The sequence below is a fragment of the Myotis yumanensis genome, unplaced genomic scaffold (assembly GCF_028538775.1).
Source record: "Myotis yumanensis isolate MYYU_CA2020_CCGP unplaced genomic scaffold, mMyoYum1.0.hap1 SCAF_11, whole genome shotgun sequence".
Lineage (NCBI taxonomy): Eukaryota > Metazoa > Chordata > Mammalia > Chiroptera > Vespertilionidae > Myotis > Myotis yumanensis.
The window spans coordinates 79,113-145,751 of NW_027223762.1; the positions used below are offsets into that span (position 1 = coordinate 79,113).

General features: G+C 48.2%; 3 protein-coding genes across 6 annotated transcripts; 1 reads left to right on the forward strand and 2 right to left on the reverse strand.

Annotated features, from left to right (window-relative positions):
* Window positions 1-17,087: 17,087 nt before the first annotated feature.
* On the reverse strand, window positions 17,088-41,109 carry SH3YL1 (SH3 and SYLF domain containing 1). The gene is made up of 10 exons (XM_070428596.1): window positions 40,752-41,109; window positions 31,891-32,001; window positions 31,390-31,503; window positions 29,319-29,383; window positions 26,879-26,991; window positions 25,913-26,041; window positions 23,684-23,852; window positions 22,992-23,070; window positions 21,907-21,963; window positions 17,088-17,909 (listed from the first exon to the last, which is right to left on the reverse strand). Coding segments are annotated over exons 1-10 (1,029 nt in total). The 5' UTR covers window positions 40,753-41,109; the 3' UTR covers window positions 17,088-17,718.
* Window positions 41,110-41,596: 487 nt separating this feature from the next.
* On the forward strand, window positions 41,597-53,723 carry ACP1 (acid phosphatase 1). Of its 3 annotated transcripts, none has more exons than XM_070428598.1 (6): window positions 41,597-41,703; window positions 44,837-44,910; window positions 45,159-45,272; window positions 51,346-51,407; window positions 52,655-52,760; window positions 52,894-53,723. In XM_070428598.1, exons 1-6 carry the CDS (start codon window positions 41,661-41,663, stop codon window positions 52,969-52,971), a joined length of 477 nt encoding a protein of 158 aa, XP_070284699.1. In that variant the 5' UTR covers window positions 41,597-41,660; the 3' UTR covers window positions 52,972-53,723. The 3 variants fall into 3 exon arrangements, with proteins under 3 accessions (XP_070284699.1, XP_070284700.1, XP_070284698.1); XM_070428597.1 differs by lacking the exon at window positions 45,159-45,272 and adding an exon at window positions 44,998-45,111 and having other exon boundaries at window positions 41,598-41,703; XM_070428599.1 differs by lacking the exons at window positions 52,655-52,760; window positions 52,894-53,723 and having other exon boundaries at window positions 44,998-45,272.
* A 1,158-nt stretch (window positions 53,724-54,881) lies between these two features.
* ALKAL2 (ALK and LTK ligand 2) lies at window positions 54,882-60,514 on the reverse strand. 2 transcript variants are annotated; one of them, XM_070428367.1, is made up of 5 exons: window positions 60,256-60,514; window positions 59,012-59,065; window positions 58,852-58,932; window positions 56,412-56,477; window positions 54,882-55,431 (listed from the first exon to the last, which is right to left on the reverse strand). In XM_070428367.1, exons 1-4 carry the CDS (start codon window positions 60,512-60,514, stop codon window positions 56,413-56,415), a joined length of 459 nt encoding a protein of 152 aa, XP_070284468.1. In that variant the 3' UTR covers window positions 54,882-55,431; window position 56,412. The 2 variants fall into 2 exon arrangements, with proteins under 2 accessions (XP_070284468.1, XP_070284466.1); XM_070428365.1 differs by having other exon boundaries at window positions 54,882-55,434.
* Window positions 60,515-66,639: the final 6,125 nt, after the last annotated feature.

The following is a 66,639-nucleotide window of genomic DNA, read 5'->3' on the forward strand; positions in this document are numbered from 1 at the left end:
AATGACCTTCCTGCAGGGCACGTGGCTGTGCAAAGGCTTGGCATGAAGTCACGTAGGAAAGGCGTGTGGACACTTATCTGTGGCTCCATGTGTGTTACCATAAAGACACACACATGGGAGCACGTCGGAGGGAACACAAGTCGCCTCACAGACAGAACCTCCTGATAATGAGATTGGACAGAGGCTGCCTCCACTGTGCATCCCCTCCCTCTGGACCTGCCCTGGGTTTTAAGCTGACAAACCCCAGCAGGTACTGGATGCAGTTCCAGTTACACATGGTTGATCTTGGTTTTGAGACAAAAGAAAAGGCCACATGATATTTGCAATGGTGTCTATTATGCTAATATCACACCGCCTGCTACATAAAGACTCCAAATGAAATGTCTCATTCTTAGTACCCAGAGAATATGTTTTTCTGAATGAAAACCCAAGCACTTTAGAATTATAATTCAGTTTTCATAGTTCAGGGCTCTAACACTGGGATATTTTCCAAACTTAAAGATTTTATGATTTATTTAAATCTAAAATTACAATTAAACACTTCTATTCTGGAAATACTATTTAAAAAATAAAAGGGCAAGCCACAGACTGGGAGAAAATATTTGCAGAACATGTGATAAAGAATTTGTATCCAAAATATACAAAGAAATCTTAAAATGATGGTAAGAAAACAACCCAATTCAAAATGGGCAGAAGATCTGAACAGATACCTCACCAAAGATGTACAAAGATCCACAGATGGCCCTAACTGTTTTGGCTCAGTGGATAGAGCGTCAGCCTGCAGATCGAAAGGTCCCAGGTTCGATTCCGGTGAAGGGCATGTGCCTTGGTTGTGGGCACATCCCCAGTAGGAGGTGTGCAGGAAACAGCTGATCGATGTTTCTAACTCTCTGTCCCTCTCCCTTCCTCTCTGTAAAAAACCAATAAAATATATTTTTTAAAAAGATCCACAGATGACCAACAACTACATGAAAAGATAACATCATCGGTCATTAGGGAGAAAGGGGTTTGCTTGTATGACTGTCACCAGGGACAGCGACCAGCGGGAGGTGGAAGGTGACCTGAAACTAACACAACAGATAAGGAAGCCAGTGTGGAGCCTCCTGGGGCACACGTGGTAGCAAGGTACCTGGAGAACCAACAGCGCATCGTGGATCAGCCTCACTCCCCACCTCAACTCTTCCTGCAGCAACCACACCTGGGCCTTCCAGAGAGGAGAGGGGAGGAGAGAGAGGAAATGGACTGGAACAAAGACACCGCCTTCTAATATCGGGGAAATCTTCAGCACACTGACTGACTCCCATCAAATGGCCCCAAGAAAGCCCCTAAACCAGTGGTCAGCAAACTGCGGCTCGCAAGCCACATGCGGCTCTTTGGCCCCTTGAGTGTGGCTCTTCCACAAAATACCACAAAATACCACGTGCGGGCACGCACGTACAGTGCGATTGAAACTTCGTGGCCCATGCACAGAAGTCAGTATTTTGTAGAAGAGCCACACTCAAGGGGCCAAAGAGCCGCATGTATCTCGGGAGCCGCAGTTTGCCAACCACTGCCCTAAATAAGCCTCACAAATAACACAGCCCTGCTCATCTTTGTTAGGTGGCACCTAACAGTGAACTGAAAATGAGGCATCGCCAGATGTTTAAGGGAACCTGCTCCAGGGAGAAGAGATGAAAGTAAACCAGCAGATATGATAGTTTTTGATAAACTACCCTCTAACAAAATGAGACACAAAAAGCATTTTTATTGTTTAATGTTCATCTAATAATACTGTTTAGGGTTTCAGCCATGCCAAGGTCTTACTTTGATGTATTTTTAATGAGTAGGATAAACCATATCAATTGCCATTTGCATAGGTAAAAATGGTCAAATACCAGCCATTACATATATTCAACATAATTTTTTAAAAATAGAAAGGACAGAATTATTCCAATATCTAGGCCAGCAACCAAGGAAGTAGCAAAAAGTAGAGGGTCTTATAAATGTACAATAGTAGCAAGATCTGGGTTTTAAATTTTAGAAAACAAGCTGATTTTTAACTGTTGTGAAATCCAAGACCAAGTAAATGAAGCTACCTGCTGAACACAGCTTTAATTTGCACATGATTAGCGGAGAAGGTTCTGGAATTCAGGGTGACTGACTCCATGCCCTGACTTCCGTTACCAATAAAATGTTGGCCAAGATGAAACCTTAGGGCAGCATAGCCAGAGGCAGTGGGTGAGAGGAAGCCTTACGCACACGAACATGTGGCCATGAACCCGTGTAACCAGAGAACATCATGTTGACAGCAGGCTCTTCAACTGACCCAGGGACAAACATTCATGACATGGATTCCAAGAAGGATAAACTTGAAATATCCCAGATGTGAAGCAATTAAACCCTCACTCGGAAGGAATGACCCAGATAGCTGCACCAAATATCCATGACAAGAAATTAAAATGAATTTATGCTCTCATAAAAAATGTAGGCAAGACTCTTGTCAGATTTCTGGAGACTAAAATAAGCAAATGTGCCACACACACATGCAGAAATATGTGTGCATGCACACAATGTGGACACACAAGCATCATGTGTACACAAGTAATGTACACACGTGTGTGCAGGTGCATGCACACACCCATGTTCACAAATGTGTGTGCTCATGTGCACATATATGTGCGCGCACATGAGCTGGTGCATGCACACACACAAGCCATCCAGGCAAAGGACAAACATGGTACTTGGAGCCTGAGCTATGCTTCTAACCCAGGTCGACTCCATTGGAACCAGGGCACCTCTGTACTCATCAGACCCAACTCTCTCTTCCTTTCTCAAGCCTCTGGGACAAGGGCACCACCTGCATGGAGGACACGCACCGTGGATGGAGACAGTGCCAGAGAGTCCTTCCCAGCACATCCTGCCCCAGCAATTTATAAATACCCGTGTGGAGGCGGAAGACACGCTGACACCAAAGGACACACCTGCGTCACAGCCTCGCTACTGGAGCCTTTTACTGCGACCTCAGAGCAACGAGAGCCAAACTGTCTTCCGAAAAGATGGAGGGCCTGATGCTTGTGCAGATAGACATCTGCACCTCCGTTCACACAGCCCGTGAGGCTCACACATGTTCCCATTCGTGCCACCTGGAAACTCTACCCAAAGGACAGGCACCCCCACTACAGAAAGCGCAGTGACCCCCTCGAATAAACACCGCTGTCTCAGTCCCCACGTGGGTGGCTGGGGGTGCCACTGCGGCCGAATTGCTCTTGTTCCGGACGAGAGGGGGTGCCATTGCGCCGGAATCGGGACCTGACAGGGTGGCACGGGTGCAGCGCCGGGCTAACACTGCGCAGCCCTGGGACTGGTGCTGAGTACGTGTCATGACCTTGTCTTTATTGTCACCTTATGCTAAGCAGATGCCACTCGCCAAGTGCCAGAGGACGCAGACTGCCCAGCGAGCCGTGGAAGTTCCTGTGAGCAGAGACTTCGTGGAGGAAACTGGAGACACATGGAGAGACTAGTCACGTCCCACAGCTGAGCCCTGAAAGCCAGGCCTGCACATTCACGGGGCACCACCCTTTCTCTTGGACGTGTGTTTAGATTTTATAGATTCCTGCTAGATTTTGTTATGTAAGCTTCCTGTACTGAAAGGTCCTAATTAAGTATTTTTAAATGTTGACTAAAATGTTCACTAGTCTAGTTTGTAATACATATAATGAAACTGTCATATAATTTATTTTCCTTTAAAAACAGGCTTCTCATACAAATTGCCCATGGAACTTTTATTTAGAATTTAAGGTCATTTGGGGCTTAGTGTCATGCAAACAAAATTCTCCAAAATGCAAGGGTCCTTTTTTGGGGTGTTGCATTCCTACAGGCCCTGGTCAGCCAGGCTGCCAGCTGCAGCAAAACAAACCCTCCCTGGTCTGGGAGCTCAGCTGCCTGGGGCTGTGCCCCATGCCAGTCCTGAGTCATGGATCCTGAATGCGGTGTGACAGGAAAACAGACACACCTTCTATTTTGGCATTTTGATCTGACAAAGGCCTCACGTATTTCTACTGCAATAGAGTGGCCCAAACGCTGTCTGGGCAGAGGGCTCCGGCTCGGAGAGAAACCTGCCCTCAGGCCCTGAGTTTACTGCGCATTTGGAAACGGCATATCTGGGGAAGGATCTGCAAGCCCCTTTCCCAGGCACGGGTTTCAGAGCTTAGACGTGTGATTCTAAGCTTCAATTCTCTTCTAGTGAAAAGAAAAACAATAATATCCACTTCTTAGGTTGGATGTGTTGCCCGGGCAATGCCTGGAACAATGTTTGAACCAGAAAGAGGAGTCACTATGAGGCAGGACAGTAAGAAGCTGGGAAAATGTCTTGGCAGATGGGACGGGGAAACTGAGACAGAGCCGAACAGACTGGCCAAGCAGTTTACAGCAGGTGCATAAGGTCACCAGGTGCCTAGCGACGGGCAAAGCAGGTGCCGGGCCTCGCCCCCAAGGTGGCCTTTCCTCCTCTGGCACATTGTTGGTCATGCGGTTTGGACCTTTCCTCTCTGGAGATAACATCTAGGCCCCAGTTCTCTTTCAGGTCCAGGCCCAGAGAAGCAACAAAACCAGGCTGGTGACCAGAACCAGCTCCAATGATTAACAAGCCCTGTCCTGGTGCTGACCCATCAGTGGGGACCGTGACCCTGAAAAGCACACCTGGAAAGATGATGACTATCTATTGAGATCTTCCCTAAGACCTTGCCAAACTCCCAGCCTTTAAAGCCCTCACCCTCACTACCCTCCAGGTCCCAGCAGGAGCTCTCTCTCCTAGGAGGACGCACCCTGCTCCGGCCCCTCCCTGCCCCCTCTCCTTCCCCCACAGGCATGCATCTCCTGACCTCTAAGGGGCCCCATGGGACTTGCAGTCAGGGGAGCAATGGGCAGTGACAGCTCGTCACGGCTCACCCCCTGAACCTGTCCCTCAGTAGAATTATTTAGAGAGACTCCATGAAATGAATTCCATAATCGATCTGACAGTCAGCTCTGAGTTGGGCTCGATTCTCTCTAAGCTACTAATCAAACAATTCTATGTACGATCAATAAAACATCATTGCTGCCCTAACACCGTGGTCGACAAACTGCGGCTCACGAGCCACATGCGGCTCTTTGGCCCCTTGAGTGTGTCTCTTCCACAAAATACCACAAAATACCACGTGCAGGCACGCACGTACAGTGCGATTGAAACTTCGTGGCCCATGCGCAGAAGTCGGTGTTTTGTGGAAGAGCCACACTCAAGGGACCAAAGAGCCGCATGTGGCTCGCGAGCCACAGTTTGCCGAGCCGCAGTTTGCTGACCACTGCCCTAACCGGTTTGGCTCAGTGGATAGAGCGTCGGCCTGCGAACTGAAGGGTCCCAGGTTTGATTCCAGTCAAGGGCATGTACCTTGGTTGCAGGCACAAACCCAGTAGGGAGTGTGCAGGAAGCAGCTGATTGATGTTTCTCTCTCATCGATGTTTCTAACTCTCTATCCCTGTCCCTTTCTCTCTGTAAAAAAATCAATAATAAAAATATACAAAAAAACAAACAAAAAAACAACCATTCAAAAAACAAACAAACAAACAAACAAACAAAAAAATCATTGCTTTAATTTCACTGAAGCTAAATTGGGGGCCTTGTAAAACACACAATCTGAGATATGTGACGTTACAGGTTCATGTTGTGGAAAATTAGAATGAAGATTGGCCTTTCTGGGCCTATTCCTACTCAAAATTGTCATTAGCATGTTGAGTTTCACTATAAAGGTTTTCATGATGCTATTCTCAGATTAAGCAAATTTTTTTGGGATTACAAATATGTAAAATGACAGATCGGTATCTAAATGTCTTCACAAACTAGAGCAAAGCAAGTCTAACACGATCCCATTTAACCTGGATGAATACGAGTCAGCATTTTCTCCCAGCCCCACAACCTGTTTCCCAAGTTGAATAAATACAAGTGGCAAAGGAATCGTTTTGAAAAGCAAACATGATGACTTAAGAATTTCCAGACTCTTAACTCACAGTCAGCCTTCAGTGAAATATCTATTTTAGGGCAAGGAAAGGAAAAATATTGTGATGGCTAGTGAGTAACAGAAAGGCAAAGTAAGGAGCTCAGCAATTCTCTCTCCAAAAAACAATGTAAAAAGCTTGTAAAAACTGTGAAAATAGCCATTAACCATTTCTGAACTCTAAACACTAACCAAAGGTATACAACAAGCTGAAAAGCATTTATTCAGGAAAACTAGTAAACCTTGGGGGAAAACCAAAAACCAAAACCAAGGGTCTGAGTGTTTTCATGCAACCCTACATTCCTCCCGCCTTACCCCCGACACCACTGCTGTGGCCACCACTGGAGGCCTCCAAAAACCCCTGGACAAGAGCACCCCCACAACAAGAGGGTCACGTCCACACAACCAGGGAAGTCACGTGACAGATGCTCGAGGGCTTGATGGCAACCAGCACAACATGGGAGCCATGGAGTTGGAAGGGACCCCTTGGGACCAGCAGACCCTGGATGAGCCCCACAGGGTCCTGCAGATCTGAAACCGTCTTCACAAAACACATTTCTCTCCTTAGGACCCGAGAACACTGGGCCCGCCTGGCACTCTCTCCCTGGCATTTCCCCCTCCAGTGCCATGCGAATGTGAAGCTGCAGAGGTGACATGACCCGTGGGCCATCCAGGCTGCACGAACAAAATGCACCACAGATCACAGTGCACGCGGCACCACATACATGTCTGGTGCCAGCAGGAGAAGGTGGGCTGGGTCTGGCTCAGATGCTCTGGAGCTGGACTGGGCATCTGTCTGAAACCTGGCCACTCGCACAGCGCCTGTGCCTCTACAGCTCAAACAAACAGCTGAGGGGCTGGGATGTTAGCACTCACCTCCAAAGAGCAGTTTTCCACAAAATTGACCGCCAGTCTTTGGAGAGCCACCCTACAAAAAAACATTATTTTAAACAGTATCAAAGAACATAAAAGTGACATAGAACAAGAAGAAAAACCCAGACTGGAGTTCAACTGGGGTTGAACAAACAGAAAACACACCTCAGAGAAGGAAGTCCATGATTCCCATGATCAGAGAAAGCAATTAGAGTGGCAGCAACGTGAACTCATGGTTTCAAAAATAAGTACAAAGGTAGGCAGATGCAGGAAGTGTGCACATCGGTGAGCCGACAAATACATTTCTGCTCCAGCCACTGGGAGGGCCCAGAAGCAACAGCACCCAGAGGCTGTGAGCTCACCCAGCCCCCAATCTAGTTCCTAAATACCACTGAGATATTGCGATACCATCTAAATGTCAGTAAGAAGGAACCAGGGCGCCTTGGAGAACATGTGTTGCCAGAAACCAGGGAAGTGCTCACAAAGGGTGTGGAGACGTGGAAAGGGGCCCACCTGAGAGAGCTCCCAATGCCCAGAGCTGGAATCATTTGGTCAACAAAATAAATAATAAAAATTCTATTTTATAATAAAACTAGAGGCATGGTGCACAGATTTGTGCACTGGTGGGGTCCCTCGGTGTAGCCTACGGGGATTAGACCAAAACTGGCAGTCCAATGCTGCCTGCCACTCCTGCTCATCCCGGCCCCGCTGCACCTGCCGCTGCTGCTTGGTTGGCTCGCTACCACTCTGCTGCAGTCTCCGGGCTGCAGCAGCCAGCCGTGAGCCCTGTGTCTGGCACCTGTCGGTCAGCTGAGCAGCACTCCCGCTGTGGGAGCACACTGACCACCAGAGGGCAGCTCCTGCATTGAGCATCTGCTCCCTGGTGGTCAGTGTGCATCATGGCAACTGGTCAACCGGTCATTCGGTCGTTCGGTCACTTAGGCTTTTATATATATAGATAACATAAACATACATGAGTTAACCCTGATATAAATAATCCTATATAATAAAAGGGTAATGTGCAAATTGACCCTAATGGTAGGATGGGTCGCTATGACATGCACTGACCACCAGGGGGCAGACGCTCAACGTAGGAGCTGCCCCCTGGTGGTCAGTGTACTCCCACAGGGGGAGCTCCATTCAGCCACAAGTGGGGCTGATGGCTGCGAGCGCAGTGGCAGTGGCGGGAGCCTCTCCCACCTTCTCGGAAGCGCTAAGAATGTCTGACTGCAGCTTAGGCCCACTCCCCATGGTGAGTGGGCCTAAGCTGTCAGTTGGACATCTCCCGAGGGGTCCCGGACTGCGACAGGGCACAGGCCAGGCTGAGGGACACCTCTCCCCAACCCCCCAAGTGCACAAACTTTTGTGCACCAGGCCTCTAGTTGAATAAATAAATAAGTGGGGAGAAGGCAGCTCTTCCTCACAGAAGTACAGAGAGTAAATGTAAAAAGAATCAGGAAAATATAAAACTTTTATTCGAACCCTACAGTAATAGTTCTTGGTGGCAAGATCCACTGTGGATGCAAAATTCATGGTCAAAGGATCTATATGTAGCATCAGAGTATCTCTGCAAGACGATTATTCATTACACAGGAAAAAGTAGTGACCTGAGGATGGAGAACACAGTAGATGGCACTTTAGCCAAATGGTCAGTGTGATGTCATCCCTATGAGATATTGAGGGACATTCTGCAAAGTACCTGCCAGCACCATCCAGGGGGGTCTCACATGACATGCACTAGACTGAGAGCCGTCAGCTGTGGGCAAGACCAAGAAGACACAGCTAAGTGCACAGGGACCCTCTCCTAGATCCTGGGCCTGGGATTTAATTGTGGCATCAGAACGCGTATTGAGGACATCGATGGAGAGACGTGAAATCCAAATAAAGTTGTGGTTTAATGAGCAGTTTTGAAAATTATAGTATGATTGCATAAGAGTAACATTAGAGCAAGGGTGAAAGGTGTGTGGGAAATCTATGTATTATTTTTGCAAATTATCTGTAAGTCTAAAATTATTTCAAAATAAAAAACACAAAATTGCAATTGAATTTTGTGCATAAAGTTTTTTTTTAAGGTTTGCGTGTTTGTTTAAGCATTGCTTAAACCTGCCTCTGGGGACCGAGTTCTCCACTTGGATTCTCAGGGTCGTGGCTGATCTGCTGAGCTTGGCTGGGCCACTGTTGTGGTTGGCTTTCCTAGATGTTTTTATATGCACGTTTACGACATTTCATAACTGTGTGTTTATTATCATGGCAGAGAAAACAAAGCCGTCCGTCTTTGGGCCAAGCTCCTGTGGGACTACATCAGCGAAGGTGGAAGGGGAAACCGAGGAAGGAGACTGCCGGAGGCTGGGGGGCCTCCTCGCTGGGCTTAGGGTCACCTGAAGAGCCGTGCGTAGGCTGTTGGCTCATAGAAATGGTATTTCTGGGAAAGCGACAGACTTGGACGTAAATCTGAATTTAAAAAAAAACCAGTCTTGAGCGCTTTCTCTCCCTTTTCTTGGTCTGGACGAGCTGGTCTAGGCCCCCGACCCACCTGGCTCCACGTGTGAAAGCTGGCGCTCCGGCGTCGTGATGGTCAGGTGACCGTCAGACGAAGCCTGGGGGCAGGTGAGGAGCTGGAGGGCTCTCATCCCGTCAGATGCCTCCCACGTCCTACGGGTCCCAGATGGACAGAAGTCACTTACGTTACACAAAGAAGAAACTGATGAAAGAATTCAGTTTAAAACAACAAGACACAAGTTTTAAATCTCCTATAATTATCTTACTTTAAAATGGTGATTACTGTTTTTTCTTTAACACGTAAAATGTTTGCACTTTCATTGAAATCGTATAAAAACATGTGTTTCAGAGCCCAGGTTAACCAGGTACTTTCAAAGCCATTTTCTCATTTAATCCTCCAGTTCTTTTTATAAGAAGGTGAACTGGGAAAAGTGTAATTAAGAACCACAAGGAAGAGGAAGCACGTGGCCTGTCGTGTCCGCATCTGGTGACGCCCCAGGCGTACCGTCTGCTCACGGGTGACCGTCCTGTCCGCACCCGCATCAGGGCGCGGTATCCGCAACCGGACGGCGCAGCGAAAGGCGTGTGAGAAGGAAGCCACGTGGCCACGGGCGTGATGGTCACTGAGGAGGAACAGCGGCGAGGCCATGGCCTCGGGCGGCCTCGGGGAGCCACACGCGGCCCGGTGGCCGGGCCTGGGCCTGCGAGAGGCCTGCGCGGTGGCGGCTCCCGGTTCCCGGTGGGGCAGTCACCGCACAGCGGGGCACGCGGGGCCCGAAGGCAGGAGGACAGAGCGAGGACGGAGCGGAGCGAGGGGGGAGGAGGGCGCACTGCGCGGCGATGGCGTCACACACGCCAACCCCTCGGCGGGAGGAAACCAGCACCGCACCCCGCACCCCGCATCCCGCACCCCGCGGAGGCAGCCGTCCACGTCCCGCACGTCCTGCCCACGACGAGGCCACAAAACGTCTCACCCAGTCGTTGCGCACAGTTAGGTTTTCGCACGCACGCACGCTCACACGCACGCACGCACGCTCACACGCTCACACGCACGCACGCACGCTCACACGCACGCACGTTAGGTAAGTTTATTAACTGGGACACCGTGGTTATTTACTATTTGCTGAATGGAAGTGGATCATCGTACAGGTCTTCATCCTTGTCATCTTCAAGCTGAGCAGGAGGAATGGGGGGAAGGGGGAGGGAGGGGAGGGAGGGGGGAGGGGGATTTCTTTCTCTGATTATTCTAAAATAACCATATTACTTTATTCCCACAGAATAAGCACAGAGAAGAATGCCTCTTTCCACAGACCAAGTCATTCTGTGATGCACCCATCTCTCCAAAAGGCAGCCTTCATCTGAATTTATTTTCACAATTACATGCATGTTATCTAAAAGAAACAAAGAACATGATAAAAATAAAGTCTGAAATAAACTTTAAACTGTGGGAATGCAGGAGACCCGGCTGGAGAACAGAAAATAACAGGGAGAGAGAGCTTAATATCTGTTTAATATTCTAAGCCCAGCAAGATGATCCATGCAATGGAGAGTTTATATCTACTGACTAAAAATTAAGGATTCAAAGATGAGATAAACCGGTTTGGCTCAGTGGATAGAGCGTCGGCCTGCGGACTCAGGGGTCCCGGGTTCGATTCCGGTCAAGGGCATGGTCCTTGGTTGCGGGCACGTCCCCACTGGGGGGCGAGCAGGAGGCAGCTGATCTATCTCATCGATGTTTCTGGCTCTCTATCCCTCTCCCTTCTTCTCTGTAGAAAATCAATAAAATATATTTTTAAAAAAAACTGATTTTATTCTAATGTATTTAATGAGTTTCAAAGTATATAAAGCACAAAGAGAAAAATGGCTATTGGTTTGGTCATGCAAGTAATAATGCGTAAGTTTTTTAAAAACTTGTTTTTATTGATTTCAAAGAGGTAGGGAGAGGGAGAGACAGAAACATCAATGATGAGAGAAAATCATTGATCGGCTGCCTCCTGCACACCCCCTACCAGGGATCAAGCCCAGAACCTGAGCATGTGCCCTGACTAGGAATTGAACCTGTGACCTCCTAGTTCATGGGATGATGCTCAAACACTGAGCCATACCAGCAAGAGCAACATATAATTTTTTAAATGCCTACATCTTAGGGTTGTGTTTTTTCCATAATGTTACAATATTATTTTATTTATCAGTATCAATATACTTTGAAATGCTACTCAACCATTAAAATTATGATCACAACTAAATAACAACACAAAAAGTGTTTATGATGTATTGTTCAGAGAAAATTCAGGATACACAATTGTATGGGCATTTGACGAAAGCTGATTAAAATTTGTATACATTTGGAGACTGGAATGGAAAATATTTTGCATGTTAGGGTGCTGAGATTGTGTAGTGAGAGATTTTCTTGTCCAAAATTTTATATTATGTCTTATTAATAATAACAGCTAAAAAAGAATTCAAGTAGCAATTAATTTTCCCCAAAGGTCAAAAATAAACATAATAAAGCTCTCTGTTTGCTCTTGCTTTATTCTCACATGGTTTTGCCAAACTAGTGGGAACTTCTCTCCTAGATTCTCCTAGGAGATTATAACAAAGATACTGAAAAAGAGACCTTCCCATGAGATAACTGGTGATTCCTCCGCTGCAAGGTCAGGTCATTGCAATGTGGACAGGTTAATAACATCACCCAGGTACCGGGAAGCTACCTGGGAAGCCATTCACATCAGCCCACACCTAGAGAATAACGTTGCTGAAGCACACGTCAACAGACAGCTCTTCCTTTAAATCATTAAAGCAAATTGTCATTTGCTCAGTAGAAGTAACATATTCCCCAGGTTGTGTGAAGACTGGAGGAGTTATGTCCTCCTCGTCCTGAATCTTGCCCGGCCACTGCCCGGGCTGTTCCCAAGGGCTGCAGGAATTAGGAGAGGCCTGAGAGGCCCAGGGTTTTGATTTTCAGTGATATTTGAAGGCTTTATTAACTATAAGACTTTTAAAATGCTATAAAACATTTAGTTTTAAAATATTGACTTCAATACACAGGCACAATCACGTAATTCCAGAAATGAGGTGATTAAAGACCTTAAACTTTTGTGTCCCCGGAGAATATAGGGGATTTGCTGAGGGTCCTGGGTTCTACAGAACAGAGTGGTGTTCTCAGGTTAGACCTGAGGAAGAGTGTTTTCCCACAAAGACAGACACTCTTCCCCTCTATTTAAAATTATTTTTTAAAACATTTTTATTGACTTCAGAGAGGAAGGGAGAGAGAGTCATCGATGGGCTGCCTCCTGCACACCCCACATTGGGGATTGAGCCCGCAACACGGGCATGTGCCCTGACCGGGAATCGAACCATGACCTCCTGGTTCATAGGTGGACGCTCAACCACTGAATCACACTGGCCAGGCAAGGCCCTTCCCCTCTACAGTGAGCAGTGCCTGGCCCTGTGGAGACTGAGCACCCAGCAGCCGCTTAGACTCATTATGGGCTCAATCCTGCTGTGGTTGGTAAGGGTCTGAAATAAGAATTCAACAAAACGGCAGCACAGAGAACTCCATAAAAATTACATCTGGACACAGAAGGAAATCCATCCTGGACAGAAATTCTTTCTTCTGGGACTGCTGACCTTTGTCCCAACCCCAGGATCCCAGAGAACAGAGAACGTTGCACATTTCCCCTCTGTGGTTCAATAAAGAGTGGCCTGCAGAGACCACCTTCCTGATCACTCAGGTAAGATTCCTGGATGCTGTCTACCTGCCCATCTACCCCCTGCAAGGCCAGCTGCGGACCCTCCAAACTCCCACTCTTTGTCCCATCAATGATTAGCTGAACTCCTTTGTTTCCACTGATCTAAGGAAGGAACCGCTCGTTAGCCAAAGTCCAGCTAAGATTCTCTCCTTCCCAGGCCCCTGAACCTTGGCCCTCACTCACTTAAGCGTTAGGATGAGGAACAACCCCCTCCCCCACCCCCACCCCCCGCTTCTCCAACGAAGGCTGACCTTGACCCTGCACCTGGGCTCCTCCAATGCCCACAGGTTCTTTCCAACCTTTTGACTCCTCCTGAGAAGGAGAGCCTGCCCTGCCGAGCTGGAGGCACTCAGGCTCAGGGGCAGGGAAGCCCTATTGCCACCAATCCCTCTTCTTCTTGAGATGACCTCCTCAAACTCAGCCCTGGTGTGGTGTTGGACACCACACCGTGGAAAATTACACTAAAGCCTTAAATACAATAAACAACAAGCAATAAGGCAGGCTCTCTCTGCAATATGCCAACCAGTGCACCGGGGACCCTCTGCAGAATACACCAGGAAGCAGGAAAATGAAAGCAAAGAAAGCATTTTCAAACGTACAGGTGAGCCCTGGGAGTCTGATCTGCAAGAACAGGCACGGAGAATGTCAGTCCTTGGTGGTCCTCCAAACAAAATGTAACGAGGCCACGTGAGCATCTCATTGGCTTCCTCCCGCCCAGCAACTGGAAGGGCACTGGAGGGGCCGCACAAATTGGAGGGACTCATGGGAAGTCAGTGGGCAAGGGGTTTTAGTGAAAGAAAAAAGGAGGACCATTTGGGGCAGGTACCTGTTTTCTTTGGGGGAAGAGATGGGGCAGGGGTCTTATCACCCAGATCGCCGCTTCCTTCTGGGGGAGATGCGGAGAGTGAAGTCCATGGTCCCAAACCTGACCTGATACCTGACCCACTGCAGTTGTTGCTGAGGGAATACCTGGCTGGCTTTTGTGTGCGGTCAGTAGTGAGGTGGTGGTCGAAGCTCCACGCACGTGTATGCTCTGGTCCATAAAGGTGCGCGGAGGGGCAGCGCAGTGGTGAGGGGCGGTGAGACCGGCTGTGGGAATATTTATGGACCTGCATGTGCCTGTCTACACCTCACAAACTGGGAGCTACAAGGCCTCTGTGCAGGTGACGAGAGGCAGTCCAGGCTCTTAGGAGGCTCTGCTCAGCCCTTGTCGGAGATGATGACCTGCTTGGCCCAGTTCCAGCCTCTGAAACCGACAGCAAGAGTTGGCTCTGTCCTCCCGTCTCCTGCCTCTCCGAGCCAATCAAAACACCCACAGAGCCCCAGTTAAGAATTAACTTCTATTTATTTTGTTATACATTAAACACAGGTTGTGAGCTAGAAAGAAAAGATGTATTTTAAGGCTCGGTAATTCTTTTAATCAACCACCTAGAGCAGTGGTTCTCAACCTTCCTAATGCCTCGACCCTTTAATACAGTTCCTCATGTTGTGGTGACCCCCAACCATAAAATTATTTTTGTTGCTACTTCATAACTGTAATTTTGCTACTGTTATGAATCGTAATGTAAATATCTGATATGCAGGATTTTCATTGTTACAAATTGAACATAATTAAAGCATAGTGATTAATCACAAAAACAATATGTAATTATATATGTGTTTTCCAATGGTCTTAGGCGACCCCTGTGAAAGGGTCGTTCGACCCCCAAAGGGGTCGTGACCCACAGGTTGAGAACCGCTGTTCTAGAGGCTCATGGTGTTACTGGTTGTGGGAAACACCTGCGTAGGCCACTGAAGGACCAGACCATGTAAAACTGGAAGGTTAAACAATTCTGAAGTGACTCTTTCTTGCTTCCCCGAAGCCAGAATCCTAAGGAGGCAGAGTTTTCTGAGGGACTGACGTCTCAGGGACTGTGATTCTGAGGGGCTGGTCTTCACTTCTGGGCCCTGAGCTTCGGGTGGAGGGAAAAGTCCTGAGAGAAGCTTCTGGGGCCGAAGGAAGGGTCACCTCCTGGCGTCGCAGACATGATTAAGGGTTTCAGTTCCTGCGGACATTTGCTGGTCCCGTCGGAAGGAGGAAGTGCTGATGGCCAATGCACTCCAGTGCAGACCTTCTCAAAGCAAGGAGAGCCTGATGCAGACGGGGTGAGACGCGAAGTCAGACTTGAGCAAACAGAAGACATACCTTAGCTTTGCTTCGGACACCTGAGCAGCATGAGGATGCACATTGTCTTTTGTTAATATATGGATTTAACACGATCTCACTAAAAATAGTCTCCCCCCCCCCAGCCCCTTGGTGATAGTCAGGCTGATGCTAAAGTTCACACGTCAAGTAAGCAGGGAGCAGTCAGGGAAGCCTGCAGGGTAAGGAGCTAGAAGGAGTTAGTCCTGCCTCATGGGAAACACCATCACATCCTGTAACGCCCTCAGCGTGGTCAGGAAAATGAGCAGACGGACAGGTCTTTCCTGCATCTCCAATACTTTCAACTTTCTTGCATCAGACTGGATGTATGTTCTGACCCACCTTCAATTCAATGGCTCTCTTCTTGTTTAAATTACTGTTAGATTCGTGTATTGTTTTCTCAGTTTATTTTTTTTTCAATTCCAAATTTTCCATTTTGTGCTCTCCTATAGTGTCAACTTTCTGCTGAAATTCTCTACCTCATCTTTTAATTTCTTGAATGTATACATCATATAATTTATGATAATTCTATTGTGAATGAATGAATTCACTGTATCATTTTTTTAAAGTTTAAAAGTTTAAATCTTGTAAGCTTTATAAGCATGCAAAACAGTAACGCATACTGCTTCAAAAAATATACAAATATACACTAAAAACATAGAATTAGATAGAACTAATAAATAGCAAATTCAGGATGATATTACCTTTGGGTTAAAAGGAGAGAAAAAATGAGGAGCGCTTGAAAAGGAGGACATACTAGGTTCTCTTTGTTTGCTGGGATGAAAATGTGGGTCTTCTCCTTTTTCCTTGTCCTAAGAATTGCATTATAGTTACCATGTGTGTATGTAATGAAAGTCATGAAGAACACACAGCAGGTAAGTGGAGTGGGAGGTACTACTCTTAAGAGGATCGTCTTGGCTACTGTGTTGAAGAAAGGAATCCAAACTGGAGGTGTGACAGTCGTCTCGGGCTGGGCTGATGGGGCCCTGATTTGGGGCAGTGGTGACAGAGGCAGTGGTGCCTGGTAAGTATTTGAAGCTGATAGAAATCACTGGTGAGTGTGACGTGGGTGTGAAATGGTTCCTATGTGACGATGTGGCCTAAGGAACTGGGTGAACAGAACTCACTTTTGCTGAAGAGGACGAGGGAGGCACTGGAGGAGGGAAACGCCCGAGCTGAGTGTTGGACAAGTCGGGCTGGAGATGCTATCAGGTGCCCAAGCAGCTGTCAAGGGCGGAGCTGGAGCTGACAGTCCGGAGTCCTAGGGAGAGTTAGAGGGACTGAGATGGTGCAAAGGGGGCTCATTCCCCAGGAGGGGGCGTAGGAAGCAGCTGATGGCCGATGCTCTGTCACCATTGGTGTCTCTCTCCCCCTCTCCCTTCCTCTCTCTGAAATCAGTGAAAACATATTTAAAAATGTAAATGGACTAAATTTACCAATCAGAAGACATAAGATGACTGAATGGAATTTTATAAAGAACCAACTGCATCTGAAATATATATTTTAAACAAAGGTAAATGTGTGAGATGATGGATGTGTTGACTCAGTGGGAGTCCTTTCACAATGTAGGGGTGTGTCAAATTATCATGTTGTCCCCTTTACATAGTTTACAATTTTATCTGTCAGTTAAATGCTAATGAAGCTGAAGGAAAAGCCAGGCAGCCCCATCGTGGAGGTGGGTGCTAAACTGCAGACCAACCACAGGACCGATGCTTACTTTACAAACAGAAAACACAAAAAAAAATCAAGACATTAGTTTAGCATTTGAAAATCATTTACTTAGGGACAACTAAACCATGTCAACATAAGTTGCTTTTAGTACTGCTGGAAATGAACAAACATAACCTTATAAAGATAAAAATTAATAGATATATTTTTAATGCATAATGGCTGAACTTTGTAATAGTGTTTCTACTATAAATTTCTATATACAATTTTTACAGCTATAAAGATAAATTTTAAGGATTCACATTCTAGTTAATACCTACAACTCTAAGTATTACTACCAATTGCCTGTGTAAGGTGATTTCTTTTTTCTAGTTTGCAAAAATATGTGTATTCATGCCTGAAAAGAAACAGTTACCATATACTTTGCCAAATCAAACATTTAGTGATGTTCGAAAATAAAGACAAAAGGACTGCGACCATATAAATTGAGGATCTTAACTATTAAATAGTATATGTGATAAAATTAGTACAAAGCATTTAAAGATATATGTTAATCATTTATTTATAGGTGGAAAAATACATTATTTTACATAAAGGATAAATATTTATCCTTTCCAATTGGGTTTCTTTTCTTATTCTTGCCAAATTTTTAAACTTATGCTCAACATTGCTTAACTGCATCCAGTGAGGAAACAGTTACTTTTTGTAATTCTCCAAGAAGAAAATAGTATGAGGCTTAATTCATGGTCACATAGTTGGCTGGAAAAATGCCAGTCTGACCGCGAAGCCTTCCTTCCCACCAATCAAAATTCGAATCCGTCTTTGACGTCACTGTGATTCTGTCTCCAGCTTGAAAACTCAGATCCCCTGGCTGTTGTCCTTCAAAAGAATAAAGTGCTGTCACTTCTGTGGGTCGACTGGAATTGCCTAAAACAAGAAAAAGTATTTAAATGACTCACATTTTTATAGGAAAAACTGGGAGTATATGTAGGTGAGATAGAAATGAATGACTTAGGGTATTCTGAGGCCTTGAAGGCCTGTGGAACCCACAGAGATGGTCTGGGTGATTGTCATCATTATTATACTTACTAGAGGCCCAGGGCACGGGCCCCTCGGGGGATGTCGGACTGCTGGTTTTGGCCCGATCCTCGCAGACCAGGCTGAGGGACCCCATCGGTGCACAAATCCGTGCACCAGGTCTCTAGTATGCATATAAGATCTTTGTTTAATCTCTTCCTGTCCTCCCTCCTTCCCTCTGAGATTCATCAGTCTGTTCCATGTTTCCATGCCTGTGCTTTGAGCGTCTGCCCCCAGTGGTCAGTGCACACCATAGGTACTAGTTGAACAGTCTAACAGTCGCATAGGGTTTTATATATATATTGATAGACTAGAGGCCTAGTGCATGGGATTTGTGTACTGGTGGGGGGTGTGGCCTGCAGGGATCGGCCTGCTGTGGGAGCACTACTCATCCCAGTCAGCTGAGCGGTGCTCCCACACTGACCACCAGGGGGCAGCTCCTGCATTGAGCATATGCCCTCTGGTGGTCAGTGAGCATCATAACGACTGGTCGACCGGTCATTCTGGTCATTCCACCGTTCGGTTGCTGGGTTTATATTATATAGGATGATTTTCCTTTTTGCAAAGAGCAAATGTTTGGTAATAACACTAAGTACACACAAGTCAAACTGCACATTATTCTATACTTAGCAAAACATTTAGCAAATATTTGTGGTTATAATTGTTTGAAATTTGAATAGCCTATATGATAATATTGTTTATGTTTTTCTTATTTTAATAGGGTAGCTATTATGGCTCCATGAGTTACAGCTGTTAGAGAAAAGCCGGTACTTAGGCTAAAAGTTGTATCATGAAAGATTCCATTATCCCAGGCTGTGGAGACCCTGGATGCAAGGGTTCTGGCTCAGGGGTGTATATGTGGCAGTTTTATCAGCAACTTTTCCCTGTGGGCTTCATGGATGTTTTCATTTCTGCACCTCATTGGTCCTTTCTCTCAAAACAGAGGTGATATTTAAATGGTCAACATCGAGAAGCATATCTGCGTATGTTTAACAAAAACTTGAACACAATGTGTAGAATTTAATGTATTATATCAGGAAAAATACTTTGAGAATTGAGTGGCTAACATGAGCAAAGGCTGCCTGGCCAGCATGGCTCAGTAGTTGAGCAAAGACCTGTGAACCAGGAGACCAGGGTTCGATTCCCGGTCAGGGCACATGCCTGCGTTGCGGGCTCGATCTCCAGTGGGGGGCGTGCGGGAGGCAGCCAATCAATGATTCTCTCATCATTGATGTTTCTATCTCTCTTTCGCTCTCCCTTCCTCTCTGAAATCAATAAAAACATATTTTAAAAAATTGAGCAAAAAGCATTAAATATTAGAAACTGTATAGCATCATTTAAATATAAGCAGATGCCTTCTGTGTGCTCAGCAACTTGGAATTCAGTATTTCTGTTTCATATAACTGCAGGAATTATGCAAGTAGATGCTTGCTGATTGCATCTAAGTGCAGATATACTGAAAACATAAGTGAATTCTAAAATCAGTTACTTATTAGATCCTATGATATAATAAAAAATAAACTGAACTTGGCCTATCAGAAAGAAATAAAAATAGCACTTTAATTAAACTACTGTAGCTGAAGCACTGAATCTGTAGCCACACAAGATGATACTACAGGTCTTTCTATAAGGCACGTGCATGCTGTCCTTTGAGTCCCCTAAAGAAATCACCTTCATAGTCACTGATATATTAGAGATATTACTCATATTGTTTTGCTATCATAAAACAGTTCTGCATATTTTATACTTGATGGTATATTTACTTCTTATCTATCCATTTGAAGGGATAGGTTAAAAGAATGTCACAAAAAGAATAAACTTTTGATATATCTGGACATAATGCACACCAGCTAAATGCCTGCTAACCTGTATTAATAAGTCATCTGTACATGGCACGAAAGGAGCCGTGATAACTGCACTGAGTGGGACACAGAGCAAGTCCTCATTGTCATTGGGTCAGAAGGATGTAAGTTAGTGTTAAATAAAAATCAATCTAAAAATTACTGTCTTATCAATAATGATATTTACACCTCCATCTATAAAGCTAGATCTCAATTAACCTCAAACAAGGAAAACCCTCCAATAACTCCTCCTTCTGGTTCCAAGACACCTGGGATAACAGAAGGAGGCAGGGAAGCGAGTGCCTGTGACCGTCAGGCCATCTTAGCTGCCCCACACGCACACATTGTGGTCACAGAGGTCAAAGTGCACAGGAGAGATACATACAAAGCTAACAGGCAGCAGTCACTGTTCCTGAGTCGGGCACAGGACAGGCACGGACATGCACCCACTCCCCCTGCACCTCCAATGGGACCGCTACATGTTGAGTGACAAGGCAGTGAGTTTGAATCCCGAAGCCTGTTCCTGGCACTCTGAACGACATTATACCCAAGTCCTCAGCAATCACACAAGCACCAAATTGTGTTCAACAGACTGAATGCACATGCATCCAAGCATTTTACGTTTGTTAGGCAAATTTCCAAGAATTGGTGCATTGTTCTGCATCACTGCATTACTGAGACCACACAAATAACTGAACTAGTTTTTACTGGTCCTGGGAGCATAGTTTATGATGAACAATTCGAAGAAGAAAGAGATTATGAACTAGAGAGGAGGGAAGAGAGAGGATAGCAGACCTGGCCCCATTCCTGTCCGCCCTCAGGTTTTGTCTAATTCCCTCTGAGTCACAGTTTCCAGGTGAAACCAGGATGAAGCAGTGATGGGAAGGTGGGTAAGGGCAGGGCAGGTGGTTTGGGCTGCCGCAGAGAGCAAGGCAGTCCTGCTGGGCTGAGGAGGCTGATGTTCGCCCTCCTCTTTCCCCATGTGTCTGAGCAGAGATGGCAGGGAGGTGGGGTCGGGGGAAGGGTCACAGACAGGCAGACACAGGCCTGCCAGACGCCACCCAACCCCCAGTCAGGTGCTGGGAAAACAGGAGGCCACGCCCGAGTGAGGCTGTGCCCAGGCCACCGATGCCACGGCCTACTGTGAGCTTTTTCTGCAATAAGCAGGAAATGCCCTAAAGTTCCTCTTCACTGTAAACAGTAGGGAAATTTCCATTAGGAAAAGTTTAATGCCCACAAAATAATTCCTTTAAACAATAAGTGAGTCCAGCCGGTCTGTCCTTCCGGGAAGGGAGACCATGGGACCCTGGGTTGCGAGCCGTAGGCATTCACAGGCGCCTTGAGGGACGCGGGCCTGGTGGGTCACATTCCTGTGCTTAACAGAGATCTGCAGGATCTGAAGCAATGGGCCATTTTCATCCTAAGATTCAAGTTTAATTCAAATAGGGATCATTTTTCTCTCCCAAATCAGGGCTACACTGAACAGGAAACAGGTTATATCAGAGTTAGTGATTGGCAGCTGCCCTGAGGCTCCCAATTAGCAAGGCCGGTCCCCTCCCTGTCTCAGTGCGTAATGTAACCCAGATGCGGCCACACATCTGCCCAGACAAGAGGCAGGAGAACCTCAGCCCTTGGACAGCCCAGCTTTTGGACAATAAATGTCTGTGCACATTTGCTGCAGTGACGTGTCTGCTGGTGACCTGGCCCCTGCGTCCAGACAAGGCTATGGCCCTGCGTCAGCAGCATCTAGTCCGAGCCCAGGTGCTTCTCAGCAGGTAACTGTTTGGCTTCCATGTCACCCTCATTACCTCCAAGTCAAGCAAGTAAGAGAACAAGAGCGTCACATCTTTTTTTAAATGAAGTACTTCTCACAACCATGTGGATTCCTGTACATCTAATAAGGGTGTCGAATACTGTCCCTGAGGTGTTTTACAACTGCGAGAGAAATTAGACAGCTTGTGGCTATTGATGGAGATAAATCACTTTATGTGGATATTTTTATTTACCGACTCTCTCAGGATAGCTGGGAAGCTCAGGGTAGAGTTTATATTCGTTTCTGTCACCTGCAAAAAAAAAAAAAAAGCATGGGGGGGAAACATTTAGAAAACTAGTTTATAGTTTATAAAGTGTCCAAGAATGCCAAACTTTGCCCTTGCTAAGCAAATATTGTAAATCAAAATAATTGATATAAATGCCATTATTTTATCATGCTTTAAATCAAGGAATGCCTGAGAAAATCCAGAACATACACCAGGCTTAAGGGAGATGGCATGATACCTTAAGGCACATCTGATACCTTAGCACATAAGCCACAATGCAGGCCTCACAGTGACACACCCATGGCAAACAGACTAGTAGACATGTCTTTTTACAGACGTGATCCTAAAACACCTGAATCTAAAAGCTCGTAAGTCCCAAGCCAGAGATTTTTGAACATCCTTGCTTGCATAACCCCGGAAGTAATTTTTAAACAGCACGCACTCCCCAGACATCATCAACTTCCTTCCAGGGGCCTCGGTCACACTTCCATGGGGGCATCTCCTAGCCTGAAAGTGCTTGCAGGACACAAGTGAGCCTCATCTTTGTTCTCCAAAGCCCGGCACAGCCTCCCCGACAATCGAGATTACACAGAGCACCACCTGCTTGAATGCATGCCGTTTATCGGTGACCTCTCCATGTGCAAAGCAGAATTCTAAGAGTGACCGTCGTCAGAGAGAGTGATGGAAAGTAGCAAAGGCCAGGACATGGTGCTGCATAATCCATTCTATTCTAAAACCACCTTCCGAAACCCTGAGATCCCAAGATGGAGGATAAAATTAATATTCAGAAATAGGAATCTGTGAATATATAAGAAAAACAGGCTTATTTTGTTCCCATTTTAAACCCGCTTCTTCTGAACGAGAATAGAGACCCTAACAAATCACAGCCACGAGAATGTGACTTGTGCATTTAGAAGAGCATTCGCTTTTCTTTAATACCCACTAGTTCTTTTATTCAACTGTAAAATGCAACAATGTGGCTCCATTTCTTAACAATAATATTTAATAACTGCTTAATTCTCATTGCATTTGAATTGCAAAAAAATACTTACTCTGAGAGCCGGAGCTCAGCGGGCCCTGTGGAGATGATGGCGGTGGTCTTGACAGTGGTTTTGGAGGTAACTCTTGAGCCTTGGGAGGAATAAAAAAATGCATGTAATAAAAAATCCCATTTTCCCTAGGAGCACACAAGGCCTTTCTCCTAATGAGTACGTGTGGCAAAGCCGACCCCGTGCGCTGACAAATGAAGTCCCTCATGCTCACAGGTGCTGCTCTGGGGCACTTAGCTGAGCTGGACCACAACATACCCGGGGGTGCCCTGTAACAGGAAGCGCACCTGGCCCAGGTCCCTCTGACAGCCTGCAGGCACAGTAAGTGGTGGCTGGGAGAGGCAGTGACAGTTCTAACTCTGTGAGTCAGTTCCCATTCTTTAAGGCGGATTAAGCGCCTGAAAGCGGTTGTGGACTTAGGTAACCAAGGCCCACAAGCCCTCTCCCTTCCACACCTCCGTGTGGGTAACTGAAATGACAAAGTCCCGCCCTTGGAGAAACGCAACGTGGGAAAGGACTGCGTTTCCCTTTAAAACCTGTGCAGGTGGCATGTGAAGGCTGGAGGGCATCTTCACAAGCACTTTAGGTAAATGAGGTCACGAGGGAGTTCAAGGTTATTAGGAAGCTGGTTCAAGGACAGAGTGCTCTGTGTAGGGAGGTGTCCTGTGGCTACAGAGAAAGTAAACCAACAGCACCGGAGCCTTCCTCCGCTCCCGGGCGGCTCTCCTCGCGTTCATCCGCTGTCCTTCGCTCTCATACTTCTCAGTGAACGCATCAAGGATTTCGTAAAGGTCCTCCGCTTGAGCAGGCCGCGGCATGTCTCCAAATAAAATGTCATACGCTCGAACGTCTTGACAATAAAACCTAAAAAGAAATGTCAAATCAAGAACATTTCTTTTATAGACACGGATCCTTTCTAGAGGAAGCCCTGTGTGTGTGTACTCATACACTACTTTTCAAACTAACTACAAGCCATACCCACGTTAACCCGGAGTGCACCCCCATGCTCACCTCTGGGGGCACCACCTTCAATACTCTGATATGCACAAAATACAAAATGCACACCACATATACACACAGACACTTGTCTATACAAACATACGTGACCATATGTGGTACAGTATATCAACACTTTTGCAAATACACCTACAAGCAGATACATTTTTACAGGTTTTTATTTTTTACGTTTCTCAATCACCCCAGCCTATGGCTTTATTTCAACATATATGCCTTTGCAATTTCTTTAAATGGATATTTGCTTCAAAATCATACAAGGATCTGCCTTACATGTTTTAGAGGCCTGCAGTTGACTATATGTGTTTTAGTTTTCCCAGAATTTAGATGAACTTGAGTGGGAAAGTCTTCCAAAGGTCTGAAGTCAGAAGTCCCTAAAAGCTTTCTTAACCTGTATTTCTCAGATTTATAAAACCAGAGGTAAAAACACCTCAACTTCCTGATGGAGAGCTCCATACCCTGCACGTCCCCCCATCCTCCCTGCTGTCTGGCCTGGGTGTTTACATGGAATGCGATCGAGTGCTGCTGAATCGTGAGTGGACTGGCACTGACTTTGCATGGGTTTCTCTCTCTTTGGGAGCAGGGGGTGGGGGGGCAGTCTGTCTGCTGTGAACCACCTGGTCAGCTCCATTGGCTCCCACAGGGAGGAATCCCCACCAGGTTCTGGAAGCAGTGCTTCTGTGGGTCTTGGCGCTTTACCTTTTCCTGGGCAAGCAAACATATTTTAGAGGAGGTTTCAAACAGCTGCTTTGGGAAAAATTAGCCAGATGCCTGTTTAGAGTGAAAGTTCCTCTTGGTCTATAAGTACATCCAAATCCATTTTTTAAAAAGTGTAAAGTGGTCTGTCTTTTATGGAAGAATGAGTGTGATAACAGGAAACTTTCACAAGGAGACACATTCTGACTGACCTACAGGTCATAACTAGCCCAGGCCTCTAAAAATGCTCGAAAAATATACCTAATAGGGCACATCTACCTCATAGAATACTATGGAACCATTAACTTACATTTATGATTCTTATAATGCTAAGTGAGAAAATAGGATTTGCAATAGAATCTTGCCCTGGCTGGTTTGGCTCAGTGGATAGAGCATCGCCTGAGGACTGAAGGGTCCCAGGCTCGATTCCAGACAAGGGCACATGTCCGGGTTGCAGGCTCAATCCCCAGTAGCAGGCCTGCAGGAGGCAGCCAATCAATGATTCTCTCTCATCATTGATGTTTCAATCTCTCACTCCATTCCCCTTTCTCTCTGAAATCAATAAAAATATATTTAAAAAAGAACTTATGCTACTATCACATGTGGCAAAACAAAAGAAAAGTATGCTTAGAAAAATATTAGGAGGCAACAAAACAAACGGTGAATAATCTTTAAAGGGGTAAAATGTTTTCCCCCCTTTTAATTTTTTGTGTTTTCTAAGCTTTCTATCCTATATAATAAAAGTATAATATGCAAATCGACCAAACAGCGGAATGATTGGTCACTATGATGTGCACTGACCACCAGGGGGCAGACACTTAACACAGGAGCTGCCCCCTGATGGTCAGTGCGCTCCCACAGCAGGAACGCTGCTCAGCCAGAAGCAGGACTCGTGGTGGCGAGCGTAGCGGCAGTGGCAGGAGCCTCTCCCGCCTCCACTGCAGGCGGGCTGTAAGGAGCGAGGGGTCCTGGACTGCAAGAGAGCACAGGCCGGGCTGAGGCCTGCCCCCCAAGTGCACGAATATCATGCACTGGGCCTCTAGTAGGTACATATTATCTCACATTGAATTTTTAAATGAAGAAACACCCACTCGGAGTCATATGTTGTTGATTTAAAAAAGGAACAAAGGAACTAGCGCTGTATACATTTACCAAACATTCTTTTCTCATGACACCTTCTTTACATCAGTGACAATTACTCGCCTTGCACTTACTTCCGATTGGTCTCCTTCCTTTCAATCAAGCAGCTGCCTTCCAAGCTGATGCCAGCAAAGAGCCCCCGGGACCTGCAGTACGTGAAGACGGCGGCCGAGCTCCGCAGGGCGACATTTCCCTCCAAATTCCTGCGAAACAGAGGGTTAGCTCACACCTGAGAGAGGCTCTGCACCCACAGACGGTGCGAGGGCAGCACTGACCTCTGACCCCAAGGCTGGCCTGTCTTCCTTCAGGCCTTTACACGCTCGCTTCCTGTGGCTGGCCTGCGTGGGCTTGAGGGGTGCAGGGAAGGGGGGTCGAGGGGAAGGACAGGGCCCCAGACTCAGCCCCGGGGTTCAGTGCCGAGGACACAAGGACAGCTTTCATCTTCCTGCCTTCCTTTCCCCAAACAGGGAATGCTCTCCAGGTGCCAAGACTGGGTTCTTCTTATACTGAGGGTTTTCATGGAACTTAGACATCTTTTCCGACGATGTTACCGTGTGACTTCTTTAAACAGTCTGGGTATAAAAAGTTCCTCAGCCGCTCAGTGAGCACAACAGTACGTCACTACCAGAAGGAAAATCCACTTGCTTCAAACAACACTCAAGTGAGACACTTCCTTCTCGATGTTTCATGATTCAGTTTGGAAAGAGCCTTTTCGTTCTGATCCCCACCGCCCTTCACCAGTTAAAGTTTAACTTGCTTCGGCTCCAAAGTTTAATGTGAAATTTGTGTTCCATTCCAGAAAATACAATGGCTGGAATTTCAGAAATGTTTCGTTTCTTGTGTGTGCAAATTTTCTCATTTTATCACACTGGCTATGTTCTGTAAATTTCTTATTTGTAAGCAACCTCAAACCTTCTGTGAGATACAGAGATCGTAACTTTGCTTCATGTGAATTCAAGTTTCCTCTTAACACACGTTAATATATAGTTTTTAACACTTTTCTATCCCACAGCTGTTCCAATGTATTTTACAGAACTCACCTTCCCAAAGGCCCGACTGCCACAGTCAAATTCCCTCCGAGGGTTAGGTTGCCACCTTTTGCAAAAGCTTCTACCGCTCGGCCATAATTCAAAATTATAACCAAATCCGACACCTAAAATGTAGAAACCCATTTATGTAAAAATAATTATGTTTAGCTATTATTTAAAATATAGGCTGATTAAAATTCAAATATAATATATACACTGTAGTAAGCATTTCAGTGTAGACAGGGAAAGAATAGGACAGTCATATTTTTCGTCTTGAGCTGAGGATGCAAGCAGCTGACATTTCCACCGACGACGGCAAACTCCTGACACACTGTGAGGGTTCATGCATTATCTCTTACTCCCCCCAGCAACCTGGTAATGCAGGTGGTGACAGGGGTGTCGTGAGGTTAAGTGAAGTGTCACAGCGATGACAGAACAGATCAAACAGGGGTTGGAGGGGAACATCACAGGTACCCCGGCAACTAACCCCTCAGGGAAGCCACGCTGAGAGCACAGACAGGAGTGGGGTGGAGGCCACTGCCCAGAGGCCCTGGTTCCCAGGACAGGTCCACGCCGACATCCCTGCCAAGGCCTGGCGCCCAGTCCCCGTGAAATGCACAGCGGACACTTCATTTTATGCCACAGAGGTTCAAACCATCAGGAAGAAACACAGTGACATTTCCCAGTGCCTGTCGCTATGACCTCACTCTCTAAGTCTAAGCGAACCTAGAACGAAGACGCTCAAGGCCTGTCGGCGTGGGGAACGCATTTGTTTTCCAGACTCGCCGCTGCGCTGGTGGCACCCAAGGCGAGCACGGAAAAAATGACAGGCCCGTCCCTCGGGCGACAGACACCGTGTCTCCTCCCAACGCCTCCTCTCACAGCTTACGCATTCCAGTAGTTTCACCTACAGATTCATTTACTGTAAACCCGAGGGAAGGCTGCCTTCGCCTCTGTTACAGTGAGGCCGTGAGCTGACCGAGAGCACGCGCTGGAAGGCGCTCGGCGGGAACTGGACGGTGCTGCCCGCTCAGTCCTCGCTCCTGCGGCTCCACCGCTGGACCCAATTGCTTTGGGAAGACAACCAAGCACATCGTCTTACAACATGTTTACCTCACATCTTTCTGTTGCATTTACCGGGTGAGAGGACTTCATGTTACTGTACTTGTTTTTCAAGTCTCTTAACGTGCACTAGCGCCCACATCCCAGCTTCCAAGGAATCATCATGGAGACACTCATGGGTAGTCTTTGCTACATTGGATTTACTGAAGTCATTATTACTTAGTCTATCATCCTTTTTAACACTCCGGTGTGGGGTGAATTTCCCGCCAAAATATAAGATGGCGCGGGCAATTATTTAGGTTTCCTGCGCAAAATCAGGGATTTTTATGATACCTATTACCCCAATGGGTATGAAACGGTTCGCATACGCAGGTAGGTATCTTTGTGAACGGCAAACAAACAAATATTTGGTAATACACAGTTACAATCGGCCCGAGTTTACACGTTTCCCGCACTCCACCGCAAATCTATATGAACCGAGTTAAGACGGCTCCCGAGGAGTACGAGCAATTCACGCGAGCCGACTTAACTCGTTTCCCCCACTCCAAGTGTTAAAAAAAATTATTGATTAAATTTAGAGGGAAAGAGAAAGAGGAAGACACACACAGAGAGAGAAACATTGATTTGTTATTTCACCCATCTATACATTCATTTGTTGATTCTTTTTTTAAAATATTGATTCTTTTTTTAAATATATTTTTATTGATTTCAGAGAAGAAGGGAGAAGGAGAGAGAGATAGACACATCAATGATGAGAGAGAATCATGGATCGGCTGCCTCCTGCATGCCCCACCCGGGGGATCAAGCAGCAACCCTGGCATGTGTCCTTGACCAGAATCAAATCTGGGACCCTTCAGTCCACAGGCCGCCACTCTATCTACTGAGCCAAACCAGCTAGGGCCATTGGTTGATTCTTATATGTGCTGTGACCAAGCATAGAACCCACAACCTTGGCGTATTGGGGCGACGCTCTAACCAACTGAGCTACCCGGCCAGGGCCTCTCATTGTTTTTTAAATAAATGCTATTTGAGAGAAACCCCAAAGCAGGCCCCAGCGGTGCATGGAGGCCAAGGCTGTGGAAAGAGTGGCAGTGACCTGGTGTGAGGAGTCACCGACACATCGCCCGCGTGGTCAGCCTGAGACATAGCTGTTCTACAGACCCCAAAGGTGGCAATATGGCAAATGAAAAAAATTTATGTCAATGAGAGAAAAGGAAGAAGATAGTCACGTGAGATAGGTTTAGGGAGAGGTTCATCAAGAGGATAAAAGGGAACCGTTTCTATAGGTTTTTGGTAAAATAAACACGGGTGGAAATCTCTCACTTCCAGGTGTTAGGTTTCAGTTGCTTTTGGAGGATTCATGATCGTGTGCGTACCATTGGCCCCTTACCTCGATTCCGATTTCAAATCCTCCACCGAGCCCCGCGATCCCGATGGCGGAAGGTGCGGACCACTCTAATAAAAACAAGCACACGTCACTCCAAAGTCAGACCCATCACGCAATTATCAGGGGAAATGCTAACATGAGGATGAATACCATTTCTTTTTAAAATAAGAAGAATCTGATATTTTCCTCTATGTTTTTAAATGTTTTTATATATAATTTTTAAGTTAAAAATATTAGATACTCATTATGAGTCTCAGACTCACAAATACATGTTGTCTAATCTTTCTCAATAAACATGCCTAATACCAAACTATTGAATTCTCACCAACTAAACTTACTTAGCATTTGACAACTTCAACAATCAACATGTTTTACAAAATAATTGAGCAGTAATTCTAGCCATTAGTGAGAATTTTATCGTAGATCTGAGAGTAAAAGGATTGAGAGTTTACTAGGATTATAACCACCCCTGAGGGTAACACAATACTACATGGTTTATAATTTACATTTCCAAGGGCAAAAACTGTTTGACACCCTTTGTGCCTAGTAAAAGCACAAGGAATAGGCTATACATTCCAGATGATTAAAATTCTAGTAAAATATATTTCCTTACATTTGGACACTAAGCACAGTAATTGCATTTGCATGAGTATTTTATGCTTATTTTGTCTGATATAGAAACAGGTTAAACAAGTCTAGAAAAAACATTAATTTGGTTGGGGGAGGGTGGAATGGTCCAGATAAAGTCATTTCTTGAAATGTTTATCAGCTTCTAAATCAGACTTTCCTTCCTGCATGCATTCCAGATGATAACTATCGAGTCTACCCAGAACTAATCTGTCCGGACTTAGACAGAAATTTTGATGACAAAAATTAGTGTCTTAAATGCCAACATTATTTTCCATTCCCTATGTTAGGAACTGCCTCTGTCCCCAACCAGCAGGGATCCGGGAATTCTCTGTGCCTCATTTGGGCAGCTTTTAAATTATCCTGAGCAGCCACCACTGGGCAAGATGGGAGAGAAATGTAAGGGCTCAGAGTGAAACTCCAGAGGCCAATAGGACCCCCACCTTCTGCATAGTCATCTGTCAGTGACCAAAGGGACCTACAGTGCTGAGGCCTTCTTAGAGATTTGGGGCTCACCCGGCGTGGACTCTCTCTGAATGTACCCCGACTTTGATTGTGCTACTTACTGGGAAATCTGGCCATAAAATTGGGGTGATGCTTGAGAGGAGAGAATTCTGTCGCTTTTGTCTCACAGCTGTGCTTCCAGCTCTGAGAGCTGAGCCACAGCTTGGAGGACTCTCACTCTGGGGGGATACCTCCACAGGGGGGTCCAGCGACTGAGGTTCAAAGGCTGTGTGCCCCACAGCCGCCTAGATGTACCCATTGTCGGTGAATGTCCCACAAACTATCTACACGAAAAAATAACTATTTACACCAAAATGTGCTCACTTATAGGGCTGAACAGCAATGCTCAGTTGGTCTAAGAAGCATTTAGTTGGTCCTGGCAGGCCTGCACACACTCTATGTCTTGCTCTCCATGCTGGCTCTTGGGGTTCAGGGCAAACACACTTCGATTTCACCTCTGAGAAATCAAGTATTAGATTTCATTGCAGAAAGTGAAACCAAATTATATTGATCTTGATAGCATTCTGCTCTGGGGATATTCGTTCAAATGACTTCCCACAGGAGCTACAGATGGCTCTCATTTTCTTATAAAATTCCACAAAACAAAAGAAAACCATTGTGGCATGAAGTTGAGGAATAAGAACTCATACTTAACAGCAGATGCAAATTTTGTCCTGTTTAATATTTGCTCCATGAAAGAACTACAAACGTATACAAGACAAAGCCAGGTCAACCTGGATCTCATCCAATGTTTTAGGAAGAGAACAGTGACGGCTCATGGCCCTGAGCTGTTTGATACCCAGGACACACCCCAGGGAGCCCTCAGGATGACAGGTTTGGGGCGTGGGAAGCCTGCCATACTCCCTGTGAAATGTGTTCACATGGAAACAGAACAGTGAATATGCAGGATTCTCTCCTCCCCATGTGAAGAAACGTCACTTACTTCCGTCTGGAAGTCGAGCCAACACGATCCCGCTGCCTCCTCTCGCCGTTACCAGAAACCCAGCTTTTATCACAGACAGAACCGCAAGGCCCTTGGCCTTGGCAATCACGTGGGCTGCAAAGGTCAGAGACAACAGGTGAGCAGGTGCAAGCAGATTTCACGCACAGAGGTGTGCTGGGCCAATTCCTGGGTTCTCACAAGGAGCCTTAAGGGCACATTGGAGCTACAGATAAAATGTGGTTACAGGACAGTTGAGAGGTGGGGGGTCCCCAACTCCCAGCTCAGCCTGTATGTTGTTTCTGCAAACGCAACATCGTAAGGGCTCAAAAACCCCGAGACAGCCATAATAGGTGAGATACAGCTGGGAGGATCAGCCAAGAGAAAAAGGTGGGTGAGGACTTGCTCTCTCAGGGGGTTGGCAGCCTGAAGTCAAGGCATGCAACACGCAAGTTAGAAAGCAAAGCAAATTTAGAAATTCACAGCACGGTTTTATTTACCTACCAGGAATGATCTTATCAGGTCCATTTCTGGAAGTTATTTCTGTGAATTCTCTTAGAATTTTAGCAGCCTTTTTTGCTTCCGATTTCAAATTGGAAGGTATAGGGTTATTCACTAAAACATTTTAAAAAAGGATAGAAGTTACAAATTTATTGTTATTTCATTTTTTTCTCATACACAATTAAGCATTAACAAATCATACCCTACCAGACAAAGAAAATGAACTGGAAATCCTCAATTACTAATTGTTTCATCTGTTTTCCTAGTAAAGTAAATTCACTAGGAGATTGGGAACCCTAAACATCTCAGGTATTATAAAATCATGGGATTCTAAAGGATCTTAACAAAATCTGGTTCAATCTCCCAATTATGTATATCCTCCCTGTGATTCTTAACTCAACCCAATACTAATACAAACATTAAAATCGTGGAGGCCCGCCCGGTGCATGAATTCATGCAGGGCTGGGGGAGGGGCTGCGGACGGTTAGCCAGCCCAAAACCCTGGTCGAACACCCGGTCGAGGGGACAATTTGCATATTAGCCTTTTATTATATAGGAATTTTAAAAAGATGTACTTTATAACTGTCTATGTTAGCTAATGTAAAACTTAACATAGTTGGCTATTTTTGTCAAAAATGTTTGAGCAGTCTGTACAGATTTTCCTTATTGGTAGTAAAATTCCAGGAGACTTGGGAATTGAGTGATTAAGTAACAAAGGCTAGCATTTGTACAGCACTTTGCACTCCAGTGTTGCTTGTGTGGGGGCTAAAGAATAGTAATACTTTTCCTCCCACCTTCTGGGCTAATAACCAAATTAACAGAGACAGATTAACAGCAGACCATCAAAGTTTAATACATGCACATGGGGAATTCACATTGGCATAATAATTCCAAGGAAATTCCAAAGACTGTGAGGCAACATTGGGTGTAGAAGACATTTTTAAACAAGATCATTCCCCATTTCCAGACAGGGGACCAGAAAAGCCAAAGAAATCAAGAGGTTTAATGTGAAATCTGCTGTTCAGACCATCAAATCAATGTTTCATTTTATTTTATTTTTATTTTTTTTAAGAATTTTTGTGAGTTTATTTCCAGTGTTTCATTTTAAAGACTGTGTTTCTGGTTCTGAAAGTTCCACAGGTTGTTTTCCGTGCCTGCCGTTTTTGTGCTCATTGTGCTTATGTTGTCCTTTAAATCCTCCAGCGTATTGTAAAAGGTGCTTTTACGCTCTTGTCTGCTCATTGCATCATCTCTGTTCTGCCTGGGCCTGTTTCTGATGGATTTTTCTCCTAGTTATGGATTATGTTTTCCTGTGTCTACCCATTTCTAGTGAAAGTGGTGGTTGCTAGAAGTTGTGAGCAGGCAGTGAGTCAAGGCTTTCTTTTGCTACTGGTAGAAATAGGGTTCTTCCACAGAATTGCAAGGAAAGCATTTCGGGGACCCATGGACTTGAAGCATAGTGGCAAGGTTTAATGGAGCGAAAACAAGGGACTGTCCCCAAGCCCTAGTGTCTCATCCATGACCAGGGGGCTCAGCTCCGTCCAATGTGGAAGAAGTCCAGCCTCTGGGGCGCAAGCCTGCAACCACAGCTATCAGGTCCAGGAGGGCCGGGACCCAGAGATGCAGAACTTCCCTGGGTGTCATACACCCATGGGCAGGTCCTCTGCTGAGGCTGCGCTTGGGCCCACACTGCTGCTACAGAGAGGAAGCACATGAATCGCTGAGGGCTGTGATGGGCCCTCCCCCTACCCAATACCTTCCTTTTCCCAGGCTAGACTCCTCCCCTTTTTGGTCGGCCATCTAGGCTCTTACTGCACATGCCTCAGCAGAGGAATTTCTCTTTTACTGGTCCCCCGCTTCTGGAATCTGGGGGAACAGCCAGCTGTCCCCTGGGGGGATTGGAAAACCAGTTCTCCCTCCCTCCTGGGGATCGGCCTCTGTTTGGCAGATAATGTGCTGTCCCCTGGGATGTCGGAGGGTCCAGCGTGGTAGTAGACCTGGCTTAATGCTTAATTAGATGTCTGGCTCCATCTGCTCCCTTTCTTTTTTATTTTTATTTATTGATTTGAGAGAGAGACCAATTTTGTTGTTCCACTTATTTATGCATTCATTGGTTGATTCTTGTAGTAGTATGTGCCTTGACCAGGAATTGAACCCACAACCTTGGCGTCTCAGAACGATGCTCTCACCAACTGAGCTACCTGGCCAGGGCCTCCATTTGCTCCCTTTCTTTGTCAGTAACTAACTAGCTGCCTAGGCGAACACTTTGGTATGTGGCTCTGGTGTGTACATAGTCTTGAGCTCACCTTTGGCCCTACAATTAGGGTGGTATTATCTCCTCCATGTCCTCAGGGCTCACTGAGCTCTTTCACCCTTGGCTGGTTGGAACTGCTATTCCCACTCTGTGTCCGCCCAGGGCTGTTCCCCTCACAGCTCCTGGCAGTTATCCTGCCTGCCTTCCAAGTCCCCCAATAATGCCTCTCATTCAGCCGAGGACTCCAGGATCCCTCTGAGATTCCCTGAGCTCTCGCTCTAACCCCCTCTGCTCTGCAAGTGCCATGGGCCTGAGCCTCTCTAAGCTCACGAGCTCTTCATCCAACAAGAACACACGCTCTGGGCCTCCTTCCTCTCTGGGACTCACTCGCCACTCGCCTGTTGTCCAACATGTGAAAACAGACATTCCTTATATTTTGCCCAGTTTCTAGTTGTTTACAGCAAATGGCAAACCCAGTACCCTTTTCTTCATCATGAAATTCTCAGTGTACTTTTAATCTGTTCTTCCCCAAGTTATGTTGAATATTTTTCCAATTCTGTAAAATCTTTTTAATATTTGTCTATTTATGGGGCATTTCTCTGTTTCTTATTAATTTATATATTAAAAGAATTAACCTTTATTCTATAATATAGCCTCAATGTTGCCGCTTGGCCCACAAAGCCCAATGCATGTCCCCTCTTGCCCTTTAGGGAAAAAACTGCCAACCTCTGACCTCTTGAAATAGTCTTCAAGACCCCTTTTACATGCTGCTCCTACATGAAACCATTCAGCACAGCCCCTCACATAACTGAAATCTTGGCAGGGCCGACCTCCACTGCTGGGCATTTGTGGGGGATGACAGGGTCCTAAATGATGGCCCCGCCTCCTACTGACTCAGGGGCCCCTGGGCACAGTTTCTCCCCTTTTGCCCTCATAGAACAACCAGTGACCTGAGGAGCAGGGACAAACCTGCCCATGTCTGGTCTGAGTGGTGAGGGACACAGCAGCCACATTTTTTAAAAGATGCCACCAAGTTGCTAACACGGACTGGAGCTGCCTCCAGGAAGGGCGACAAAGTCGTGGCTGGCCCTCCTTCTCCGCCTCCTTCCAGGTCCTCTTGTCTTCCCAAGCCTCTTCCTTCTTTGCACTCAAACCTCAGGTTCTGTGACGTGAAGCACCATCTATGGCAGATCATTCTCCAAGTTTCATCTACTCTTTAATCTTCCCCTACATTCCAGACTCACAATATCAATTATCTGCTCGGCCCAAGTATCAGGCAAGCATCTCAAGTTAAACACATCCAAACATAACTTGTGACGTCCCGCCTCCTCCCCAACCTGTTCTCCCAGCTTCCTCTCCAGGTAGGTCTCATCCATCTGGGAGCTCACGCTCCACACCTAGGCCAGCTGTGACTCCCATTCCTCATGCTCATCAACACATCCACCCTCTCAGAATCTGATGGCATCGCCTGCTCCCCAGCCACCAGCCCGGCCCAGAGAAAATCAGTTCTTATGTTGTCTATTCAACAGCCTCCTCATTGGTTTCCCAGTCTTGAATTTATGGTCATTTCTCCAAAGAAATTCTCCATCTAAGTAATATCTCAGATAATATTACTCCACTACTTACATCCCTCGAAGTTTTCTCATCATAGTTGGTCTATGCCATGGCTAATATGTCTGTCTGTTATCATCTATCTATCTATCTATCTATCTATCATCTATCATCTATCTATCTATCTATCTATCTATCATCTATCTATCTATCTATCTATCTATCTATCATCTATCTATCTATCTATCTATCTACCTATCTATCTATCATCTATATACCTGTCTATCATATCTGTCAATATGTATACCTGTCTAGCTATCCTATCTGTCTGTCTGTCTGCTTGTCTGTATCTGATCTTTCTGGAACATGCCCTTCACTGGAATGTAAGTGCCATGGGGATAAGCACATTGACTATTTTATTTTATTAACTGTAGTATCTCCAGCACATGCCATAATGACATACAGTAATTGCCCAATACATATTTGTTAAATGAATAAAGTATTTGCAAAGTTTTGGGGAATTAAAGGCTAAACCCCTTTAATTCCCTGAGGAGTAGAAAAGGTTCATTTCACATGAAATTGGTGGATTTATAAAAGAATATACTAACAGCAAAATGTGCCTGCCTCTCAGACTTGGTAGCATTTCCCAGACATTGAGAGAAAGCAGGGTCAGAGAGAAGCAAGGTACAACTTGATAGCCCTCTGCCCTACATTGTCCTTTCCAGGTCCTCCCAGAAAAGGGAGAACAAAACAGAACAAATACGGAAGGAGACCTGAGTGCATCAAGACCAGCAAGCAGGTGCTCCAAGGGGCCTCAGGCACCTCAGGCTGAGATGAGCGAGGCTCACGCCGCCACATCCCTCCAGCCAGGAAGGTCGGAACTGAGTTTGTAACTAGTGAACTTTCTTCCTTCTGCTGAACACCTGTGTCTTTCATTTTGGAATCAGCACCAGTTTGTCTCCATTGATGCTGCACCTCAAGTGAAACAGATGATCCCAAGGTGCCTCCTGGGCCACTTCGATTTCCTAACCAGAGCTGGTCCACAATGGGCACCTGGCCAAGGGCTGGTGGGGGCGCTGCCAGGAGAACCTTTCTCCAGGTACTTGCTGCAAGATGTCACCCCCTGGGGGGTGTACGGAGAGAGCCTGAAGACAAAGCCATGAGGGGAGCCATGCAGAAGAGCTGGAGGGAGAGAACCGGGGCTCGGCTGGCCCAGGTTTCTGGCCTATGCAACTAAAGCATAGTAACCAATGCATACATCTTACCCCCACCAAAACCTTTCCACTTTGATCTCCACACCCAAGCAGAATCAAGCCATCTAATAAGCAAATTCCACAGCTGAGAGCTGCTGCTGCAAACATCCTGCTGCAGGGGCAGGTCCCGCCTCTTCTCTTCTGTAAACACTTGGGGGTTCAGATGCAGCCCAGGAGGCCTGCAGATGCACTGCTCCATCTGCGAGCCCGAGTTCTGTGTAGGCACAGTCCCGTGTCACTGCGAACTGGTCACAGTGAGGATACGGCTGTGTTCAGCTCAACTACAGAAGGGCCTGGCAGCTTTGTTTCAACAATACAGGTTCTGTTAAATTTCTGATAAAATCATACTGCCTGACCACAGTTTATATATAGTGACTTCCCGTCAGAACCAACAAATAATAGCATAGCTATACGTTGGCTGTAATTCCTGTTCCCAACATCAACCAGGGCTTACCCAGCCCCGACTACACATGGAGTGTGCGGAGCCTGATCCGCATGTTGCTGAAGTTATGGAGACAGAGGCCATCACTCAAGCAGCCCCTTCCATGCTACACCATGGTGGGCGTCTGAATGGTCATGAACGTCTCGAGTCTCTTGAATCCAAAGCAAAGCAAATTCTCTATAAACATTTGAGTTTCCTCCTAACAGGAGGATGGCTGCCAAACCTCAAGCTAAGAAACTTAGATGTAAAGTTTTCTTTAAAGAGAACTTAACATAATTGAAAAGTTTCATGCTCAGACATTGTTTTAATGAAGAAAGGAGTTTATAAAAGGCTGGGGAGAAAATTTTCCCTTTGGAAATCCCAAAAGCTCCGAATGAGCTTAGGATGTGGAAACGATTCACATGCTGATCAGAGGGAATAAACTCTGGCTGGGTCTGGGGGGAAACAGGGATGTAGGGTCCTTCTTGAAGGGCATTGCCATGGGGGTGAGGAAACGGACTAGTCTCCAACCTGCCCTCCACCAAGGGTCTGGAATGGACACAAGGGACTCCAGGGTTTCCCAAACTTTTCTTCCATCAACAAGACCATTATTTTTCTCAATGGTATCTCTAGGAAAAGTTTAAAAGTTTAGAAACAGTTTTTCAATTTTCCATTCATTATTAAGCCTTATAATTTACATGAATAGAGGTTATTTACTAAATTGATAAAATCTCAACCAAAATCAAAGAAACAAAATTTAGAAATATTTCCAACTGATTAAACCTTAGCCCAAATAAAAGAAACTTCACCTATCTATGTAAGCTTCTGAAAGTTACCTTTCGCCCTAGAACCTTTGCTGGAACATCAACCATGAACACCACTGCCTGGCAACATGGGTACTGTTTCTGAAACCACTTCTGATGTTTCTGTGCCCCTGGTTTAAGTACTTCCTTTGACTTAAGGAGACAAAGTTGTCAGTTCTAGAAATCAAAACCGGTCTCTCTGGCCATATCATTAACCTTCCTAATCCAAATTCCAATCCAAACTTTAAACAACACTAACCATTTGAATCCAAACATTCGTGGGGCCTGGGCTGCGTTTCTAGTTCCCTGACCCCAGGTGCAGCCAGGGGACAGAGTCGGGAGTGAAACATGACTTCCAGCCCAGGAAACCTTGACCCTTTCCATGCCGAAGCTGAAGACACGTTCCACTCTGGCCAGATCATTTGGTGTAAAAAATGGACTCTTCCCAAAGAAAACAAACCTCAGTGTGCTTAGGTCTTAAACTGCATGGGGTTATTTCCTATAAGGATGCACTTGCAAACACACCGGTGTGGAGGGCTCTGTGACTCCCACTAGCCTGTGTGATCCCACTAGCCTGGCTCTCAGACACTCTTCCCCTCTGACCTGCATCACTTTCCTTCCTTTGGAAACACCATCCCCTTAATTCTAAACAGTGAGAAGTCTCCTGAGAATAAAGATTCTAAAATGGAATAAAAGTGTCACATCATCAGTGGTTAAGCGTTTGACCTATGAACCAGGAGGTCACAGTTCCATTTCAGGTCAGGGCACATGCCTGGGTTGCAGGCTCCATCCCCAGTGGGGGGCGTCAGGAGGCAGCTGATCGATGATTCTCTCTCATCATTGATGTTTCTATCACTCCCTCTCCCCTCCTCTCTGAAATCAGTAAAAATATGTATATTTTTTAAAAGTGTCGAAGCACTCTTGATGAGCAAAGATTTTTTTCCCATTATTTTTTCCAATCTTACAAAAGATGAGGGGTAGTATTTACACACTATACAGAAATTTTGTGTAAATAGAACAGTAAGCCAAGCAACCAGGTCTCCTGAAACATGATAAACAGGGTGGAACTTGTTCTGATTGTTGTAACCTCCAACACAGTGATCTGTGACACCTCCCCAGGCAGCCACTGCCCAGGTGTTCCCGGGGCAGGCAGCACACGGGAGGCCATTTCTCAGAGGTCCTGCCAGAGATTCCCCAACTAACATCCCAACATGTGGACCCCTCAGATGGTTAGAGCATCAATGGTGACCCAGAAATATTGGTTGAAAGGGGGCGAAAATGACAGGTTTCCGTCCAGCAGGGTAAATCTCATTTCCCTTTCCTCAGGTACCAATGCAGAGCAGTCTCACACCTGTTCCAATGAGGAAGCCCCGCCTGCCTCAGATCTACAGGGTCCCATGGGCAGTCTGTGGGCTCTTTGGCTCTCAGAGACCTCAGACTGTGGGGTAATGGCAGGGAGGGCCAGGTGACAGCTGCAGGGCTGTCACTTCAGGGACCCCCACCAAGCACAGTCACCCCCTCTTTCTGCCTCCTGCCCCCACAACTCAAGCATAGCCAAACTCAACCATCACCAAAGTTCTAGAATATCACCTATTCAAACAAAATGGGAGGAAAATGATGCAAATCCATGGCCTTTTAAATATTAGATATTTACAAACAACAAATTGTAATCGATAAAATTAAAAACTTCGGAAGAATTTTTCTGTGAATTGTAACGAGTGGGAGTAGCCCTGAATCCAAACCGCTGTGGGGCAGATTCCTGATGTCACCCCTAACTCCTGGCGGTGCGCAGGGGGCCTCAGCGTCACCCCTAACTCCTGGCGGTGAGCAGGGGACCTCAGCGTCACCCCTAACTCCTGGCGGTGAGCAGGGGACATCAGCGTCACCCCTAACTCCTGGCGGTGAGCAGGGGACCTCAGCGTCACCCCTAACTCCTGGCGGTGAGCAGGGGACATCAGCGTCACCCCTAACTCCTGGCGGTGAGCAGGGGACCTCAGCGTCACCCCTAACTCCTGGCGGTGAGCAGGGGACCTCAGCGTCACCCCTAACTCCTGGCGGTGAGCAGGGGACCTCAGCGTCACCCCTAACTCCTGGCGGTGAGCAGGGGACATCAGCGTCACCCCTAACTCCTGGCGGTGAGCAGGGGACCTCAGCGTCACCCCTAACTCCTGGCGGTGAGCAGGGGACATCAGCGTTAGGCGGTGAGCAGGGGACATCAGCGTCACCCCTAACTCCTGACGGTGCACAGGGGACCTCAGCGTCACCCCTAACTCCTGGTGGTGCGCAGGGGACCTCAGCGTCACCCCTAACTCCTGGCGGTGAGCAGGGGACCTCAGCGTCACCCCTAACTCCTGGCGGTGAGCAGGGGACCTCAGCGTCACCCCTAACTCCTGGCGGTGCGCAGGGGACCTCAGCGTCACCCCTAACTCCTGGCGGTGCGCAGGGGGCCTCAGCGGCAATAGGTGCGCAACAGCGAGAACCCCTGACACCGTCTCTCATCCACCAGCTCCAGCCCCCGCAAAGGGGAAGGAGTCGTCCCGACCCCGGGTCTGGCTTGGCTGCGCGGCCGACTCCGTACTCACTTGTGACCCGAGCCTGGTCCGCTCCGGGGGGGCCCCTCGAGCGCGGACGCCGCGCCAGGAAGAGGAAGGCGCGCTCCTCCGGCCCCGCCTCCCGGCGCAGGGCGGGCCCACGGTGCACACCTGGGCCAGGTAGCGCGGGGCTGGGACAGCTCTGCCCGGTGGCCGCCAGGGAAAGGCGGTGCCCGACAGTCCCGAGATGGCCGCTAGGGCACCCCACCTTTTTAAGAACCGAGGTGGCTTGGCTGACAGTCCCTGTCCCGGAGCGAACGGTTGTGCGCGGGGTTCCGACCGGGCACTGGGGGCGGAGTGGGGTCTCGGGTCCCGGAGAGGCCCCTGGTCGCGTGAGGACCCCGCTCACCCCAGATCGCGGGCCTCAGGTTCCGGCCGCGAGGCCCAGGTGAGGGGGGACGTCCACCTGAGCCGCTCAGATCCCCGCCCCTCCGGTAAGGTCCTGTAGCCCACCCCTGTCCCACCTGGTGCCCTCCCCACCCTTAGGTGGTCCCTCGGCAGAGCCCTGACCTAAGTCCGCCCCACCCCGCGTCGTCCAGGTGACTCACGACCCCGCCCCCCTCGGTCCCGCCCCTCCCTCCAGGTTTCAGCCCCGCCCCCTCCTCCCCTCCCCGAGACCACGCCCTCCAAGCTATAGCACCGCCCCCCGCCCCGCACCGAAGCCCCGCCCCCAGGAATATAGCACCGCCCCCTCTCCGTCCCTCCCTTGAGGCCTCTCGGCCCCGCCTCACGCCGCGTAGTTTACGGCCGACTGCGCAGGCGCGAGTCCCGCCGGCTCGCCCCTGGAGGCTCTAAAGTCGGACAGCGCAGGCGCGCGGGGCGGTCCGCTCAGAGTGCGCATGCGCTGCGCCCGTACAGTTCCTACGCGGTCTGTGGGCGCCTCCGTGTTTGCGCGCGAAGATGGCTGAGCAGGCACCCAAGTCGGTGCTGTTTGTGTGTCTGGGTGAGATGTGCGGTTCTAGCTCCGGTCCCACTTCCCTGGGGGTTGGGTGGGCCCCGTGCGCTCGGGGCTGCGCGCTGGGCGAGGACGTGGGTCCCGAGGGTGGGCCGGGAGCCCCGCTTCCCCTCCGCACAGCGCTGCGCCTCGGCCCGCTCCGTCTGCACGGCGGGTCCCCTCGCCTCCCCTCGCCTGTCCTGTCTCCGAGCCTGTCCCTTCCCGTGGCGCCTGCCGGAACCCCTGTCAGCGCTCGCCGGGGAGTCCTGACGCTGCGGGGGCGGGGGGAGGGGGCTCCAGTTGCCCCAGAACCAGCACAGCGCGGCCTTAGGTGGTGGTGTCCACGGCCCAGGCCTGTGGGTGAATCTGAGCTGAAGGCAGATGCACTGCACGGGTTTGGAGTTTTTGTTGTAAAAGCCAAACGGGGGAGACCTAATTCTCCAGCCCTCTGCACCCTCCTCTGCACCTGCGCGTGGGAGGTGGTGGGTGACGTTTCTCGCCGCCCCCGTGGATGCTAACGAGCACCTCTGGGTGCGGAGGGAGGAGTCACTGCCCGGTGTGCATCGAGGGCTTGGGGCCAGGAGCCTGCGAGCTGTCTGTTTTGTGCTCTGCAGGCCTCGCACATAAAGGGTCCAGCATGGCTGGGTCCAGCGGCTTTAAAGACACTGGGGTTTGAATTACATACCATTCTCTCATGTCACAAGAGGTTCCTCTACTTTTGAGGGTTTTTAAAATCTATTTTAAAATGTGTGAATTGTATTTAGCTCCGTGGACTGTACACAAAGGTGGTGGTTTTTGGTCCCCGTCTCCAGGCCTGAGGAGGATGGTGCGCGGCTGTTGTGCTGAGATTAGACCAGCGGGCGGGGCCGCAGGCGGGACCATCGCACCTGGGACCTGTGCACGGGACAGCGAGGCTGTTGTAATGTGTACAGATCTCCTTCCTTCAGAGCCTTTACTTGGACCTTTTTCAGACTAAAGTAAAAAGTGTCACATGCTTTTCACTGAATCGAACTTATTTTGGCAAGGTTATTAAGTGTTTTTTCTGTTTTTGTAAGATAACAGCCAGCACGGTTGCAGGTGATACCGTATTCGTGGTGTCAGGGGACTTTTCCTGACAACAACTGAATGTGTGTGCCACACACTGTGCTGGGTGTTGCAACGGGCCTCCCCGGGTGGGACGTCTGCCCTTGGAGAATTTAATTTTTTTCTGAGTCTCTAACCTTGAAATGAAGGTATTGAATAAGTCCATATTATGCTTCTAATTTGGAAAAGACAAACGAGACTTTATAGATTGAACTTTTTTTTTCTAGAGGAATCTGAAGATGACATTTTAAGTTTCACAACTTTTCTGAAGGTGGAACCTGGAGTGCTGTGTTTTCCTGACAAGCTCTCTCTTTAAATGACATGTCAATTTAGTGATGTCGACTTTTGAAATTGAGGGCGAGTTATAAGCAAGCATCTCTTCTCTGTTGATCTCTTAGGTAGTAGGATTTTAACTTCTAATCTTTACATTAGTAAATTTTTTAAAATACTTTTTAATTGATTTTTCACAGAGAGAAAGGGAGAGGGATAGAGAGTTAGAAACATCGATGAGAGAGAAACATCGACCAGCTGCCTCCTGCACACCCCCCACTGGGGATGTGCCCACAACCAAGGTACATGCCCTTGACCGGAATCGAACCTGGGACCCTTGAGTCCGCAGGCTGACGCTCTATCCACTGAGCAAAACCGGCCAGGGTGTAAATATTTTTCCTTACCTACACTTATACCGATATCTTCTTGCTGTAAAAGTAGCCATCTGGGGGAAATGTGGAAAATATGCTCATTCATCCAGTCGCCCTGACTCAAGTCCCCTTTCAAGATGGTGCCCATTAAGGTCCTCTTTGGCCTTTAAAAATCCACTCTAATCTTCCTTCCTTGTTTTCTATAACCAATTTTCTTCTTAGGTTGTTTATTCTTTTTAGAATTTTCTTCTATGCTCCCATCACCAGCGTTGATTTTCCTGTTTTATTGTAGCTAACTCTGCATCTCTGTAAATACATTGCTTGGCACATGGTAGAGATAATTTCAGAGAAGATTTTATGTCTTTTATCTTTTTCCCCTGTGAGTGAGGAATTCAGGCCCGGCCTGAGAAAAGGGATGGCTTTTGTCCTGGCTCCTGGGAGGAGTGTCTTGTTCTCAGGGAGCTGCCCTGCCCTGCGTGGGGGACAAAGGAGATAACTCAGCCCCGGGGTGCTGGATCCAGCCACGGGCTGATAATCCGGCAGTCATGCCTACTTAATGAGAACCCAGCGCACCCTCTGCGTCTAGCCTGGTGAGCATCCTTTGCTCACGCTGATGACGGGGCATGACGGGGCGATGCGTCCCTGAGGCCAGAAAGCTTTCTGCTGGGAACCCTCCCAGGATCTGCTGTATGCTCCTTAACTTGCGCTGGTTCTGCTTTTAACTTTTTATTAAAATAAAAGTGCAGTTATAAGTATAGCATTTTCCTGAATGCTGTGAGTCCTTCTAAAGGATTATTTAACCTGTGGGACTCCCAAACTTGTGGGCAGCTGGTCTGAGTGAGGGTGGCCCTGGGGGTCCCCGCCTGGTGCCCTAGAAGCCGTGCCTGTGACTCAGGCCGACTCCCGGGTCCAGCCACTCCAGCAAGGACTTCACACACAGGGTGAAGTGAAAGTTTGTGCTGACTACTCATGCCTAAGCACATTGGTGTGTCTTTTATGAAATAGTAGTAGCCCTTGTTATGTGCAATATATTTGAAAATGCTTTATTTTTTAACTGTTGTATTTCATTTTAACATTAGTTGGTTACTACCCACTAAGTTGATTTCATGACCCACTTCGGGGTCATTGATAGCAACCGGGAAAACTGATTTTGGTTATGGTTGTCTTTCTGATGTCTTTGTCATTGGTACTTTGAGTGCTTGAACCGTGGGTGTCAGACCCTTGAACTTGGGCTTGGCCAGCTGGTGCTCACAGGTCCTGCCTCCACGGGCAGGGCAACGGCCTCCAAGCAGATGCTCTCCTGGGAAGGGGTGCCCTGGGCAGGTGTGACGAGGCCCACCAGCCACCCTGTGCTGGCAGTCAGCACCTGTCCTCCCTCAAACCTGACCCTCACTTCTACCCTCTCCTGTTTTTTTAAGGTAACATCTGTCGATCACCCATTGCTGAGGCAGTTTTCAGAAAACTTGTAACTGATCAAAACATCTCAGATAAGGTAAGTGCCGTTCACTGTTTTAGAGAGGCCGACCTGAATGCCTTCAGGGCAGGAAATTGCGAAAAAAAATTTTTTTTTCTCCTGCAGTGGAGGATAGACAGTGCAGCGACCTCCACGTACGAAGTAGGAAACCCTCCTGATTATCGAGGGCAGAATTGCATGAAGAAGCATGGTGTTCCCATGAATCACGTTGCCCGGCAGGTACCGTACCTGAACCTGAAGGTGCACGCGTGTGTTTTGTGTTACAGTGGGTCATTGACAGCAGTGCTGTTTCTGCCTGGAACGTGGGCCGGGCACCAGATCCAAGAGCTGTGAGCTGCCTAAGAAATCATGGCATCGACACAGCCCACAAAGCAAGACAGGTAGAAGAGATCTCATTTAACTTTTAATGTCTATCACACAGAGACCCGTGGCTTCGGAGGCTGTGAGAGGCTTACCCAGACTTACCTCTCGTTGGGTGTGTTTATTCACAGTCGATTTAATTGTGACAGTGCACCCATTCCATTTCACTTCTGGTTCCACAGACTTTTGGGGTCTTGGAATTTACTTAATGAAATGTAATTCGTGACTGATTTGTCAAGAGGAGAACCCTGGGCGGGAGCTGCAGTCCCTCCTTCTGACCGGGAGCCCCTGTGACACTCGCTCACCTCACAGGGCTGTTGCTGGGGTAAAGTCCTTCCGTCTGTACACGGGCATTTTCATCTGAGGCACCTTAGAAGCCTCAGGCCGCGCTGACATTGTTGTGGGTACACAGCCTGCACTCCAGCACTGGATCGTCTGGGTTTAGGCTCTGAGCGCTGCCCAGTAGAACCTGTGGTGATGAGGATGGTGCGCTGTGTCTGCGCCCTCCAGGGAGACAGGTGACCGCTGCTCACTTGACGTGATGCCCGTGTGACCCAGGGGTTGGATTTTACAATTAACGAATGTAATCGCCCCTGGGGTTGGTGGACACCTTACTGGACTGCAGGGTCCTAGGCTCCCGTACCACAGGGGGAGCGAGGTTTCACAGCAGTATTTGAGTGGAGATGCGGGGCCCATGGAGTCTTCCATAGCCACAGGGGCAAGGTCCTAGAGAGGTTGGTTCCTTGGTCATTCAGAATGTCTCATATCTTATTCAGCAGGAACTGTGATGATTTTATGGAGATTCAGTGGATCTTTTAAAAATCTGGCTAAAATCTTGTACCTTCCTTTTGTATCCAACTGAAGGAAACGTCAGGCTCCGCAGGCCTAACAGGACTGCAGGTTAGCTTCTGAGGACAGGAGGCCTTGTCCTGAGAAGGGCTTTGAGGTCTTCAGGGTGAGGAGCTGAATGCTTTGAAAATCAGTCGTCAAATATGTTACATTTCAATAAGTACGGAAGGCAATGCGAGAACTATGAATTAGTATTAGTGCTTGAATCAGAACTTTAATCCTTGTTATACTAAATCTTGGAAAGCTTTTCAAATTGCTTTGCCACACCGCACTGTAGTTTTAATTTGATCATCTCAATTTTTATGCTCTTCATTGCCCTTTAGGGAAGGGAGTAGTTGGTAAACCCATTTTGCAGATCAAGAAACTGAGTTCTGGAGAAAAAACAAATGACTTATCTAAAGTTACCCAGCTTCAAATGGTAGAGCTGGAATTTGATCATGACTTTGTTTTAATAAAAACATCAGGGTGTGAAACATCAAGGTGTGAGCTAGAAAATTCACAAAAACAGAATTGTCTTAGAAACACTTTTAATTCATTAATGATGCCTCAGAAATTAGTCAGACATTATTTTTGGCTTAGAGAGATTTACTCAGATCTGTGAACTTCCAGTTTCTGGCTGTGTCATTTGACTCAGTGTATTAACAATTTACTATTTAAATTACCTGTATTAAGGACCTGACCCTTTCTTAAAAGGAATTTTCATTGGACAGAGGAGTGAATTTTTCTCATTTGCCCATTCTAATCTGGTCAGGCTTTTGCACGCTTTGCCAGTCTCTCTTTTGTATTTTTAAAGAATGTAGACGTATTTTGAGGAGTTCTTCAGAACTATGAGCAATCATACTCTCATATTTTCTATTTTTCACTGAGATATGATGGTTCTTCATACATTGTTATATACTAAAAGTGGGTACAAAGAAAGTATTTTAAATATATAAAGTATTTTGGCTTTTAAAAAATCAAAGCTAGAAATTTTATTTTTTAAGAATACTAGCAATTACCAGTTTGAGAAATAGTATTCCCACATACTCTGTTTTTGCCTTTTTCTTTTCTTGTTTTAAAAATTTTTTTCCTCGAATTTTTAAAACTTCAGTGCTAGCTTAAAAACTAGTGGTAGTAAATATGTTTTACAAATCAGTGTCACATCAGATCTTTAATTTTAGAGTCTCGCTAATGTTCATAGGTTTTCTCTTTAGTCATTGTCACGATTTGTATGAGAACTATTGTTTTCTGTTTCTTAAAAGGTTCATTTCCCCAGTACCTTCAGCGTGGGTTTAATAAAGAGAATACATGCAGGGTGCTTTTTTCTTTGTAATGGATGCAGGCAGTGCTCCTGAGCAAGCGAAGGCTCGCATCCGGTTAGTGCTATGGAGATGTTTACTTTACTGGACATTCTTTCCTCTTTTCAGTAAACTTCTCTGACATGAGCACCCAGAGTCAGTACGTTTCTACAGCAAGACCAGCCTCGCTGCTCCCCCTCCTCCAGAAGTCACCGCGGAAAGTGGGTCCTGTCTCTCTGACTCCTGTGGCTCCTGCCCTGACTCCCCACTGTGTCCCCGTGGCAGGCCTTGTGGTCACGCTGGGCCCTGTCATCTGACAGCTGTGCACTGTTCACCTCCGGCTCTTGCTGGACATGGGTGGTTTCCAGTGTGAAGCTCTGCGCTGTGGGTGTTTTTGTGCGTGTGTTCCAGGGAACACCTGTGTGTGCGGTTCTCTTGGACACACACCCAGAATCACAGTGTGTCCAGGTTGGATACACACCCAGATGTGGGATTTTTTTTATGGGATTATTTGTTTTTTTGATGTTGAGTTGTATGAGTTTGCTCTATATTTTGGATATTAACCTCTCATTGGATATATCATTTACAAATACCTTCTCATTCAGTAGTTGCTTTTTTGTTTTGTTGATGGTTTCCTTTGTGGTTCAAAAGCTTTTTAATTTGATGTAGTCCCATGTGTTTACTTTGCCTTTTGTTGTCTTTTCCCTGGGAGACATAGCCAAAAAATACTGCTAAGACCCATGTCAGAGAGTTCACTGCCTCTGTTTTTTTCTAGGATTTTGTGGTGTTATGTTTAAAACATTTAGTCCAGTCCATTTTGAGTTTGTTCTTGTACCTGCTGTAAGAAGGTGGTCTGTTTTCATTGTTTTGCATGTGTCTGTCTCATTTTTCCCAGCACCACTTATTGACTAGTCTGTCTTTACCCCATTGTATGTTCCTGTCTTCTTTGTCAGTTGTTAACTAACCTTATAGGCATGGGTTTACTTCTGGGCTCTCAATTCCGTCCCATTCACCTATGTCTGTACCATGCTGTTTTCATTACTATGGCCTTGTGGATAGTTTGAAACCAGGTAGTATGATACTCCAACTTTGTTCTTTCCCAAGATTGCTGTGGCTATTCGGGGTCTTTTGTGTTCCATATTAATTCTAGGATTATTTGTTCTAGTTCTGTTTAAAATGCCATTGGTATTTTGATAGGGGTTGAATCTTTAGATTGCTTTGGGTAATATAGACATATTAACAATGTTAATTCTTCCAATTCATGAACATGGTGTATTATTCTGTTGTCTTCAGCAATGTCTTTTCATTTTCCAAGTACAGGTCTTTTACCTCCATGGTTAAATTCATTCCTAGATAGATCCTATCCAATAAAGAGGGAATATGCTAATTGACCCTCACATCATCGCAGAGATGGCGGCGCCCACAGCCAGTAATGCAGGAATATGCTAATTGACTGCTCACCCTCAAAGATGGCAGCGCCCATTCCCCTCAGCCCCACCGGGGCAGTAGGTGCACGGCAAGGCCAGGCCCACTTGCATGCCTGCCTCCAGAGTCCCCCAGTCCCCTCAGCCCCCCAGCCTCCCAGGGCCGCCCGAGGCTCAGGTAACCAGGGCCGGCTGAGGCTTGCGCTGCCGGCAGTGGCAGCAGCAGAGGTGTGATGGGGTGTCTCCTTCCCCTGATCACCGGGTCGCCTCCCGCCCCTGAGGGCTCCTGGACTGTGAGAGGGGGCAGGCCAGGCTGAGGGCCCCCCTCCAGTGCATGAATTTTCATGCACCGGGCCTCTAGTGTATATATGTATGTGTGTATATATATATATATATATATATATATATATACACACACACACACACACACACACACACACATATATACATATATATATAAAATGAAGTTGTAAATGGAATTTTCTTAATTTGTCTTTTGAGTAGTTTGATATTGATATGTAAAAATGCAACTAATTTCTAAATATTAATTTTGTATGCTGCTACTTTACTGAACTCATTTATCAGTTAATCTTTAGGGCTCTCTATATTCAGTATCATGTCATCTGCCAATAATGAGAGTTTTACTTCCTCCTTTCCAATTTGGATGCCTTTTATTTCTATGTCTTGTCTGATCGCTATGGCTAGGACTTCGAGTACTATGTTGTATGAGTTGTGAAAGTGGACATCCTTGTCTTGTCCCTGATCCTAAGGGAAACGCTTTTACTTTTTTCCTGTTGAATTGATTATGGCTGTGGGTTTGTCATATGTGGCCTTTATTATGTTGAGGTATGTTTCCTCTATTCCCACTTTGCTGAGTGTTTTTATCATAAGTGGGTGCTAGATTTTGTCAGTGGTTTTTCTGCATCTGTTGATATGACTATGATTATCTTTTATTTTGTTTATGATGTATCACATTTATTCATTTGCGAATATTGCATCAACCTTGCATCCCTGGAGTAAATCCCACTTGATCATGGTGCATGATCTTTTTAATGTATTGCTGAATTTGGTTTGCAAATATATATATATTTTTTATATTTTATTGATTTTTTTTTTTTTTTTTTTACAGAGAGGAAGGGAGAGAGATAGAGAGTTAGAAACATCGATGAGAGAGAAACATCGATCAGCTGCCTCCTGCACATCTCCTACTGGGGATGTGCCCGCAACCCAGGTACATGCCCTTGACCGGAATCGAACCTGGGACCTTTCAGTCCGCAGGCCGATGCTCTATCCACTGAGCCAAACCGGTTTCGGCTGCAAATATTTTGTTGAGGATTTTTTTGTCTGTGTTCATTGGGGATATTGGCTTGTATTTTTCTTTTTTTTGTAATGTTTCTGTCTGGTTTTGGAATCAGGGTAAGGCTGACCTTGTAAAATGAGTTTTTAGAGCCTTCTCTGCTCTTGAAATTTTTGGAATAGTTTGAGAAGAAAGGTGATTTGAAGCCATTTGGTCTCAGACTTTTGTTTATTGGGAGCTTTTGATTACTACTTTGATTTTGTTACTAGTAATCTGTTTAGATTTTCTGTTTTTTCCTGACTGAGTCTTAGAAAATTGTATATTTCTAGGAATTTATCCATTTCTTTCATATTGTCCAATTTGTTGGCATATAGTTGTTTGTAATATTCTCCTACAATTCTTTGTATTTCTTTGGTGTAAGTTGTTACTTCTCCCCTTTCATTTATTTGTGAAATTTATATTTATTTGGGTCCTCTCTCCTTTAATCTTGCGTGAGTCTGAATAAAGGTTTGCCAATCTTGATTATCTTTTCAAAGAACCAACTCTTGGTTTTATTTCTATTATTTTTTAGTCTCTACTTTTATTTCTAATTTGATCTTTATTATTTTCTTTTTTCTATTCACTTTGGGCTTTGTTTGCTTTTTCTAGTTCCTTTAGGTGTGAGGTTAGGTTGTTTATTTGATATTTTTTTTATTTCCTGAGGTAGGCCAGTAATGCTTTGAATTTCCCTCTTACAACTGTTTTCGCTGTGTCCCATAGATTTTGAATCATTGTGTTTTCATTTTCAGTTGTGTATATGACATTTTGATATGTTAAATGAATTCTGCATTGTTACTAAGAAATTGAAGATGAAGTATAAACTCTGTGTCTACATATTATACTATTTTATATTTATTCAGGAACTTTATAATATAACTAGAGGCCCGGTGCATGGGCAGGGTCCGTAGGCCTGGCCGGTGATCAGGGCCAATTGTTCCTCGCCACCCCCTGGTGGTCAGCGCACATCATAGTGGGTGGTCAGACTCCCAAGGGGACAGGTTGCATATTAGCCTTTTGTTACCTAGGATATTTTTTTTGCAATACAATTTTAGGAAATAGGTTAACTCTATTTTCACTTTAAAGTACCCCAGATTTAATTTTTGAGTAATAGGTTCTAATATAGCCATTTTTTTTACTGCTCTGTATCCTCTAGACTCGATTGGTATAAATATAAATACTATGCCTTTGTTTTCTTATGTAATTTCAGGTTACTAAAGAAGATTTTGTCACATTCGATTATATGCTGTGTATGGATGAGAGCAATCTGAGGTAATCGCCTTTCTGAAGGATATTTCTGTTCAACCCTCATTCCAGTGACAGGCCAAGTAGTTTGCTGTCCAAGTGACTTTTATATTATCTTAAATTTTTTACTAGATAGTGATGGCCACAGTTTACAGAATTAATTTATTTAGCATAGTAAGAAATTCAGAGATTAATTTAGAACTGTCTTATGGGTATATTTACAAAGAGACACCGCTCAGATGAGGGACAGTTGAGTTACACCTGTAACTCGGAGCGCAGCTGGCGTGCGGGGCAGGTTCTCCCAGCGTGTGGTGTCATGCTCGCGGGGAGTGGCTTTGCTGTGGCTGCAATGACTCCTGGACAATATGGTGTTTTATTGTGTTTCTCATCTGACTTCCCCACCCCACCCCCACCCCCACCCCCACCCCCGCGCACAAAAACTGAGACTGACAGGAAACATCTTACTCTATTTAAATTGTTGATTGCTTTAATTGATTTAAAAAAACAACAACCTGACGCCTTATGGTATTTGGTGAAAATGTCTGACCTTGATGTAGTGTGTTGTCAGCTCTGGGTGCCAAAGCCGCACCTGGTAGGTGGGGATGGTTGCCCCATCTTACCCGGGACTCCATGCACAGGGCACCGGAGGTAGTTGCCCAGGTTCACAGATTCGGTGGGTGGGTCCTCAGCTCTGGGAAAGCAGAGTGCTGCCTGTGCCCCACATGAGCCCAGGTCCCTTTGGGGAAATGGTCTGTTAAGACACTAACACCCCCATGGCAGCACCGTGCTCAGGTGAGGTGTGTTGCCACGTAGCTCAGCAAAGCCAGCTTTTCCTCCTGTAGCAGCATGAGGGCTGAGGAGAGGGTGTCAGTTGTCTGTCCCAGCTCAGGTGCAGCTGAGGCTCTGGAGTGAGCAGTGAGGCTGATGGGGACCCAGCACCTCAGAGGCTGACAGCCCTTGGGGCTTAGTTCCCATGGCCTTTCGAGATCCACGGATGTCTCTGTTTAATCCCCGAGCCGGGTCTGATGGATTGTGTTTTACGGGGGAATCCAGGGCTGTGCTCTGACTTGTGGGTGCATGTTTGGTGTAAAAGGTCAGGAGATGGTGCTGCTGTGCAGCTGACAAACGGCTGTCTGAGGTCGGCCGGTCCTGTGTCTGACATCCTGTTCAGATCAGGCCACCACTGCTGGGTGTTTCATAAAACCCTGGCACATGTCCCTGTTTAACCTGAGGCCACTGGTCAGAAAACTTAAGTCACCGCTTCGATTTTACAGAGACTTGACTAGAAAAAGTCATCAAGTCAATAACAGCAAAGCTAAGATTGAACTACTTGGGAGCTACGATCCTCAGAAACAGCTCATCATTGAAGACCCCTATTACGTGAGTACGGGCCACGCCCACACGGGGCCAGTGTGAGGGCCACCCACTCTGTGTCCAGCCACGTGGAAGGGCGTCCTGAGGTTCCCGGGGCATTTTTGTTTCCCAGGTTTATTTATTTTTTCTTTCCTCCTAGGGGAATGAGTCCGACTTTGAAACCGTGTACCAGCAGTGTCTGAGGTGCTGCAGGGCCTTCCTGGAGAAGGCCCACTAGTGCGTCCGTCCCTGAGCCCGCTGGTGCCCGGCCCCGCGTCCCAGCCGAGGGTCACGTCCGTAGCTCAAGGCCAGTGCTGGTATTTGCATCCACCTGCTGTTTCTTACCTTAAAAATAATTGTAGATGGAAATCAGTGGTTGTGTTTGGCAAAAGAATAAATATCTTTGACTCAGACAGTTTATGGAGCACATGAAGTGTTCTTACACCAGTGGGGCCTCCCACTTGGCTCCAGTTACAGACGAAACCGTAGAACAACCTATCCCTCCGTCAGCATGTGAGCCTCGTCAGTCACCTGCCTCCTCCTTCCCCGAGTCTGGACGACATGAGAAGGAGCGCCTTGTCCCCGGCACTCCCTTCCTCGGGCGGTAGGGGCCCTCCCTCGGGGCTCATAAGCCCCATGAGTGTGCTCATTCACACCGTGTGCTTGTAGGAAAGAGAAAGGTTTATGGAATAACAATCCTTCCTAGTTTCTGTCTAGCTTGTAGCATAAGGGAGTCAGCTTATTTGTCCCAGTTGAGCCACAATTATATCCAGAAAGAAGGACACATTGTTGGCTGCTTTATCTGTGGTTAGTAAGAGTTGGAAAATTTTAAGTTGGAATGCTTAAATATTGATGTGGTGATACGTATTCTTCAGTGCTTAATTTATAGGTAACTTCTATGTCCTTTCAGATAACTAATCTAAAACTCATATGGCTACATGTTAGAGAAGACTTCAAAATAAACTGGGGAAATTATAAAAATACGACTAAGATGTAAGTCTGCTGTGTGCCTGCTTTTTTATTGACAAGTGAAGAAGAATTGGAAAGGGTGCCTTGATTTTTCCTTTCAAATGGTCTGTGGTGCTATATGTACATTATCTCCAGTGTTAGGAAGGACAGTGAGGAAAATGACAGTGATGTCTGCTTATGGAAGAAGTTCGAGGCCCCTGAACCCGAGTGTCCTCGCCTGACCCTTACGAGTGGGTGTCACGGTTCCATGGGTGGCAGTTCACTTTGTCTTCACCCCACTCCTAGCTCTGTCTCCGTCACAGGGCAGTCCCCAACCAGAGTCTGGGGGTCACTTCCTGGAGGAGTAAGAGTTAGAGGAAGGCTGCCTGCTTCTCCTGGGTTTTGGGGACCTCCTGTCGGCAGCGCCATGAGGGTCCCAGGCTGGGTGCTTCGTCCTGAACCCCCTTGTGCCTGGAGGATGAGCAGGTGGCTGTCCCACCCGAGCACCAGGGACATGGAGGCGAAGACGGGAGGCCAGGGCAAGAGACAGGAATCCCCAAGAGTCTCACCATGAAAGCTCTTCCTAGGCCACACAGGCCCTTGAGAGGGTAGGCTGAGAGTTTGATAAGATCTACTAAAAAGTAAAGACTGGAGAAGTTCTGTAATTAACCAGCCAGTGAGAATATAGATTAAAAGAGCACTTCAAAAATTTAGCGCCCTATCTTCCAGGAGTCGCTTAGGAAGCAGAGCTTTCCCTCTCCTGTTCCTTTATGATCAGAACGAATGCCTGTCGTCCTTCATGTTTAATGTCGGTCTCAGGTGCGGTCCTCAAACCCTAGGGCTCTCCGCACGGTTGTCCCTAGACCAGGGTTCGTGAAGAGAAACTCCGCTGAGTTCACTTGTCTTTTTAAATTGGATCCAGTCATATTTGTGCCTATAAAAACCTGGAGCTGCTTGGAAGTCAAGGTTCCCGTAGGGCATGCTCTGTGCTTCGTCACACGGGAACTACAGGTGCAGGCGTGGAAACGTTCACTGCTACCTGTGATAACTGTTGGTTACAAAAACGCACAGCCTTCCCGTGTTGCTTGTTTATGCCTTTCATGTCTCTGGCATGCTGCCAGTATTGTCTTCATCGATTTGTACACCGTGCATTCCCAGCGATGGACGTGTTAGAAAAAAAGTCACTTTTAAGATTTTTATTATAACAAACACTTTATTACTTGCTTTATTTACAGTATGTACATATTACACAATAGGCTGATCCTATCTTACATTTATTACACAAAGGGCAGGTGAATTGACCTCGCTGTGCGCACGATTGCACTTCACTGTCTCCAAAGCATGGCTGAAGTCATCTTTTTAAAAAATTGTTTTCATGCAGTTCCAAATAATATCTGGGAGTTTAATTGTAAAAGTAACAAAAATATTAAATCATACCATATGCTATATGAAAATATAGTTTCAAATCTATATTTGAAATCTAAAGAAATACTCTGTGATTTCACCCAATTAGGAGAGTGAGGTGCCTTCCATCCTTGCAGGGTGTGACCGGCAAGCGAGCGCTCGCTTCCTCAAGGACAGGCGGGTTCACTGTCAGGTGCCCAACAGTGTCAACATACGAAACTGAAGGAATCGTGGGAGTCTGCAAAAATAACTCTCTTGTTCAGGGGGCGTGTGTGTGAAGGTAGTAGGTTCTGTGTCCCTGTTGGTCTCCAAGGCACTTCTCGTGGTTTCCTTTGTGGTCCCCCCGCTGCTGAAACAAACATGGGGCTGTCACTCTCCAGTTACCGGCCCCAGAAGACCCATGCGCTGAGTCATGTAACATGACGTCTGTAAACATGAGGAATCTGTGCACACATGGTTCTCTGTTCCCCAAGTAGGAACTAACTCAGCTACGGGTGATTGCGTACCCGCCCAGGTAAAGGCGTGAGGACCACCGTGAGCACGGGTGGACGTCTGGTCCTGCTGCCACTGTCAGGTCCTCAGAGCTCGGGGGGCCGTCCTGGGCAAGACCGAGCAGCCCGGACCTGTGTGAGCACGTCTGCAAGGCTACCAAGAAGCAGCACTTCATCTCCACACGGTCCTGAGCCGTCGGCATGGCATCATTTTAGGAATGATGATAAACCTGCGTTACTGGGCCAGGTGGTGTTTCTTTGGAGGTATCCCAGGTCTACAAAGGCAGCACGGATGTGTTAGTCCTGTGCCTGGTGTGAGTGAGTGCTGAGTGAAGGAGTGAGCAAGTGTGACTTCAGATGTGCACCCTACTGTGCGCACTGACTCGTGTGCTGAAATAGCTTCACATAAACATACTGTGCGCCAACCATGTCATCACATGAGTACTTGATGGGTGGCCTGGGACTGTGTAGACCAGGGGTCCTCAAACTTTTTAAACAGGGGGCCAGTTCACTGTCCCTCAGACCGTTGGAGGGCCGGACTATAGTTTTAAAAAAAAACTATGAACAAATTCCTATGCACACTGCACATATCTTATTTTGAAGTAAAAAAACAAAACGGGAACAAATACAATATTTGTATTTGCATGTGGCCCGCGGGCCGTAGTTTGAGGACCCGTGGTGTAGACAGTACAGGCACCTTTTACTGATATTCTGAGTGTTATGTCAACTTAAAGTAAGGCTACCTTGGCAAAAACATGAGTGTTACTGAAGCCCCATGAATTGTTTCCAGTCCCCAGCGGGACACCGGTCTGCCGGCTGATGGTGTGGAGCTTACCTCACCCGTCCATGCACACGGGGCTCACAGCCAGCCGGGTCAGCAGCCGGGCACACCTCTTGTAGTCTGAGTGGAGAGAAACCCCGGACCCGTCAGTCCCCAGGTAGCTCCAGTGAATGGCATTTACAACAACCACACAACTGCTGAGACCATTTGACTCCCTTAAGTCTCCTGAGTTCCCTGGGAGCAATGGACCCCGTCACTTGCAGCCATGGGCCCTAAGCTGTTGATGTAATAACTTGGCGTCCGGTGGCAGAGGTGAGGTGATGTAACCAGGAGGCTGTGCTGGGGCTCATGGGAAGAACTTTAGTTTTGCTCCCTAGCAGATGACTTCTCGTGCTGTTGTTACTTAACGTTTCTATCCTGTGCAGGCTGAGTCCCCTCAACTTCATAGCACAGAGCCTTCTGCATAAAATTCTAGAGAAAGTGAGTCATGTCAGGTATCGAGCATGAAGACCCAGGCGGAGGGCAGCCGTCAGCGAATCGGGTGCAGATTGAAGTCCTGGTCCCTCCCACTGCCCTGTCATCCCTGCCTCAGGTGCTTCCCCCCCGCCCCTCCTCCCCCCGCAGCCAGCCGCAGGACCCTGCACAGGGGTTGCAAAGCTGCCTCGGTTTATAAAGACTGAGCTGGCTGCTCAAGTCACAGAGTCCCTCCCACTAGAAGTGGAAGAGTCTACTCCTAACCGAAAACCCGAATGAATGAATCAAGGACAGTGCGTCACATCGGCAGGTAACTCAGACCCCAAAGGTGCCCTGAGTAGCCAGAGGAAGAGGCATCTGGGTTCAGAGGACAGGATGGTCTCCGGAGGCTGGGCCCTCAGTTCCTGAGGTCTCTCCACCTGCAGCAGTTTTTACAGGCAGTTCTAGCATCACCTGTGCATGTGTTTCCACTCAGTCCACGGGTCCTCCAACCTGCGTGTCCACCGCGGACCTTACTGAGGCACAGACTGCCCGGGTCTGGGTAGGACCTGACACCCTCCCATTCCAGGAGCTCCTCTGGGACCAGGACACACCAAGTACAGAGGCCTTGGGTCCCCTTAGCGCAACCTCCCAAGTGCCCAGAGCAGCGTGGATGTGGTCCAGCTGCAGGCCTTGGGCTGAGAGTGGACCCAGGTAGGGACCCTTATGCAGTGCACAGGTGTGTGGCCTCCCACCTCCGACACCCGGGAGAGCGTGGTTGGGTCTGACTGACGACGGCCTCTGCCTACGGGGGACTAGGAGCCGTGGTGGCTGCGGCTGAGTTTCGAGCCCAGGAGGCAGCACACGGCACACGTGGAGCCCCCGGAGAAGCGTCTGCAGTGAGTGTGTGGTCTGCACAAGCAGCCTAAGTGTGGGGCCTCTTTCCTCATCCGCAATTGGAAGGATAGAAATAATGACCCAAAGGCCACTTTCAAACTTAGGTCTTTGGTCCTGTTATTGTAGGGCAGCATTTAACATAAACGTAGGTACACACTTAGACAACAAAGGAAGCAGGTTAATCATTCCCAGGCAGCAGGTGACTGTCTCAGGAAGGACATGCAGGGGTGATGTGTACCAGACCCATATGGCAGGGGTGTGAGGTGTGCTGTTTGCCTTGGGGTCACCCCGTCAGCTGCAGGAGCCTGGGGTGCTCTCGGCCTTCCTGGGGGTTTTGTGAATGTGCCTGGACAAGGAGCTCCTTAAATGACACCTGTTGTTATTCAGGGTAACTGCTGCCTGAGCTGGAAAAACTCCCACTTCCTGTAAAGTGGCTTATCTTTTTAGGGCAGGACAGGCGGGTCTCCTCTGCCCCCTGGTTACCCTGAAAGCAGCTGGTAAGATACGGGGTGTCTGTGATCTCCCGCCCTGCTTCCCCCAGCTGTCAATGAAAGGTGTACTCCCTCAAAAGAAAAAGGTTTTAGGGCTCTAGTAGGTATCACTCTACCTAATAGTGACTGTTTTGTGAACAGCACAGGAGCCGCTGTGGGGAAGTGAAATGCGTGCTGTCCTGGATAGATACCAGCACGGCACGGCAGCGTGGCACCGGGAAGGGCAGGCCTGCGCTTCTGAGTTAGTGACAAAGCCATCAGAAGAGCAGGGTTTTGAAACAGCAGTTTACTCCTGGGTGACGAGGGTATCGCTGCCCAGGGAAGTAGGCCCATCACCTCTTCTCACCCAGTGCACAGTAGGCACTTTAGTGACTTATTCCTAACGTTTGTTTGATTGGCACAGCTGTGTAGATGGAAATCCATGAGCAGAATGAGCGACACCCACTCTAAGCCTTGGTTAACCACAGCGAATGTCACCAGTTTCAAGTTTGGCCCTGACTGCTGCCCAGTGCAGTGACCTCCAGTGGGGGGTCACCCTGGCTGAGGGAACAGTATTAGGAGGCAGGCCAGTCTGGGAGGGCGTGGTACGCCCCCCCCCCCCCCCGCCCCCACTTCCACCCCCTGCTGCCCCCAGCAGCTCAGCTGTCACTCACATGCTGGGACGGTGCAGTCTCTGGTGTTGTGGTAAAGCCTGTGGAAGTGTTTGCTGCACTTGGGGCTGAAGTAGAGAGGACCTGGGACAGGGAAGGAGAGAGGGGCGTGAGGCTCCTGGGTACCAGGACAGGGCACGGGAAGGGTGAGGAGGAAACCTACCTGTGAGATGCTTTAAAAACTTGTCCTTCATCCTTAGATCTCGAGGAACGATTTCTGTTGGAGGGAAAAGAAGTTGGTTATTGTGTTGCCTGAAAGAAGCATCTCTCATGATCTTACACGAATGCTGAAGGAACTTACCGGTACGTCTGCATCGCCTGTCAATTAACCAAATGAAACAGGTCTGAGCCTCCTGCCTGTTGTACATGATACAAGTGAACACCTGGCATCATGTTTCTCTAAACAGTATTGACGGCCCACAGGGCTCCAGTGTCACCTGCCTGGTCTCTACCACAGGACAGAGGTGTGACCGTCACGGTATAAAGTGAAGAAAATCATGTGTCTGGTTGGTTTTGAGAGTTAGCTTCCAGTGAATAAGTCACTTTCAGGCACGTTTTTCTTGAAGAGCTTAGGAATCAATTCTCCACAACCTCTCCAAGTTCTAGAAGGAAAGCCTCATCCTTCAAACAAAAAGGGACGATAGAATTTTGCTTTTTCATGGTGTATATTTAGAAGACGGATGAAATGCCTTCAAACCACCTGTTATGAAAGCTGGGTGCATGCACGGTTTATCTGCTAAAGCAGGACATGAGCCTAGTTTCTGAGATAAAAGAATTCCTGGGGAACCCCCCTTCCACGCCGACCCACAGCGCTGGTGGGCATTCGGTAACTGGCCATGGTTCCACCGCATTCTTCCCGGCTTCAGCCTGTGGCTGCTTTCACAGGCAGGCAGCCACCTTCACTCGCCTGTGCCTGTCCTGCGCTGGTCCGGGCTAATCGCTCGGGCCCTCGTTCTTTCAGCAGGAGCGCGCGCCACGCAGGAGGCTCTCACCCCCCATGTCAGTCTGCATTTGCTCCCAACCTGAGTCAGTCTCTGTAGCACTGACCTTTTCGTGTTTGACCTAATTGTGTCAGGGGAGCGTGAAAAGCCGCCTGCTTCCCTGGGAAACCTCCCGGGCCTACTGTGGGCTCTGCGCGGGGTGAGCCTGGGCCATTTCTCTCAGTTAAAATAGCTGAAAATATGTCCATTTCCAACGGGAAAGCCAGGTCTGCGCGGAAATTAACGGCCCAGGTGACAACCCCGCGTGGGAAGTGGGCTGTGGACCGTTGTCCGCGAGGCACCATGCACGGGCTCCCTATTTTCTTCTTATTTTAACAATCGACATGCATTTGCCTTTTTAAAACGCGTTTTCCCAGAGATCCTTCTACTCCCAACCACACGAGCTCCGCTGGCCGCTCGCACTCACCCGCGCGCTGCTCCTCTGGGTCCAGCGCGTAGTCGGCGGCCTCCCTGCGGCCGGGAGCGGCGTCCCGCGGGCCTGGGGGCTGCAGCCGCTTGGCCTCCCCCGCGTGGAACTTCTTCAGCTCCTGCATGATCTCCAGGAGCAGCCGCAGCAGCGTCTGCCGGTCCGCCTCCCCGCGGGGCTCGGGGCCGCCCCGGCCGGGCCCCGCCGCGCCCAGCACGAGCAGCAGCCCCAGGAGGAAGGGGCGCCCGGGCCCGCGCATCGTGCGCTCAGCCGGGCGGGAGGTCCGTGCGCCCGAGCTCGCCGGCTGGAGGGATGGGCTGTGGGGAGCTGGGAGAAAGTCGGGGGATTGGCGGGGCGGAGCGGCTCCAGGAGAGGCCGCCGCCGGGGACCCCCCTCCCCGAGGACCCCGCTGACCCCCGCCAAACCCCACGGACCCGCGCAGGGGCGCCCGCACTGTCTGGGCCCAGCGGGGAGAAGGGCCTGGCAGCAGGGCACCAGGCGGAGGCCACCCGGGGACCTGGACCGAGGTCCACCCACCGGGATGGGAGACCGGCGCCTCCTCCGCGCGCCCGGCCCCGCGGCCTCGCTTTCACCCGGCGGCGTCCCGCCCCGGCCCCGACCCCGGCCCCGCGGAACTTTCACGGACGGCGCCTCCCGCACGAGAGCGCGGGCGTCGCCAAACTTTCTTCAACCTTCGGAGCCGCGCTGGGGGGTCTGCCCGCGCGCCCGGCCGGCAGCTGCGCCCGAGTCCCCAGCCTTTGTGTGGCGGTCGCCCCCCAACCCCCAGGTCCCCAACCCTCCGCCCCGCCAGGACCTCGCTGCGGTCGCCACTGGGCCAGGTCCCGGGACCCCCTGGGCGCTGGGCGGGCACCGGCCCAAACCTGCCCGAGACCACTTGCCCGGAGCTGGCCGCCTACCTGGCGGAGCCGCCGGTATCCTCACGGCGTTGGTGCGAGGTCCCGCTACTCCGCGTCCTACTCCATGCCCGGCCCGGCCCGGCCCGGCCGGAGCGCACAGCACGCGGGACCGCACGCGCCCTGGGACCGCTCGGCGCTGCCCGGCGGCCTCGGACCCGGCGCTTCTTATCCCTGCGCAGCCGACGTCAGGCCGGTCCCGAGGGCTCCGCGCCGCTTTAATTAGAAGCCGCTGGAGTGCGCGTACCCCGCGGATCTTAGTCAGACACCCCACGCCCACCTCCTCCCCCAGCTCCCGCGCCCGCGTCCGTCTCCCTCCTCCCCGCCTCCCATCTCCTCTCCCTCCCCCGCCGTCCTCCCCCCTCCCCGTCCCCTCCCTTCTCCCCTCCCCCCTTCCCCCAACCCCCCCATCTATTTACCTCCGTTCCTGTCACTGTGATGAGAAGAAACGCCTCTACCAGGAACTCGGATCTGTTTTTGTCTAAATGTGGATCTCGGCGATTAAAAAGGAGCTGATTGCCTGACATTTAATAAGTCAATTAGCGTCTGTCGGTTTTGGAGGGATCGGTCCAGGGAGGGGCAGCCGGGGTGTGGGCAGGGGGGCAAGGGGCTGGCTGCGGGGGCGGGGCAGGGAACTCGTGCGCGTAGTTGTTGCCTGCACCCCCTCCCACCGCAGCCCCCGGAGCCTCGCGGCGGACCAGCCGGCCCCTCGGTACCCGGCACCGGACCCTCCAGGCGGGTGCCCGCGCCCCTCCCGGGGACACGCCCCGCAGGAGCCCCCGGCGCTTCCCTACAGCCCGGTCTTCCGAAAGTTTTGTTCCTTAGATGTAGGCGGACTCCTGATGAGAGTTCAACCATGTCTCTCCTTCCATTTTTTCTTGTAAAATGTATGATCAATCAATCGCGCACTTTCCCATTTCATTGGCGCTTTCTGGGCAGGAGCTGGACGCCCTCCAAGTCGGCGCTGCGATGGGGAAGGTGTGAGCACAGCACCCAGAGGCGTGGGGCTCAGGTTAAAAGCCTCCCCATTACCGGGCGCGCGGGAGCGCGAAGGTGCTGGAAGGAGCTGGAAGGAGGGGAGGGGCACGGGCCTCTGGACAGGACAGGCCGGGACCCCTCGGCCTCCATCTGCCCCGTCCTCCCCTGGCTCTGCGTCTGTCCCCATCTCCTCCCGGAAGGCCTGTTTCTTTAGAAAGTCAGAGTTCGGCAGAGGGCGGGTGGGCGAGTCGGATAGAGATGGAAGACACGGAAATGTGGCCGCTGACCCCCCACGTTGGTGTAAGTGTTAAACTCTGCTCTTGGAAAGCACATGGTTTGATTTCTCCGGGAGCATTTCTTTTGCAAGCAATTGCACTGAAAAGTGACCGTTTCTGTTAAGATGTATTCAAGAAAAAGTAAAAATTCATATCAAACAGATCTTAGGCAGCTACGATGAATGCTTTTCCTTTTCCCAGCGCCTCTCCCTGTGTAAGAAGACCTGTAAGCGCCTCTTTCAAGAGCGCCGCCTAGTGACCAGTCTCCCCGCCCCCGCCCCCCTCCACTCCCACCCCCCCCTTTACCCCCATCATCTCCTCCACCCCTCACCCCCACCCCCGGGTGTGCATTCAGCATCCCTGGGTAGCCCGACAGCAGGAGGGGCGAGTGGCTCCAGCCAGTCAAATTTCTATTGCAAAATATTTTCGTGTAAAACTTTTTTGGGGGAAGAAATATTGCTGCAATGAAAAAAAAGTTAGCCAAAATTCATTATTTTAAATTTACATGCAATATTTCCTTTTAAATAGTATTCGACACCATCAACAGCTACATTTTTTTCTAAAACATCCCAGTAAGAACGACCTCGCCTCGCTGGTGATTCATACCACCCTCTCCTCCTCCGCAGTCAGTAAGGGGCCCACACAGGGGTCCTCGGGGCTCCTCGCAGCCACTCGGCGAGGCCCGCACTTGCGCAGGCGCATTGGGTGCTCAAATGCATGAGCATCAGCCCCAAGCCAGGCACTTGGCTGGGGTTTAGATTCATGAGATCTGCGAGCAGGATCGGACAGTTCCTCTGTGAATTCATTCATTTTTTGCGAAGCTCTGTGCTGAAAAGACTCTGGATGCCCTTCGTTTTGTAGAAATCATTTTTTTAGTCTTTTCAACTGAATACAGGAGCGCACTGATTAATAATCTCTACCGAGCCTTTCCATGCAGGGTGCTGTCAGGATGACTCCTGGGAGCCCTCCATTCAGCAGAAAGATGTGTATTGTTCCCAAATCTGATTGGCTAAATCCATCGTCTGTGCTGGTTAAGGCAAAGCAAACTACACGCAGGCTGGTTTAGGCGAAAACGTGATGTATTTGCCCAATCACGTACCATCCATTTCCTTTTGTGCTTGGACTGGACGGTCTGTGAAGTCTGAAGCTGTATGATTCCGTGATTGTTACCAAAACAACAAAATGCAATGTTCCTACAAAGAGCTGGAGCAAGTGAGTTACTTGCAGTCACTATGAATCTCACCATCTATCTTCAGGCAACAAGAGATTAACGTATTTATATTAAATCATTTCATGCCCTTCTTCAGTAAGTGAACAACTTTCTACTGTGAAGGCTCCAAAAAAGATGAGAGAAAATTAAGTAACAGATTATATTTTAACATTATTGTCAAAAAAAACTAATAATTTCTTTTGCTAGATTTGACTCAGCTTTGCTTCCTTTGGAGAAAACTATATAGGGTCAAAGAAGGAAAACTAACCAGAGAGGGAAAAGTTGTGTTTAATCTACTATAGATCTATGTTGTGAGAAGAGAAAGGTGTTTTTTTTTCAATTTATAAACTGTACAAAGCTCTAATGTTTTAACTACAAATCACTTTCTCTTTTCCATAGTTATCTATTTTATTTGAGATGAATATTAACTACCCTCAAAGATTCTAAAATAGATGCATATTCACTACATGTTTGATTCATTGTATTTGTTCAACCATTCTGTTCCTTAACTATGCAAGTAAACTCTTACTAGAGCGAAGAACAGTTACCTTTCATAAAGGAAAACATTATGCGCTATACAGAAATATTGTTTAATGTTTGACTTGTATCGGTTACATATTTTCACTATTAATACGTTACTAGTATGCTAGGAATGTGCTAGAATCTGTACAAAGCATTGGGGAAGGCAGGACTGGACCCGTCTCCCGGTGTAAGCCGACCCCCTAGAAGTCACGAGCTGCACATAGTGGCCCGTGGTCTCTTCTGGATCAAGGAGACACAGCCCACCCAGGGCTTCCCGCAGACGCACAGCCAGCACCGGCTCTAAGCTGTTGGGTTCCCCGCCCTGCGCTCCCCATGCGCCTTCACACGGCAAGGCCTGGGGTCCTCCGCGGCCTGGGCTTTTCGGTGTCTCCGTTTGGTTGGGCCGAAGCCAAGCTCAGGAAAGGCTTGCGGGGAGCGTGGACTTTGTGCTCCTCCTTGGAACTGGTTTAGTTATAAAATCCACCTGAGAAAATGCCTTCGGTGCGGTGACCCTTCTCTGTCCTTCAAGGCTGCTCTGACGGCCACCAGGATGCTGAATGGAATGTCTGTGCCCCACATCCTGTCTAAAGGGCACCCTGTTGGTTTAAAAAGCCCGTCTCCCGTCTAGGTGCAGTCAGATCACCCGTGTGTGCTGAGGAACAACACCAATATTTCTACATTCCATATATTTTCTGGATTTTTTTCTGCAGGAGGTCAATTACAGTGGAACCTTTTTTCCAGAAACGTCTCCCATCTTGAACAATTCCCCTCTCAACCTGACAGCCCTTTCCTGCTGACACCTGTGTGGTCAGTCACGCAGAGAATGCACGAGTGTGAGTCAGTTTACACTGTTAACATCTCAGGATACTGTGCGGTGAATATTTTCATGGTTTTTTTTTTTTTTTGCTTTTGTGGCTGCTTATAATTATTGTTAAAAGCATACATGTAAAGTAGGTGTACACACATGAGTAAATAGCACACACATGTGCACATGCAGGGAGTCAGGTCAGTGGCTCAAGCTCGTTAGGCCCAGCACCTCCGTCACTCATTGGACATCGCCTCAGGGTCATGAGCTGCCTCAGACTGAGGGCTTGTTTTCCTGGTTCTCAGTAGCATGTTCTCGGTGGCGTGTTCTCGGTGGCGTGTCCTAGAGGGAACCTCCCTGTGCCCTGGGCCAGGTCTGCAGGGTCTCGGTCTGCCCTGCACGACTCAGGGTCCCGGTGCGACTTGGTGCGGGTTCTGTTTCTTCTCCACCCACGGAGGAAACACGCCGGCCCTCTGGGAGGACTGCACGCCTGGCGCCTGCAGTTTCAGGGAAGCAGCGTGTAGGCGAGGGCTCTGTGGGGTCGGGAAGAGGACTGTGTGGTGCTAGTTGGCAGCGGAGGATGCTGTGCTGAGACCGCCATGTGCACACTCGTTGTCCTAGGAATGAGCAGGAACGTGATGGTATGGTTATTTACAGTTATGGGTGAACTACAGGGAAACCATGGGGCTATTGGGGTCCCAGCCCACCCCCACCCCCACCCCCCGCCCTCCCAGGCCTCAAGGATTTGATCTTGGTGGAGACCAATTAGCCTGGGGTGACTTCTGGGGGCCGGGGCTGGGACTGGTAGCCAACACCTCTCTCTCTCTCTCTCTCTCTCTCTCTCTCTCCTTCCCCCGTCCCCCCTCCCTGGTGATGGGGCCTCCCCCCGCCGGGCCACGGAGCGGGGAAGGGCTGGGGGTGGTCTATATTTAGCCCGTGCAGCAGACACATCTGGGGTGCCTGGCAGTCGTAGGAGAGATTCGGCAGCTGCGAAGCCTGTTCCTTGCCTCCTCCCTGATTGAGACCCACCACACACACCCCTTCTCTTCCTGCAGTGGAGACGCACACTGAGCCATGAGACAAAGCTGCGTGCAGGAGGTGAGGCAGAGAGCAGGGCTCTGGGATGCCGGGAATGTGCCGAGTGGGGTTATCTGACCGCAGCGTCGTTTATGCAGAAACAAATTCTCCGTGTGGCCACACCACTGCGGGTGGCTTCCTGGTCCCTCCTACAGCCACGTTCATGTATCGGTGAGACACCTGCCTCTCGCCAGCATATGGTCATCTAGGTTATTCCTCATAAAAACGACAACTGACCCACTTGCTGAGCTGGTGATGGAGCCGTGGGACTTGCACCCTGAGTCTCAGGGTCTGAGCGCCCGGGGTTAGGTCCTCAGGGGCCGCACCCAGAGCAACTGCTCCCGCTGCCACTCGGGCTTCTGCTCAGCGCCACAGTCCGCACACTTAGCGTGTGGGTGCTTCGTCCGAGTGGGGACGGCTGTTGACGGTGTTTTCAGACGCGGTGTTTCTTCAGCTCACAGGCAGCAGAGCCCAGGCCCACACGCAGGCTCTGGGTGGTGCTCCTCCCACTCACTGTGCCTCATCCCGGTCAGAGTTCACTTCTTTAAGTAACTTGTGCACTGGATGGAAACACACGCTTCTTCTAGAAAGAGAACAGGCCCG

Bases quoted from the DNA above. Each gene is read 5' to 3' on its own strand.
- ACP1 (XM_070428598.1), top strand. From the start codon at position 41,661: ATGGCTGAGCAGGCACCCAAGTCGGTGCTGTTTGTGTGTCTGG. The intron at 41,704-44,836 runs GTGAGATGTGCG...TGTTTTTTTAAG, and splicing joins GGTGCTGTTTGTGTGTCTGG to GTAACATCTGTCGATCACCC. The intron at 52,761-52,893 runs GTGAGTACGGGC...CTTTCCTCCTAG, and splicing joins TCATTGAAGACCCCTATTAC to GGGAATGAGTCCGACTTTGA.
- ALKAL2 (XM_070428367.1), bottom strand. From the start codon at position 60,514: ATGCGCGGGCCCGGGCGCCCCTTCCTCCTGGGGCTGCTGCTCGTGCTG. The intron at 59,066-60,255 runs GTGAGTGCGAGC...TCCCTCCAACAG, and splicing joins CCCAGAGGAGCAGCGCGCGG to AAATCGTTCCTCGAGATCTA. The intron at 56,478-58,851 runs GTGAGTGACAGC...CTCTCCACTCAG, and splicing joins AGACTGCACCGTCCCAGCAT to ACTACAAGAGGTGTGCCCGG.
- SH3YL1 (XM_070428596.1), bottom strand. The intron at 26,992-29,318 runs GTAAGGGGCCAA...TCTACATTTTAG, and splicing joins GATTTGAAATCGGAATCGAG to GTGTCGGATTTGGTTATAAT. The intron at 17,910-21,906 runs GTAAATAAAAAT...TTCTTGTTTTAG, and splicing joins CAGCTATCCTGAGAGAGTCG to GCAATTCCAGTCGACCCACA.